General features: G+C 37.8%; 5 protein-coding genes across 6 annotated transcripts in view; all 5 read left to right on the top strand.

Annotated features, from left to right (window-relative positions):
- The window catches only part of LOC105260952 (olfactory receptor 147-like), a 1,233-nt gene extending 128 nt beyond the window's left edge, over nucleotides 1-1,105 (top strand). Inside the window, exon 1 of the mRNA XM_011286461.3 lies at nucleotides 1-1,105. This exon is cut by the window's left edge and continues 128 nt beyond it. Coding sequence (XP_011284763.1) covers nucleotides 34-966 — 933 coding nt within the window. The 5' untranslated portion in view covers nucleotides 1-33 and the 3' untranslated portion in view covers nucleotides 967-1,105.
- A 16,936-nt stretch (nucleotides 1,106-18,041) lies between these two features.
- On the top strand, nucleotides 18,042-21,669 carry LOC101099496 (olfactory receptor 8B3-like). 2 transcript variants are annotated; one of them, XM_045038469.1, is made up of 3 exons: nucleotides 18,042-18,301; nucleotides 19,474-19,594; nucleotides 20,623-21,669. In XM_045038469.1, the coding sequence occupies exons 2-3, from the start codon at nucleotides 19,584-19,586 to the stop codon at nucleotides 21,581-21,583; spliced, it is 972 nt and encodes a 323-aa protein (XP_044894404.1). In that variant the 5' UTR covers nucleotides 18,042-18,301; nucleotides 19,474-19,583; the 3' UTR covers nucleotides 21,584-21,669. The 2 variants fall into 2 exon arrangements, with proteins under 2 accessions (XP_044894404.1, XP_044894403.1); XM_045038468.1 differs by having other exon boundaries at nucleotides 19,469-19,594.
- A 1,393-nt stretch (nucleotides 21,670-23,062) lies between these two features.
- On the top strand, nucleotides 23,063-31,043 carry LOC101099242 (olfactory receptor 143-like). Its single transcript, XM_045038467.1, has one exon. It carries the CDS (start codon nucleotides 28,183-28,185, stop codon nucleotides 29,113-29,115), a length of 933 nt encoding a protein of 310 aa, XP_044894402.1. The 5' UTR covers nucleotides 23,063-28,182; the 3' UTR covers nucleotides 29,116-31,043.
- A 20,665-nt stretch (nucleotides 31,044-51,708) lies between these two features.
- Nucleotides 51,709-55,863, top strand: LOC101090546 (olfactory receptor 8B3-like). The gene has a single exon (XM_045038466.1). It carries the CDS (start codon nucleotides 52,323-52,325, stop codon nucleotides 53,253-53,255), a length of 933 nt encoding a protein of 310 aa, XP_044894401.1. The 5' UTR covers nucleotides 51,709-52,322; the 3' UTR covers nucleotides 53,256-55,863.
- A 13,888-nt stretch (nucleotides 55,864-69,751) lies between these two features.
- On the top strand, nucleotides 69,752-71,393 carry LOC101098984 (olfactory receptor 145-like). Its single transcript, XM_006936756.2, has one exon. It carries the CDS (start codon nucleotides 70,149-70,151, stop codon nucleotides 71,079-71,081), a length of 933 nt encoding a protein of 310 aa, XP_006936818.2. The 5' UTR covers nucleotides 69,752-70,148; the 3' UTR covers nucleotides 71,082-71,393.
- The last annotated feature ends 696 nt before the right edge of the window (nucleotides 71,394-72,089 follow it).

Raw genomic sequence — 72,089 nt, 5'->3', positions numbered from 1 at the left:
CTGTCCTGTTCTCACAGATACGCCCTAGGGAACATGGCAGTAGGAAATGACTCTTCAGTGACCCAGTTTATCCTGCTGGGTTTAACACAACAGCCAGAACTCCAGCTGCCTCTCTTCTTCATTTTCTTAGGAATATACGTGGTCACCGTGATGGGGAACATGGGCTTGATTATTCTGATTGGTCTGAAGCCTCACCTGCACACTCCCATGTACTACTTTCTCTTCAACCTTTCCTTCATTGATCTCTGCTACTCGTCTGTCATAATGCCTAGAATGCTGATAGGTTTTGTAAAGCAAAACACCATCTCTTACGAGGAGTGCATGGCTCAGCTCTGTTTCTTCTCCTTCTTTGTCATTGATGAGTGCTGTATTTTGACATCGATGGCCTACGACCGGTATGTGGCCATCTGTAAGCCCCTGCTTTACAAGGCCATCATGTCCCACCAGGTCTGCCTCATGCTGATGGCAGGAACATATGCAATGGGGTTTGTGGGTGCCATGGCGCACACCGGGTGCATGCTGAGGCTCACGTTCTGTGATGGCAACATCATTAATCATTACATGTGTGACATACCTCCTCTCCTTCAGCTCTCCTGCACAAGCACCTACGTCAACGAGCTGGTGGTTTTCATTGTGGTGGGAATCAATGTAATAATGCCCAGTCTCACCATCACCATTTCTTACATCTTGATCGTCTCCAACATCCTCCGTATCCGTTCTACAGAGGGCAGGTCCAAAGCCTTCAGTACCTGCAGCTCCCACATAGTTACTGTTTCTCTCTTCTTTGGAGCATCAGCATTCATGTATCTAAAACCTTCTCCTGCTGGGTCCCTGGATCAAGATAAGGTATCCACAGTTTTTTATACCATTGTGGGGCCAATGATGAATCCTTTTATCTATAGTCTGAGGAACAAAGATGTCAAAATTGCACTGAGTAAGACTTTTAAGAAAAGGGTGTTCTCTTGAGTAGAAACGGTGTTAGTTACAGATGCCAACTCCTAGTAAAGGCACACAGTGTATGAAGCTATGGAGAGAACAGTAAGAAATCAAAGTAGAAATGCAAATGATTCAAATATAGTGTAAATTAAGCTAATTATTTATAAGTCATTTCACAAAGACAATATAAGGAAGAGGAGGATCAGTCCTTTATCTTTTCATGGAAAGTAAAAGTAGTTCATTTGTTGTTCTCCAACTTATTTTCAGAAGTTATAGATTTAAGTTTAAATGGTTGAATTGAGGTAAATCCAGAAAGGATAACTTGTGAGATTTTTGACTGAAGTATGTCTGGAATTCCTACAAAACTTTGTCATGGATATATAGACTTTGTCAGACTTGAGTTTCAGCTATTTATTCATTCACTTAATAAACCTTAACTGAAAGGCTACTGAGTTTGAGGAACTGAGTGTGGTCTTTTTGAGTGCTGTAGGGGCTTTTGTTTTAGGAGATTCCTTCATTTCCTGAAAGAGCTGAGAATATGGAGATGCTCTTCTCACTTAAGTTTCAAGGGAATGTGGTAGAGCAAGATTTCCTTCTGGTCTGTGCTCCTAAGGACAAGATAACCTTTTATTGTATTTTATTTTATTTTTATTTTTTTAATGTTTATTTTTGAGAGAGAGAGAGAGAGAGAGAGAGCAGGGGAGGGTCAGAGAGAGAGGGAGACACAGAATCTGAAGCAGGTGCCAGGCTCTGAGCTGTCAGCACAGAGCCCGACATGGGGCTCAAACCCACAGACTGTTTAGATCATGACCTGAGCCGAAGTTGGATGCTTAATGGACTGAGCCACCCAGGCACCCCCTGATATCACCTTTTAGAGCCATTAGGAATAAAAGCATCCTACATTGGGTTTTACCTCTTGGGACTTTAGGGCAGGAAATAAGACATGCTATGTCTTCATTGGGAAAAATTTTACTAAAAATATTCACCAATTATTAGCAGAGGAATTTTTGTCCTTTCCTCAAATGGGCTTTCAAATCTGTAATTCATTAGCAGTCAGCATTTTGCCTTTATTATTTTCATTTTCCCTTTTGTCTCAGATTTTGATGCTACGAATGATATCATTTATTTAATTAACAAATAAAAGCACCTATCCTCCACCAGGCTCTGTTTTTAAAACATCAGAAGATACAGTGGTGAACAAAACACAATATGTACACTCTCATTGGGTTCATTGTCTACAGCGAGATGGAGGTGGGGTGCAAATGGGCAGGAAGAGGAGACAGGTGATGAACACATGTGAATAGAGCAGAAAAATGCAGAGTCTGAAGGTGAGTGGTACAGAGAGTAACTGTGTGGTTGCTTTAGGTTGGGTGGAGGAGCTTTTCTGAAGAGGTGGCATTTCAGCTGAGATCTCACAAGAGGAAGAGCCACATGTAGAGCATTCTAGGCCACAGGAATATTGGCAAGTAATCATACTGATGAGTATGAGGGACAAAAAGCAGGCCAATGTGACTGTGACATAGTGGTAGATGTGTAAGTATTAGGAAGTGTATGTAATATGTAGGAAAATAATTTGGAAATGAGGATGGAGATCCAGGGTTGTGCAAGCCTTGAAGAGAATGAATTTTATCTTAAGTGCAGTAAACATCCACGTGATATTAATCACACAAAGACCTTAGTTCTGCTTTCCCCTCTCCTGTTGGGAGGCTCTATTATTATTTTTAATTAATCCTGGAGAAAAGTTCAGGGTTCCGTGACTGATTTATAGTGAAACCTATGAAGCAATAATACTTTAAATAACATCAAATTGCTATCTCCTGCATGGGGGATTTTTCTGTTGCTAATCTTGCATGTTTAAAGGTGAGTAAAAGTCTGCAGGATGTCAACTGAAAGGAACATGACTTATGTGGAAGTACCCTTTATCTTGTCTTTTCACCTACCAGATACAAGTGTCTTGAAATGCAGACTGTTGAATTTGGAACCAGGCAATCAGGTTTGGTTCCAGATTTTGTGATTTTTGTATTCTGGGTCCTCTCAGCCTTGGTTTCTAATATTTCAAAGTGCTCTGGTGCAGATGAAATGAAGCAATGCATGTTTAAAAGATGCTCCTGGGGCACCTGGGTGGCTCAGTCAGTTGAGCATCCGACTTAGGTTCAGGTCATGATCTCACACTCCGTGAGTTCGAGCCCCGCGTCGGGCTCTGTGCTGACAGCTCAGAGCCTGGAGCCTGTTTCAGATTCTGTGTCTCCCTCTCTCTCTGACCCTTCCCCGTTCATGCTGTCTCTCTCTGTCTCAAAAATAAATAAACGTTAAAAAAAGAAAGATGCTACATAGTTTTCGTGTTTTAAAAATCACACTCCAGTGACTCTTAAGATGTACACATCCCTGAAATTAGTATCCATCTTATAATCAGTGCTGTCTTACCTTTGTTGTTGGCTTGTGGCAATTGTGATGCAATTGTCATTGCTCATGCATGTGCAAATTTGATCATAACTGTTCATGCTGTTGTCATTGCGATGGTATTGGAATTGTTGGTAACACATGTATGGGCTTAATTGCCATTTAAAATTCTCTAGTTTTAAGTATGCATATTATGTAAAAATTTAATTCTACAGTGTTTATAACTGTAACTTCAATTCCGTTATTATTATTATATAGCACTGAAGTATAAAGTTTTCATGTACACAGAAAGATCAGAAAGATATGGAAACAACAGTGGGTGTAAATTCAAAAATAGTTAAGCAGATATACTTCATTGGTGGAGTGGTTACAATTTCATATATCCATCCATCTGTCTGTCTATCCTATCTATTTATTACAGAACAACAACAAAAGAGTTTTACAGGCCCTAAGAAAATAAGATACAAGTCAATGAAGCTGGATCATATTTCATTACTGAGATACACGCAAAAGAACAGCATAACATGCAAAACAATGTAATTGAAGGCAGTATGAGTTCTTCATAATGTCAATGTCTAGAAACTTCTAGAAGAATACTTTCATTAAGTATAAAATAGAAGTTCTAAGTGGGACATGATCATCATGCCACTATATAGTTGGCCGCCTGTTTCTTAGTATACAGAACATGTCTTAAAATGGTGACATTGAAGTTTCAATAAGATCCCATACTATCTTTACCCTGTTTGGTTAGTAATGGTTGTTATGGGCTGAATTGTGTCACTCAAATTCATGTGTTGATACCTTAACCCCCAGTACCTCAGAATGCGACTGTATTTGGAGATAGGGTATTGAAAGAGGCAATTAAGTTAAAATGAGGCCATTAGGATGGGCCCTAATCCAACCTGACTGGTGTCCTTATAAGAGGTGATTTGAACACAGAGAGACATCAGAGGCATGAATGTGTGCACACCAAGGAAAGACCATGTGAGGATATAGGGAAAGGATAGCCATCTGTCAGTCGAGGGGTGTTGCCTCAGAAGAAAAAAAACCTACTGATACCTTGATCTTGGACTTCAGGATTTGTGAGAAAATACATTTCTGTTCCATAAGCCACCTGGTCTGTGGCATTTTGTTACAGAAGCCCCAACAAACTAATATATACAATATTTACTAAATATATGAAATTTACTAATATATGAAAGTATTTATTAAATATTCTAGGTAACAAAAATACACCATATGCTATAAATAAAAAAATTCAACTGAATAAATTTTAAAGATCTAACTGGCTAATTGGCTTCATTAAATGATTCATGAATTGGGCAGTATAAAATAGAGCAAATAGAGGAGTGTACCCAGGTACCCAGGGGTGTGGGGCAAGAAAGGTATTATAAAAAAAAAAAAAGGTTGTTCATTCCAGGCAAGGTGGTTTTCCCTTAGGGGTTAAACTAGGGGATCTTATAGTGCACTCATCTTTCTTTGGGGAATAGAGAAGGCCCATGTGGAAGATGCATTGGCACCGACTGAAAAATTCCTGACTGGCTGGTTAAGACTACCTTTCTGGGGGAGGTTGAAACTGCAATTAAATTAGGTATTAGACCCTGGTTTGGGAACTCCGTATAAGTGGCACTATTTGAGGCCTTTTTCTTTTTAACACTATGAAATATTTTTTAAAAGAGTTGGATTCATGGTATAAATGTTTTGTTTAATACTAAATACAGCTGTATCAAATTTGATAGTCAAAAAGGCATACCTATCAAACTTACTTTTACTAAAAAGACTCACTCATCTCTATTTGAATCTTCTCTTTAATTCACTTTGAATTCCAAGACTCCATCAAAAAGGATGTTCATCAAGATGGCAGGAAGTGAGTATTTTTATGTGTGTCCAGGGTTAGGGCTTTCTGAGCACATTTGACTGGAACCCAGGTGATAGGACAAGTGTTAGAAAGGCTGGGACCCCGGAGGCATGCTCCACCCCTCTTCCTTCTGGGGGAGAAGCCAGTCTCAGTGATCTGCACTGAACCAAGCTGCTGGCTCCTTTCCTTCGTTTTAAGCTGACCCCAGGCATCCAAGCTACACTGGTTTCATCAGCACTCTGGGAGAAGAGAGAAACCCTTTCCCTGTTCTATGTGAGTTTGAGAAAAATGTGTATCGTTCTCTGTTGGATGCCATTTAATCTCCCAATTCTGTAAATTTAAATTAATCAAGTTGATTTGCTGGTCAGGTAATATATCCTCAGTGACTTCTGCCTGCTTAATCTCTATGGTAATATCTCTCTTTAATTAAATTAAATAAAGATTGAGTGTCCCTGATAAGCTTCCTTGTTCTTATGTCTTTTTACTGAAATTAATATAGCTACTCCAGCTTTCTTTTGAGTGTTAGCATGGTATATGTTTCTTCATTCTTTTATTTTTAACCTCAGTATTTATGTTTAAAATGAATGTCTTATACACAGCATGTAGCTGGGGTTTCTTTTATTACTGACTTTGAAAATTTCCATCTTTGTATTGATATATCTAAACCATTCACATTTAAGGTGATTATTAATGTGGTTGCATTAATAGCTATCTGTTTATAAGTGCTTTCTGCCTGTGCACACATTCTTTATTTCTTGCTTCTCTTGTTTTTTTTGTGTTCTCCAGGTTTAACTGAACATTATATACACATATATACATACATGTATGTATGTATATACATATATATATATTTATATAAATTTATTTATTTATATATAAATTATATATATATTTATACTTGTTTTCCTATAGTTTACAATACACATTTTAAGATAACCTAAGTTCACCTTCAAACCCTCTACCACTTCATGTGTAATGAAGTTACCTCAGAGTATTTCTGCTTCTTCCCACCTGCCCATTTTAACATTGCTGTTATTCATTTCACTGATCCACATTATCATCACCATTGTGTTGTTAACTATTGTTATTTAAAATACACAGTTATTGGGGTGCCTGGGTGGCTTAGTTGGTTAAGCATCGGAATTGGACTCAGGTCATGATCTCACGGTTCGTGAGTTCAAGCCCTGCATCGGGCTCTCTGCTGTCTGTGCAGAGCCTGCTTCAGATCCTCTATCTCCCTCTCTCTTTGCCCCTCCCCTACTGACACTGGTGCACACACGCTCTCTCTCTCCTTCAAAAATAAATAAACATTAAAAAAAAGTAAAATAAGACAGTTATCTTTTAGATAAATTAAGAATAAGAAAAATTAGGGGCGCCTGGGTGGCTCGGTCGTTAAGCATCTGACTTTGTCTCAGGTCATGATCTTGCAGTTTGTGAGTGTGAGCCCTACGTTGGGCTCTGTGCTAACAGCTCGGAGCCTGGAGCCTGCTTCGGATTCTGTGTCTCCCTCTCTATCTCTGTCCCTCCCTGGATCCTCCGCTTGGGTTGTCTCTGTCTCTCTCTCTCAAAAATAAATTATAAAATTATAAAATTATAAAAAATAAATTATAAAATTTTAAAACTAAAAAAATTATAAAATGTTAAAAAAAGAGTAAGAAAAATTGAATATTTTATAAAATTATAAAATTATAAAAAATAAATTATAAAATTTTAAAATTAAAAAAATTATAAAGTGTTAAAAAAAGAGTAAGAAAAATTGAATATTTTATTTTTCCTCCATTTATTCCTTCTCTAATGCTCTTTTATCCTTTAAGTCAATTCAAGCTTCTGACGTACATTATTTCCTTTTGCTTAAAAAACTTTAATATTTCTTGCAAGGCAGGTCTGCTGGAAATACCTTCTCTCATATTTTGTTAGAGAAAGTCATCATTTCACTTTGACTTTGGAAGCATAATTTCATTGGATATAGAATTCTGGGTTGGGGATTTTATCTTAACATTTTAAATGTAATTTTTTTTAATCTTTTTTTTAATGTTTATTTATTTTTGAGACAGAGGGAGACAGAGCATGAGCGGGGGAGGGGCAGAGAGAGAGAGAGGGAGTCACAGAATCTCAAACAGGCTTCAGGCTCTGGGCTGTCAGCACACAGCCTGATGTGGGGCTCGAACGCACGAACTGTGAGATCATGACCTGAGCGGAAGTCGGACGCTCAACCGACTGAGCCACCCAGGACCCCCTATCTTAACATTTTAAACATTTCATTCCACTCTTTTCTTGATTGCATGGTTTCTGGTGAGAGTTCCACTGTGTAATTCCTATCCTTGTTCACTGTAGGTCAAATGTTGTTGTTTTTTTTTTCTGTTGGTTTCTTTCAAGATTTTCTCTTTGTATTTGATTTTCTGCAATTTGAATGTGATAGACCTACATGTGTGAGTGTGGAATTTATTTTGCTTGGCATTCTTTCTTATCCTTCTTATCTTTCTTATCCTTCTGATATTTTAATTATGTATATTTTTCACTTTTTAAAAATGTTTATTTATTTTTGAGAGAGAGAGAGAGAGAGACAGAACATGAGCATGGGAGGGTCAAAGAGAGAGGGAGACACAGAATCCGAAGCAGGCTGTAGGCTCTGAGCTGTCAGCACAGAGCCCATTGGGGGGCTCAAACTCATGAAACGTGAGATCATGACCTGAGCCGAAGTTGTACACTTAACCAAATGAGCCACGCAGGAGCCCCTATTTTTCACTTTTGAAATGATGTTTCCAAATTACTTTTCCAAAATTATTGTTACATTCTGTGTTTTGTTTTGTTTTATTTTTTACTCTTTTTTATTGACCTGTCTTTAGCTCACTTTCTAAACTGCATTGAGTTCTGATGAGCAAATAGAAGGAATGCTTCATTTATGTTACTGTGCCTTTTATTTCCAGTATTTTCTTTTGATATTTTTCTCTCTCTCTGCTTATATTACCCAAGTATTCTTGTATTTTATCTATTCTTCCCTTGAAGCCCTTAACATTCTCATTATAGTTATTTACAATTCCTGTTTCATAATTTCTATATCTGATTCTTATTTGATTCTATTTCTGTGGTTTGCATTGTCTCTTCAGACTGTGCTTTTTTGTCTTGTGTTTTGTCAGGCTTTGTGATTTTTTTGCTGAAAGACAGACATGCTGTATCAGGCACTAACAACTTAGGTAAATGACCATTAGTGTGAGAATCTTTGGTATTTTTTTTTATGAAATTTATTGTCAAATTGGTTTCCATACAACACCCAGTGCTCATCCCAACAGGTGCCCTCCTCAATACCCATCACCCACCGACCCCTCCCTCCCACCCCCCATCAACACTCAGTTTGTTCTGTTTTTTGGAGTTTTTGCTCCCTCGTTCTCTAACCATTTTTTTTCTTCCCCTCCCCCATGGTCTTCTGTTAAATTTCTCAGGATCCACATAGGAGTGAAACATACAAAATCTGTCCTCTGTATGACTTATTTCATGTAACATAACACTTTCCAGTTCCATCCATGTTGCTACAAAAGGCCATATCTCATTCTTTCTCATTGCCACGTAGTATTCCATTGTGTATATAAACCACAATTTCTTTATCCAAGAAAAGATAAAGAATATCCATTCTTTAGGCTCTTTCCATAATTTAGCTATTGTTGAGAGTGCTGCTATAAACATTGGGGTACAAGTGCCCCTATGCATCAGTACTCCTGTATCCCTTGGGTAAATTCCTAGCAGTGCTACTGCTGGGTCATAGGGTAGGTCTATTTTTAATTTTTTGAGGAACCTCCACACTGTTTTCCAGAGCTGCTGCACCAGTTTGCATTCCCACCAACAGTGCAAGAGGGTTCCCGTTTCTCCACATCCTCTCTAGCATCTATAGTCTCCTGATTTGTTCCTTTTAGCCACTCTGACTGGCGTGAGGTGATATCTGAGTGTGGTTTTGATTTGTAGTTCCCTGATGAGTAGTGACATTGAGCATCTTTTCATGTGCCTGTTGGCCATCTGGATGTCTTCTTTAGAGAAGTGTCTATTCATGTTTTCTGCCCATTTCTTCACTGGGTTATTTGTTTTTCGGGTGTGGAGTTTGGTGAGCTCTTCATAGATTTTAGATACTAGCCCTTTGTCTGATATGTCATTTGCAAATATCTTTTCCCATTCCGTTGGTTGCCTTTTAGTTTTGTTGATTGTTTCCTTTGCTGTGCAGAAGCTTTTTATCTTCATGAGGTCCCAACAGTTCATTTTTGCTTTTGATTCCCTTGCCTTTGGGGATGTGTCAAGTAAGAAATTGCTGCGGCTGAGGTCAGAGAGGTTTTTCCCTGCCTTCTCCTCGAGGGTTTTGATGGTTTCCTGTCTCATATTCAGGTCCTTTATTCATTTAGAGTTTATTTTTGTGAATGGTGTAAGAAAGTGGTCTAGTTTCAATCTTCTGCATGTTGCTGTCCAGTTCTCCCAGCACCAGTTGTTAAAGAGACTGTCTTTTTTCCATTGGATGTTCTTTTCTGCTTTGTCAAAGATTAGTTGGCCATACTTTTGTGGGTCTAGTTCTGGGGTTTCTATTCTATTCCATTGGTCCATGTGTCTGTTTTGTGGCAATACCATGCTGTCTTGATGATTACAGCTTTGTAGTAGAGGCTAAAGTCTGGGATTGTGATGCCTCCCACTTTGGTCTTCTTCAATATTACTTTGGCTATTCGGGGCCTTTTGTGGTTCCATACAAATTTTAGGATTGCTTGTTCTAGCTTCAAGAAGAATGCTGGTGCAATTTTGATTGGAATTGCATTGAATGTGTAGATAGCTTTGGGTAGTATTGACATTTTAACAGTATTTATTCTTCCAACCCATGAGCATGGAATGTTTTTCCATTTCTTTATAACTTCTTCAATTTCCTTCAAAAGCTTTCTATAGTTTTCAGCATACAGATCTTTTATATCTGTGGTTAGGTTTTACTCCTAGGTATTTTATGCTTCTTGGTGCAATTGTGAATGGGATCAGTTTCTTTATTTGTCTTTCTGTTGCTTCATTGTTAGTGTATAAGAATGCAACTGATTTCTGTGCATTGATGTTGTATCCTGCGACTTTGCTGAATTCATGTATCAGTTCTAGCAGACTTTTGGTGGAGTCTATCAGATTTTCCATGTACAATATCATATCATCTGCAAATAGTGAAAGCTTGACCTCATCTTTGCCAATTTTGATACCTTTGATTTCTTTTTGTTGTCTGGTTGCTGATGCTAGCATTTCCAACATTATGTTAAACAACAGCAGTGAGAGTGGACATCCCTGTCGTGTTCCTGATCTCAGGGAGAAAGCTCTCAGTTTTTCCCCATTGAGGATGATGTTACCTGTGGGCTTTTCATAAATGGTTTTTATGATGTTTAAGTATGTTCTTTCTATCCCGACTTTCTCGAGGGTTTTTATTAAGAAAGGATGCTGAATTTTGTCAAATGCTTTTTCTGCATCGATTGACAGGATCATATGTTTCTTATCTTTTCTTTTATTAATGTGATGTATCACATTGATTGATTTGCAAATGTTGAATCAGCCCTGCAACCCAGGAATGAATCCCACTTGATCATGGTGAATAATTCTTTTTATATGCTGTTGAATTCGATTTGCTAGTATCTTGTTGAGAATTTTTGCATCCATATTCATCAGGGATATTGGCCTGTAGTTCTCTTTTTTTACTGGGTCTTTGTCTGGTATAGGAATCAAAGTAATGCTGGCTTCATAGAATGAGTCTGGAAGTTTTCCTTCCCTTTCTATTTGTTGGAATAGCTTGAGAAGGATAGGTATTATCTCTGCTTTAAATGTCTGGTAGAATTCCTCAGGGAAGCCATCTGGTCCTGGACTCTTATTTGTTGGGAGATTTTTGATAACTGATTCAATTTCTTTGTTGGTGTGGGTCTGTTCAAGCTTTCTATTTCTTCCTGTTTGAGTTTTGGAAGTGTATGGGTGTTAGGGATTTGTCCATTTCTTCCCGGTTGTCCAGTTTGTTGGCATATAATTTTTCATAGTATTCCCTAATAATTGTTTGTATTTCTGAGAGACTGGTTGTAATAATTCCATTTTCCTTCATGATTTTATCTATTTGGGTCATCTCCCTTTTCTTTTGAGAAGCCTGGCTAGAGGTTTATCAATTTTGTTTATTTTTCAAAAAACCAGCTCTTGGTTTCATTGATCAGCTCTACAGTTTTTTTAGATTCTATATTATTTATTTCTGCTCTGATCTTTATTATTTCTCTTCTTCTGCTGGGTTTGGGGTGTCTTTGCTGTTCTGCTTCTATTTCCTTTAGGTGTGCTGTTAGATTTCATATTTGAAATTTTTCTTGTTTCTTGAGATAGGCCTGGATTGCAATGTATTTTCCTCTCAGGACTGCTTTTGCTGCATCCCAAAGCGTTTGGAGTGTTGTGTTTTCATTTTCATTTGTTTCCATATATTTTTTAATTTCTTCTCTAATTGGCTGGTGACCCATTCATTCTTTAGTAGGGTGTTCTTTAACCTCCATGCTTTTGGAGGTTTTCCAGACTTTTTCCTGTGGTTGATTTCAAGCTTCATTTCTTTTTGGTCTGAAAGTGTGCATGGTATGATCTCAATTCTTGTATACTTATGAAGGGCTGTTTTGTGACCCAGTATGTGATCTATCTTGGAGAATGTCCCATGTGCACTCGAGAAGAAAGTATATTCTGTTGCATTGGGATGCAGAGTCCTAAATATCTCTGTCAAGTCTATCTGATCCAATGTATCATTCAGGGCCCTTGTTTCTTTATTGATCCTGTGTCTAGATGATCTATCCATTGTTGTAAGTGGAGTATTAAAGTCCCCTGCAATTACCACATTCTTATCAATAACGTTGCTTATGTTTGTGACTGTTTTATATATTTGGGGACTCCCGTATTCAGTGCATAGACATTTTTAATTGTTAGCTTTTCCTGATGGATAGACCCTGTAATTATTATATAATGGCATTCTTCATCTCTTGTTACAGCCTTTGATTTAAAGTCCAGTTTGTCTGATATAAGTAGGGCAACTCCAGCTTTCTTTTGACTTCCAGTATCATGATAGCTAGTTCTCCATCCCTTCACTTTCAATCTGAAGGTGTCCTCAGGTCTAAATGAGTCTCTTGTAGACAGCAAATAGATGGGTCTTGTTTTTTCACCCATTCTGATACCCTATGTCTTTTGGTTGGAGCATTTAGTCCATTTACATTTAGTGTTATTAATGGAAAGGTATGGGTTTAGAGTCATTGTGATGTCTGTAGGTTTCATGCTTGTAGTGATGTCTCTGGTACTTTGTGGTCCTTGCAACATTTCACTCACAGAATCCCCCTTAGGATCTCTTGTAGGGCTGGTTTAGTGGTGATGAATTCCTTCAGTTTTTGTTTGCTTGGGAAGACCTTTATGTCTCCTTCTATTCTGAATGACAGACTTGCTGGATAAAGGATTCTCGGCTGCATATTTTTTCTGTTCATTACGTTGAAATTTCCTGCCATTCCTTTCTGGCTTGCCAAGTTTCAGTAGATAGGTCTGCCACTAGTCTTATGGGTCTCCCTTTATAGGTTACAGCCTGTTTATGCCCAGCTGCTTTCAGAATTTTCTCTTTATCCTTGTATTTTGCCAGTTTCACTATGATATGTTGTGCAGATCAATTCAAGTTACGTCTTAAGGGAGTTCTCTGTGCCTCTTGGATTTCAATGCCTTTTTCCTTCTGCAGATCAAGGAAGTTCTCAGCTGTGATTTGTTCAAGTACACCTTCAGCCCCTTTCTCTCTCTCTTCCTCTTCTGGAATTCCTATGATATGGATATTGTTCCGTTTGATTGCATCACTTAGTTCTGTAATTCTCCCCTCATACTCCTGGATTTTTTTTATCTCTCTTTTTCTCAGCTTCTCCTTTTTCCATTATTTTATTTTATTTTATTTTTATTTTTTTAAATGTTTGTTTATTTTTGAGAGAGAGAGAGAGATAGAGACAGAGAGACAGACAGTGCGAGCAGGAGAGGGGCTGAGGGAGGGGGAGACACAGAATCAGAAGTAGGCTCCAGGCTCTGAGCTGCCAGCACAGAGCCCAACGCAGGGCTTGAACTCACGGACTGTGAGATCATGACCTGAGCTGAAGTTGGATGCTCAACTGACCCAGCCACTCAGTCACCCCCATAATTCTATCTTCTAATTCACCTATATTCTCCTCTGCCTCTTCAATCTGAGTTGTGATCGCCTCCATTTTATTTGCACCTCATTTATAGCATTTTTAACTCCTCATGACTATTTCTTAGTCCCTTGATTTCTGTAGCAATAGGTTCTCTGCTGTCCTCTATACTTTTTTTTCAAGCCCAACGTTTAATTTTATGACTATTATCCTAAATTTTTGTTCCATTATATTGCTTAAATTGTTTTTGACCAATTCGTTAGCTGTCACTACTTCCTGGAGTTTCTTTTGCGGAGAGTTCTTCCATTTTGTCATTTTGGATAGTCCCTGGGGTGGCGTGGAACTGCAGAGTACTTCCCCTGTGCTGTCTGGAGTAACTTGTGTTGGTGGGCGGGGCCGTAGTCAGACCTGATGTCTGTCTCCAGCCCACTGATGGGACCATGGTCAGACTGGTGTGTACCTTATCTTCCCCTCTCCCGGGGGCAGGGCAGTGGAGTGGTGTGACCCCTGTCTGGGCTGCTTGCACAGTGCCAGGGTTGTGATGCTGCTTTGATGGGATCTGGCCAAGGACCTATTAGCTGGGGTGGATCTGCAAGGTGCACAGGGGCAGGAGGGGCAGGCTTAGCTCACTTTGCTGTCAGTGGTCCCCTACAGGAGGGGCCCTGCAGCACCGGGAGGGAAGCAGGCCTGTCGACTTCAATTTTTAAAAATACCTGTGCTTATTGAAAATTTTTATTGCCAACTCCTTCAAATTTGGGACATAGGAGACAAAAGTAATCCAGGGAACTGACCGTGAGTCTTCAGTCCCCTTACCAGCCTGTCTCCTCCTCTCTACCCTTAAGAATCTTCTTATGTTTGTTTTTTATATAATGTGTAGGGTTTTTAGTTGTGATTGTAGGAGGAATAAGGAAAAAATATACCATTTCCTTCTTCTCAGAAGCAAGAGTCCCATTTGGCTCTTTTTAGTATTTTCTATCTCTCTGCTAACATATTTTATTTTATAATGTGTTTTAAAAGATATAATCTGCCTATTTGTAATTTGGGTGCCTGGGTGGCTCAGTCAGTTGACCGTCTGACTCTTGGTTTCAGCTCTGGTCATGATCCCAGGGTTGCCGGATCAAACCCAACATCAGGCTCTGTGCTGATCTAGAGCCTGCTTGGGATTCTCTCTCCCTCTGTCCCTCTTCCCTACTTGCATGCTCTCTCAAAAACAAAATAAAAACAATAAAAAAAAGTATTTGTGATTGTTTGTGGAAACAATTTTGTTTACTGTATTAAAATTCTTTTCAAATAGTTGTAACATCTGAGTCATCTCCATATTGGCATCTGTTGGTTCTCTTTTCATCTTCAAGTGGTGGTGGTGGTTCTTGTCATTGATACGATGAATGGTTTTCAGTTGTGCCCTGGACATTTTGCATATTAGTTTGTGAGACTATGGATCTCATGGGGTTTTCTTTTTTAGTGGTCACCTTGCTTAGGTATAGCGTGCAGATTCAGATACTTCTGGATATTCAGATCCCTGCCGAGCCCGGAATGTCCCTCCAGTGTCATTGGGTTGCTGGCTTGTATCCCCCTCATTACTGACATGTGGGATAAAAATTCAGCTCCCACTGGGGCACCTGGGTGCCTCAGTGGATTAAGCATCTGAATCTTGATTTTGTCTCGGGTCACGATTTCACAGTTTGTGAGTTCAAGCCCCATGTTGGGCTCTTCACTGACAGGGTGGAGCCTGCTTGAGGTTCTCTCTCTCCATCTCTCTCTGCCCTTGCCCTGCTCATTTTCTCTCTCTCTTTCACTCTCTCCCTCTCCCGAAAATAAATAAATAAACCTAAAAGAAATTCAACTCCCACTTCAGTTCTTTGGCAGCACCTTAGCTAGAATGGAACAGTTACTGGCAGCGCTTCATTGCTGCTGGGTGAGGAGTAGAAGTTTAGTTCCCTGATGAACCCACTGACAGCAGGAGGGATTGGGACTGAGTATGACGACTAGCACTATCTTGTATAGTCTTGTTTCACATCACTGCTGTTGGGTGGGATGGAAACTAGTTCCCCACTTGGCCCCACTGACTCTATACCAGCAGGGAATATAGAGTGCCAATTAGTATCATTTTGTTCAACTTAATTGCTGCTGAGTAGGAAGGGAGTTCAGATTATTGCCTAGTCTTTAACACTGTGCTGGTGGGGGCATCAGGTTGCCGCTTCCTATTTCCAGCCAGAGGATAAGCAGTTCAGTCTCCACGTGGCCCTGCTGACATCACCCCTGTGAAGGAATCAGAGTACTTCCTGTTACCCTCAAGCAGAGGGTAGAGATGTAGCTCTCTGCTTGGCCATTCTGACATGGGTTGCTAGGCAGGTTGTCATTTAATTTTTGCCTGTTGTTGGGTGGATATTATAAAAAATGTTTTCTGTTCTACTGGACTACCTCCCCCCCCCATTTCTTTGATTAGAGGAAAGCTTTTTGGCTCTGTCTTTGGTAGTTTGTGGTTGCAGGCTTGTCCAATGTACCATCAGGGCAAAAAACAACCCAAGGAACTCACCAGCCATATTCCTCAATTCCCCATACTCCATGGAAGTCTGTCTTGTTTTTACCTTTCAGTGTCTTCCTATGTTTGTTGTGTTATGCCCAGGGTTTTTTTTTAGTTTAAAAGGGTATAGTAGGGAGCAATGGTGTATTCTATCTTGGCTGGAATCAGATGTCAGTCAACTGAGATTAAAAAAAAAAATTATTCAGTTTCTTAAGTCTGAAATCTGAGAGATCATTCCGCATCAACATATTCAAGTACTCAGAGAATTATTGAGCAGAAATTGAGCTCACACATATCAAGTCAGTGATGCTTCCGATTGCTGCTGAAGTATCTGTAATAAGTAGAGAAGTGAGTTCAAAGCTCAAGGTTTTTATTGGTTAAGATAAAACGAGTTCAATAAAGAACACCGTAATGAATCTTTCATACAGCTCAATTTCTCTTGAAGAGTTGTCTTTTATTTTAAGATTCTTTTTCATGTTTACTTTTATTTTTGAGAGAGAGAGAGAGAGAGTGAGCGGGGGAGGGACGGAGAGAGGGGGAGACACAGAATCTGAGGCAGGCTCCAGGCTCTGAGGTGTCAACACAGAGCCTGACGTGGGGCTGGAAGTCACGAACTGTGAGATCACGACCTGAGCCGAAGTTGGACGCTTAACCGACTGAGCCACCCAGGCGCTCCTGCAATCCTTCTTGGTAACATAAACAGTTGATAAATACATATTTTGTAAGTTATATGTATTACATGTTGTATTCTTATAATAAAATAAATGTTTTCTCAAATTGTCAAAGACTCCAAAAATTTTTTCTAATATATTTAAGCCCATGTGATTCAAGGGTCAACTGTAATTATTTTGTTGTTCAAATAGGTCCAGCTTTGCTCCTTCAGAGCTCCCAGGTTGGATAATGTAAACTTTTGCCATGACTCTGTCTTCTTTTTTAAAAGATGCTTCGGGATCATTTTGTGATTTCCCTGGTTCATCCCCAAAATGAATCATTTCTCCAAGGTGCCCAGTTATTATCAGAGAATGTTATTAAGAAACGAAGGTCTGATTGTTGGATGTGTTCATTTATTTAAAATAAATTTTCTTTTAATGTTTATTTATTTTTGAGAGAGGGAGACAGCACAGGCAGGGGAAGGGCAGAGAGAGAGAGAGAGGGAAATACAGAATCTGAAGCCAGCTCTAGGCTCTGAGCTGTCAGCACAGAGCCCAACGCGGGGCTCAAACTCACAAACTGTGAGATCATGACCTGAGCTGAAGTCTGACATTTAACTGACTGAGCTACCCAGGTGCCCTGGATGTGTTCATTTTTACTAGGGTATCACTGCTTCTAGGCCCTCTTAGTGGAGAGAGATAGGAAATACGTGTATGTATTCAAATGCTTGTGTATCTATCTGTCTGTCTATTATCTATTTATCTATCTATCTACCTATCTTTTTGAATCTATGTATCTTAATATGTGTATTAAGATGTATATTATGTGGTGCTAATCTAGCACCACATAGTTCATTCTAGACTCCCCCTTTTGTATACCTATAACTTCTTTCTGTGACAGAAACACTTGACTATACATTGCAAGGGTAAAAACAAAAAAAAACCTGTATATAAACACTGTACCCTGGTTGATAAATTGGTTTCCCAAAGGCGTATGGGTTTTCAACTCTGAAACTCAAATACACATGTACTGAGATTGAATGAATAAGAAATTGTAGTGAATAGAATTTGCATTATGTTCAAATGCCTTTTCCTGACTATTTGATTGTGACTACTAGGGTACACTTTCAGAAAGAGTAATGTTGGTACATGCACTGTGTTCCCCCTTGTCTTTGACTGATTATAAGACCTATTTAAATTCTGGGTGTTTCAGCCACTATTCTTAGAGGAGGGAGAATGAAAGCCTTGACTCAGGTTAGCTTAAAGAGAATTCCTAGTTGAACCAGTCTCAGCTGTTATCTGGCTCCTGTCCCTGAAACATTTTCCATGAATAAAACAGATTTAGTTTTGTATCAATACCCAGATTTTTTTTTTTTTTGAGAGAGAGTGTAAGTGGGGAAGGGTCAGAGGGAGAGAGAAAGAGGGAGAGAGAGAGAATCTTAAGCAGGCTCCACACCTAACACAGAACCTGATGCAGGGCTCAATCCTACGATTATGAGATCATGACCTGAGCTGAAGTCAAGAGTTGAAAGCTCAACGGACTAAGCCACCCAGGTGCCTCCCAATACCCAAATCTTAAGTTACTACAGAAGGTTGAATAAACTTGAATTGTAAAATACAGAATACTACTCAGCAATGAAAGGGACAGACCGCTGATACATACAACAGCTGGGATGGACTTCAGGACATGGTACTTAGTGAAAAACACTAATCTCGGAGGTGACATGTTATATGATTTCATTTATTGGTCTCTAAAGGAATCAACTGAAGAGGTGGAGAACAGGTCAGTGGTTGCCGGAAGACAGATGCAGGTGGAAGGGGTTGGGTTTGACTGTAAAGGGGTAGAATAGCTGGTGGAGCAATCCTGTGTCCTAACTGTGGTGGCGAATCTGTACAAGGGATCAGATTGCATTGATCTCCACACGCACGCGCGCGCACACACACACACACACACACACACACACAGCCACACACAACACAAACTCTCAGTGCATGTAAAACTGCTGAAAGCTGAATAACATCGATAGTCCTAAATTCTACTTAACATGATTGTTCCAAAGTCAGTTTACTGGTTTTGCTATTATACTACAGTTGTTGGAGATGTAGGTAGGAATCTGGAGTTCCAGGAAATCTGTACGTTATTTTTATAATTCTCTGTGAATCTATATTCATGTGAAAGTAAACTTTAGATATCTCCTCACAAGCATAAGGAGAAATTAATATATACTCTGGAATTCTAAAATTGTGTTTTCTTAAGATGGAAACCTATTACCAGTGATTTTTCTTGTAGATTTAATTTTAATATGTGGAAAGCAAAGCCATATTGAGTCAGAACAAAGCAAAGTAACATTTCATAGAATAATGGGTTGTTATTCTATCAAATAATTTTCTATTTAAACAATAATCTCTGAAAACAAAAGTATCCTTTTGCTGTGTCTATAAAATATACTTAATGATTATTTTAAAATTCTCAAAATATTAAAAAAGCATAATAAATAAACTTTAGGAGATGTGTATAAATTCTGACTAGAACTGGGTTACATAGAATGATGATTAGTGACATTTTCAGTGATGCTATTTATATGCATCCTTCTAAGGGACAGCAGAGGACCCTTTCTCCTAAAACCTAGGGAATATGTAATCCCTGTTGGGAAATTAACATTTACGGTTACAATTAGTGTGTAAACTCAGACATCAGATTCTTCCCTGCAGAGTTTATCACGATGGGGAGATCTTAGGGAAGACCTACACTGTATTTCTAATGAGGTCTAAAAGAATTATAAGCCTTAAGCAAAAGCCTTGTGCTCTATGTCATGATGGGTCAGGTGTCACCTGTGTGGTTTCCCTTCAAACTCTCTTAGTAAATTTATAACTAGAAGTTTGATCTACTTCTCAGGCTGACTCCTGGAACATTCAGTCTGGGAGATCTATGCTATTGCTCTTTTGCCAGTAAAGGAAGAAGATCCTGTGACTATCTATATCTGCTCATTTGTGACGTCATAAAAGCCAGTTCTTACAGGGAAGTGGAGGTGAAACTCACGAAGAATCAGCACTGAGTTATCTCAATGGAAGGAGAGTGAGTTATGCAAGTTTCCATTTTTCTCTCACTCTGTTGCTGAAAAATGGGGGAAAGTACTTATTTTGAATAGCAAGAAATTCAGAAGTATGCAGCCCTTAATCCACTGCCTGCATTATTCTTAGCACACCCTACCTGTGTTGGCTTCATCCTCAGTCTAGTAGCAGGAGAGCTATAGCAGTTCCAAGTGACATGTCCAGAAAATAGAAACATCAGAGGAAAAGATTTGTTTTTTTCCTAAAAACATTTTTTAGCTGAAATATGCTATTTCAGCTGAAATACACATACAGTAAAGTTTAAATGTCCTAAGTATATAGCTTGCTACATTTTCACAAACCTAACTAATTTAATCAACATCCAAATTATGTTTCTCTTTTGTGCCCTCCTACAAAGAGAAGGAAGCACATCCACCTTCCTTTTACATTCTCTGTCCAGCTAGGATGGAACAAAGGAGGAGAATGTGTACAAACGCCTGATGTATGGTTAAATATAAGTCTTAGGCTACCAAGGGTCTCCTCAATAAGTGTTATCAGTTGACTTTGTAGATTCTTGTGGGAAAGATCTGGAAAGCCTATAGACTCTGAGAGACTTCCTTCTAGGAAGCAAAATACCTGAATGATCTCTACTCTAGCAGAAGTTTCTCTTTTTTTGTTAGTCATCACTGGGGAACTGAAGTATCTGGTAAGGTAATGGAAATGTGAGTAGGAACTAGGAAGTGAAGGATCAGATGAGCGGGAGGGAGAGAAGGGGGATACCTCCCTTCTGCAGTTTTAGGTGGGTTTAGTCCTCAGCTACTCCATTCTTGTATCTTCTAGTAAAGACAGGAATAGCTGTTTGTCACATACAACTCATGCAACAAAAGACAGAGTGATTTTAATGCCAATGGCTATGTGTGCAGTCCATTTGGACCCTGTGAAGCAAAGGGACTTATTCGATTTCTGCTGGTCTGAGTCTTCTCATAAATAAGAGCATGTAAGGAAGGAGAGAGCTGGGGTCTCTATTAATGGAAGTTTCTTCTGTTCTCACAGATTTCTGAAGAGAAGAATACTGGTTAGAAATGAGTCCTTAGTGACTGAATTTCTTCTTGCTGGCCTAACAGACCGTCCAGAGCTCCAGCAACCCCTCTTCTTCCTGTTTCTGGTGATCTACGTTGTCACCATGGTGGGCAACGTTGGCTTGGTCACTCTTATTAGTCTAAATTCTCACCTCCATACCCCCATGTACTACTTCCTCTTCAACCTATCCTTCATTGATGTCTGTTACTCTTCTGCTTTCACCCCCAAGATGCTGATGAACTTTGTATCAAGGGAGAATATCATCTCCTATGTTGGCTGCATGACTCAGCTGTTTTTCTTTCTCTTTTTTGTCATCTCGGAATGCTATATGTTGACCTCAATGGCCTACGATCGCTACGTGGCCATCTGTAATCCGTTGCTGTATAAGGTAACCATGTCCCATCAGGTCTGTGCCTTGCTGACTGTTGCTGCATATATGATGGGGTTTGCTGGAGCCTCTGCCCACACAGGGTGCATGCTCAGACTAACCTTCTGCAGTGTTAATGTCATCAACCATTACCTGTGTGATATTCTTCCTCTCCTCCAACTGTCTTGCAGCAGCACCTATGTCAACGAGGTAGTAGTTCTGATAGTCGTGGGAATTAATATCACAGTACCCAGTTTTACCATCCTGATTTCTTACGTCTTTATCCTCACTAGCATTCTTCATATCAGGTCTGCTCAAGGACGATCAAAAGCCTTCAGTACCTGTAGTTCTCACATCATTGCTATTTCTCTTTTCTTTGGCTCAGCAGCATTCATGTATCTTAAATATTCTTCTCCGGGGTCTATGGACGTGGGAAAAATTTCTTCAGTTTTCTACACTAATGTGGTGCCCATGCTTAATCCCTTAATCTACAGTTTGAGAAACAAGGATATCAAAGTTACATTGTGGAAAGCATTGTTTAAAATCCAAAGGAGAAACATGTTCTGATTAGAAATTATAACATAAAGAAATTCAATTTTTATTAAAAAAATTTTTGTATATATAATTATTTTTGAGAGAGAGACAGAGTGTGAGCAGGGGAGGGGCCAAGAGAGAGGCAGACATAGAATCCGAAGCAGGTTCCAGGCTCTGAGCTGTCAGCACAGCGCCAGAGGTGGGGCTCAAAGTCATGAACCATGAGCTTACCATGAGGTGGGGCTCAAACTCACGAACCAGTTGGACGCTTAACTGACTGATCCACCCAGGTACCCCAAGAAATTCAATTTTAAAATTTTTATTATGGTTTTCAAGAGGTTTTGATCATTATAAATGTTGTTTCTGCAGATTGTGGTATCTGTGTTTTAATAGACCTGTCTTAGCATTTCCCTTATAGCTACTTTGTTTCATTGTTTGCTTTTGTATTTCTGTACCTGAAACCAGTTTACTAAATAACTAATAACATGTTTATAAAAAGAAAAAATATACTGGCTATTTTCTTTTCATACTGTTTCTGTCTCTAAGCTATTCTTAATCTGAACAAATATGATAAGCTTCATAAGTCACAGAAAGTTGAATTTACAGTTATCTCTCTTAAACACAGAAGTGCCAAAAACTAAAGAAACATTCTTATTCTTCTCCATATTATTGCTGGTATAGGCAGGAGGATTCAATGAAATGTGTTCATTACAAACTGAGTATATGGCCTAAAGTATAATCAAGTCCTCTGATATTTGCATTTTGTTCTATTTTCTTACCAACTTTTCCCTTTACCATTCTGTTCTTTCTTGTTCCCATTGAAAATGGCAAAATGCATTCTGTACACCACCAGCTTTTGAGAGCCTCAAACAGTCTAGTTCATTTAAATTGAAGTGAATACATATATTGCCAAATATAGCATTAATATATATGATTAAAGGAATAATACATATGTATCTCAGGATCCAAATATGGGGGGTGATTGGTATATGACTAGTCTGTTACTTATCACTTAAAGGAAAATATTGCATATTGGGAGAAACATGTTAAACACTTTTACTTATTTAATGAAATTTATCATGAAGAAAGGGTATATATTAATGATAATAAACTTTATTTCTAGCAACATTTTGTGACCTTCCTTAAACCTGTCTCATAGTCCATTTGGACTATTATAATAAAATACCACAGACTTAGTGGCTTACAAACAACAGAAATTTATTTCTAACAGCTCTGGAGGCTGTAAGTCCAAGATCAGGGTGCCAGAACAAATGGGTGAGAGCAGTTTTTTAGGTCACACACCTCTCATTACATCCTTACATGGTGGCAGGAACTAGTGATTTTTATGGAGATTGATTGATTGATTGATTGATTGATTTAAAGTTTATTTATTTATTTTGAGAGAGAGAGAGAAAAGAGTGGAAGAGGGACAGAGAGAGGGAGAGAGAGAATCCCAGGGAAGCTCTGCACTGTCAGCACAGAGCCCAGTTCGGGGCTCGACTCATGAACCATGAGATCATGACCTGAGCTGAAATTAGGAGTTGGATGCTTAACCAGCTGAGCCACCCAGGCGCCCCTCTATGGAGCTTCTTTAAAAGGTATAAATCATACTTATGAGAATTCCATTGTCATGAACTAAGCACCTCCCAAAGGCCCCACGTTCTAATATCATGTTTGGGGGTTAGGATTTCAACATTTGACCACAGCACTTTGTCTCACCAATAAGAAAATAAATATTTACAGTAGATGCTGTTTCCTTCAATTTTCCTATCTCTCCATGTTTTCTCATTAGTATATTTAGAATTTCAGATACATTGGGAGGGCAAGAAATGCTTGTTGAATTGGATTGTCTTGTTTGAATAACAACAATAATAAATTTATTGCTAAAACAATAATTAATAAAATATAATAAAATAACAATAATAGATAAATAAGAAAGAACACTGGGACATATTTTGTTTTGGGGAGTGGACTGCGGTAGTCATAGAGAGCTCCTCTTCAAGAGAACCAGCTGTGTGGAGAATTGTTGACTAATAGTCTATAGCTGATACTCCTTTGGATTCACCATCATGTTCAGGCAGAGTCCACGCTCACTCTGAGATGTCCCCAGCCGATGGCTGAGCATGATGGGTCAGACAGGAGCTGGCCAATATCTGCATAACATGGCGTCTTCTGATAGGCAGTCTTTGCTTAGGGACTTCCTGTCGTCCTAACAGAGAATTTTTAGAACTGCACTGCAGGCTGACATTTTCCTACCCTGTCCTTCCTTCTCTTCCTTCTTTCTTAGGTGTCGAGGTTTCAACCCAGTCTGAAAGCCTTTATCATTGATTCCTTCTCCTTCCCATTTTATCCTTCTCAGGCATTTACCGCAATAAATGTCTTGCAGGTCTAACTATTCCTTGGCATCTGCTTCTTGGGGAACTTTAGATGACACAGAAGATTTACACTAACTGATTTTACCACTTAGATTTAGGCTCTGGTAATGAGGACAGATTGGTTTTGTTATAAAGATAGATAAATAAGTCATGGTACAGCATAGAAGCTTCAGAGAGAAATCCTTACTTATACAGTCAATTGATTTTTGACCAAGCAGCAAAGTAAATCTATAGGGATAGGAAAATCTTTTAAGCAAATTGATGCTGGAAATACTATTCATGAGAAAACAATTAAATGACCTCTACCTCACACCATATACAACAATTAATTTTAAATATATCAAACCGCACACATAAAGCTTAAAAATAAATCTTCTGGAAGAAAATATAGAAAAGTATGCTGGTGTAGGCACAGATTTCTTAGACATACTCTAGAAAGTACTACATTCAAAAGAAAAAAAAAGACAAAATAAACTTCATTAAAATTAGAACATCTGTTTATCAGAAAACTATTCATAGGCAAACCACAGACTTGGCAAATGTTTACAATACGTATACCTGACAAAGGTATTGTAACCATAATATGTAACAAGTTAAAAATTAAGAGATACCTCAATAACAAAAAGGCCATTTCATAAATGGGCAGATGATTTGAAAGATACATCCCAAAGAAAGGCATGCAAATGGCCAATAAGCACATGGAAATGTACTTAACTTTCCGTACCTCCTTAGACGCACAGTCAGTAGCTGGACAACACTCCCTTGGCAACTGTATTGCCCTCCCTTGCTTCAGTGCATGGGCTGTGTGTATCCTGAGCAGCTTAAGCACTTGTCGGGTTTCCATTCATCCAAGCACCGATCCCATAGAGCTGCTCCTCTGAGATTCCAGAATCTGGTTATTCTTCCTTTTCTATGTGTTCCACCAGTTGTGAAAATGGTTATTTTCTATAGTTTACTAGTCTTTATACTTTTTTGTAGTTTAACATTTTCTGTAGTTTAACAGTCTTTATATTTTTCAATTTTTTTTCTCTTTCCCCCTTGCAATATCTGTATAAACCAATTCTTTGTTTTAAATATACTCTATAGGAAGCACATATTATGCCATTTGTTTTTCTGACTGGACCTTGTCTGATACGGGTAACTCATTTTATGTGATTTTGATGGATTGATTTGCTCACGTTAGGAGACATTGTCTTGTCCAATCAGCACATGCCGAATCTCAATGGCAGTGATTAGTCAGAAATAGGCATTTGACTTGTCTTTTCTGCCATAACTATTAAAAAAACATTTTTCTTTTCTCCCTAGAGTTACTGAGTTGGTAAGATTAAATCTAGGGATTTTGATGGTTCTCTTTTCACTACATGGGGAGAACCCATCTGAGATTAAAACTGAGTAGAATTAAATAGAACAAAAAGTGGGAGGAGAGACATACCCATGAAGGACTTGGTCCTGTACAGCCACACAAGAAGCCATGTGCGTTCTCAATTCACCAATTTCACACATTTCTGTGTTACAGGCTGGCTTATCGAGATAAATTTGACTTGAATTTCTGTCCCTTAATTTGAAGGAGTCTTTGTGTACGCTTTAGAAAATTGTGTATATCACCTCTACCACACAATTATGTAGTGGTAAAATAAATCAATTTTGGATTCATAGCCATTTAAATATGAATCTTTCTCTGGCAGTTGCTGTTTTGACCTTGCAACAGCAATTAATCCCTCCTGCCTGATTTAGAGGGTGGGTGTAAGGTGACATGAGGGAAGGTGGATACAGAATCTAGCACTGTGACTGGCTAACAATAACTAATAGTGCTACAAATCTCAGTTTCCTTGGTTATCTCTCTAATATACTGAGAAATCATAGGGTCAAGGCCTATACCTCATTCTGTTCGTGTTCACTCTGTCTTGTAGTCTAAATGCTCAAAAAATTGTTCATTAAATGAAATGAGCCAGTAAAATCTCTAAAATAAAGAGAAAGTCTATTTATGGAGTTTTAGCCCTCATGTAGCATCTACTTTGGTTGGAATATAACTGATCAAGACCTGGAACACTAAACTCCAGGCTCCAGGTTCCTGTGGACTTAGTGTGATCCTAGAAGTGCAGTGGAGGACTCGGGTTAAAGACAGACGACAACGTAAGCAACTTGTCTCTATTTCTTCTTGAAATTCACTGATGTGACAGAATGGATTAAAATGGCATTAACTCAGATAATTTATGATTATAGCCATATGTCGGTAGGAATTAGGAATAGAGAGCAATAAGAGAATGTGCACGAATGTGCAGTGATGAAAGGGGTGCAGTGATGAAAGGATGTACGAGTCCAGGTTGGAAAACTGTTAGAGTAATCTGAATTTGAGATAACGAGAGAATGGAGAAGCTATGTAAGAGGGAAGGCCAAACCTTTCAAGGAGTTGGATTCTCTGGGACTTGGAGACTGGATGAAGATGGCAAGTGAGAGGAAATTGCTTCAGTTTAGTTTGTAGACTAGTTGCCTTGGATGATGGTGAAAATGATGATCTGGAGGAGGAGCAATGGAAATCGTAAGAAAATGTAACTTCAGTTTTGGGAACTTTGTGCTTGTGGCACATAATGGACATAAGATAGAGCTTTCTGAGAGGTACTTAAGGAAGAAGCACATATATATGTAGATATAGATCTACATATGGATCCACATTTCTCAAAATGAGTGATTTTGCCCCCCACCCCCACCCCCAGGGGCCTGTGCCAATGTCTGGAGAACATTTTGCTGGTCACAACTGGTGCTGGGGATACTACTGGCATCTAATGGGTAGAGGCCAGGGATGCTTTCAACTTACGATATGTAGGATGGTCTCACGATAAAGAATTATCTTGTTCAAAATGTTAATGGTGCCAAGGTTGAAAAACTTTGATATAATTAATGTGGATTGGGAACAGGGGAGGGGTACCAACACTTATCAGGCCCCTTTTATGTGTCAGGCATGTTTCTGATACTTTATATGATTTAACCCATTTAATCCTCACAGCAATCCCTATGAGATTGCTCTTTACCAAACTCATTTATAGATATACATAGGTATAAGTAAAAATAAAAGTATACATACAAGGGCCGGAAAAGTTATCACTGCCTTCAGTCTCATAATTAAGGACTTTAAAGCCCAGACTTAAACTCAGTCTCACTTGAGGGCCCACTCCCACTCTCTCAACCACTTTGCTAGAATATCCCTTTACAGGAGTGAGATCCACAAACATGGACAGGGCTAAAGCTATGATTTAATGTTTTGCTTATGCGATCCCAGAGGCTTTAGGAAAATGCTAGAAATGGCAAGTGACCATGCCCAGATTTTCCTCTTAGAACTGTGCAAAGACTCCAGGGGATGATGAAGAAATGAGGCACTTCCTTACTCTGAATTGGGGGTTAAGAATGTCTATTGTGAAATTATAAACTGAGCAGAACATGGAGTCTTAAGGGATCCAACATTAGGTCTATGACACAGGATATAAACATAGGCTCAATAATGTCTATCCTCAGTGGACTCATTTAAATTGGAAGGAAATAATGAGGGAGAGAATAAATCTTCTGTGATTCTAATCAATTTCCCCAGAACTACAGGTCATGGAATAGATTCCCATTTGAGTCGATTGTTTTGGAGCTCAAATAAGGTTGTTTTCCTTCTTGCAAGTGAAGAGAACTTCTGGACAAATTCTCAAATAGAGAGCATGGCCTGTTCTCCAGAATGCCTCTTTTAGCCTGTCAAAGATCTAGGGTGTACTGATGGATATTGCCTTTTTCCTTGTCAGAAACTTTGACCCCTCAGGACTGTAGAGTAGAAGTGGCCATAAGGTCCAGCAGCAGTGAGGCCTCTAGGAAAGCGAAGGTGAGGGCTGAATTACATTTGTCTGGATAATTTTCTTTCAGACTCCAGACTGCACAAGTCAAGGGTTGTGGGGAACAACACCAATTTATTAATTTATTGCTCTTGTCAGCCTTAATCCTGAATGGAAACTGGGGATAAGGGAGGAAATGATGTGCAGAGACATTGGGGGTCTACCAGCATTCTTTCTGCACAAATAGCATGTATAGAATTAGAAGAGAAAATGAGGAGTCATTCAGAATAATCATAGGAAGTCTTTCTCCTTGGATTCCTTGCATGTGTCTTTATATAACCTTGAGCTTGTAAGCCAGCAGATGCATCTCTACCTCTGGAGACAAAGAGTGAGGGTCCATTGTTAATGTCAGCTTCTACCTCTGTTCCTGCAGATCATACCTGTGAAGCAAATGGCTGTGGAAAATGACTCCTCTGTGACTGACTTTATCCTTATGGGATTAACAGACCAACCTGAACTCCAACTACCTCTGTTTTTTCTGTTTTTGGTGAACTATGTGGTCACTGTGGTGGGCAATTTGAGCTTAATTAATTTAATTTGCCTGAATTCACACCTTCACACCCCCATGTATTTTTTCCTCTTCAATCTGTCCCTGATTGATCTTTGTTATTCATTTGTCTCTACCCCAAAAATGCTGATGAGCTTTATTTCAGACAAGAACATCATCTCCTTAATGGGATGCATGACTCAGTTATTTTTCTTCTGCTTTTTTGTCAACTCTGAGTGCTATGTGTTGACAGCCATGGCCTATGATCGCTATGTGGCCATCTGTAAACCTCTGCTATACACCATTACCATGTCCCCTCAAGTCTGTTCTCTGCTGATGTCTGGTTCATATGTGATGGGTTTTGCTGGTGCCATGGTCCACACAGGGTGCATGATCAGGCTGATCTTTTGTGACTCCAGTGCCATTGACCATTACATGTGTGACATTTTTCCCCTCCTGCAGCTCTCCTGCAGCAGTACCTATGCCAGTGAGCTGGTTATCTCTGTTATTGTGGGCTCAGTTGTCATTGCATCTAGCCTCATTATCTTTATTTCTTATTTTTTGATTCTTTTCAATATCCTTCACATCTCATCAGCTCAGGGTTGGCCCAAAGCCTTCAGCACCTGTGGCTCCCACATAGTAACTGTTGGCCTGTTCTATGGATTTGGGTTGCTCACTCATGTCAAGCCATCATCTTCTGGGTCTGTGAGCCAAGGGAAATTTTTCTCAGTGTTTTACACCAATGTGGTACCCATGCTCAACCCTTTCATTTATAGCCTCAGGAATAAAGATATCAAACTTGCTCTGAAGAAAACCCTGAAGAGAATTACAAACTGAGTAGAACCATCTATGTCTCCTTTACTATGTCTTTTTGTCTGCTCTCTGGTCTTCTTCATCCTCTTCTTATTTTTTTCCTTCCTCTTACTTTTATAAAGTCTTCTGGGCAGGATTTCTACCTTAGTTTCCTTTTTTTCCCCTCTTGTCACTTAATGTAACCATTTGGGCCTATTCCTGGACTTGAGGGCCATCCTCAGTTCTAAGGTGACCCCAAACTGATCTTTATTCACCATATCAGTAGGAGACACAAGGCTAACCTTTCCTATTTAAGGATAACTCTACCTATTAGTTTTTCTCTTGTCTTTCCCATCCAGGGTAAGCCATCAGGTAGTATGCTATCTTACGAGTTCATTTCTTTTTTTTTTTTTTTTTTTGCTTTCTCTGAAACAGTTACACAGAGAACTTCCCTGTTTCAAGGGTTTTATTACCTATAATTGCATTAAAACAGAGAAGGCATGAGAAAAATTGTGGACACAATACATTTGTAAAAATTTCCAGAAATTTTTAGGATTCTTTTAGTAATCGTTCTTGTTCTGGATTTTTATTATCATGTATGTAATGGAATTGAATACCTTGTTGAATCTAGCTTCATTCTTTTATTCTTGAAGATGCTTGGAAATGAATGAGCTACACTACTCTGCTCACATTTTCCAATCCCCACTAATAATGAATGCCTCTGTTTGTGCAGTGGTCAACTGATATTTTGTCATAAATAGAATTGAAATTACCATCAACTTGTCTGTGTATGCATGGATTGTGATTGTGATTAAAAATCACAGAATAATATTCTTGGCTACAGAATAGGGTGTCATGTGCAATGTCAAGATTCTTTGCCTAGCTCTGTAACAGGGATTCCCTTTTGCAAAGGAAGATTTGTTTCCTGCTTTCAAAAGACAAAAATATATGGCAGAAACCTTGCCCTATTGGGATTTATTTTTTCAATATGTAAATTTGACTCCTCCCTTTGGTCTCTTAAAAGAAAAATTAAATCTATGGTCCATATGTGTGCCACATTCTTTATAAGTTATATTAAAAGATAAGCCTATCTATCCTGTTCTTGGATGAGGAAATAGTTATGTGACTTGCAGGTATACTTAATGGTGCAGAGCCCAGTGTTTTAGTCCACTGTGCATCTCACAAAGAAATGGAAGGGAAGAAAGGAGAATTGTGAAGGAATAAGAGAACTTCTGGAATGTTGTTCCAGAATGAGTTTGAAAGTGGGAATTTTCATGGAAATAATGTCCTCAGCCATGATGCCTGTCCAAAAGCAATTGTCTATAGAGCTTTGATGCCCAGCTAGAAAAATGCATCTGTCTCTGGAGAAGTTTGATTTTAAAGTGAGGTTACAGGGTGAGTTACAAAGATATATTTTGTCACAATCTTTTTATGTCTGTGATCATTTCTTGGGATACTGAGGCTGAGGAGTTTGGGGGTAAGCCTCCCTGGTGAGGCATGCTACAATTTTCAGAGTATTATGTATAGTTTAACAAGCCTGTTAGATATTATGCTATCTGCTGGAAACAAGCAACAAGAAAGAGTTCTTTATAATAAATACAATGGAAAATAGGACTCTACAAAATTTTCCTATTTTGTGTGTAACTTTGTGTGTGTCTACCATCCATAACTACGTTCAATGATTTTAGGGTCAGATATCTCTCAAGGGATATATCCTAGGCAGGGGATATATTAGATTATCTCTGTCATTTTTATGTTTATACAAAGATATCATGAGTTTTGAGAAGTTCTAAAACATTAGTTTGTAAGAATAGCCTTATGAAATAACTAATGCTTTTAAGAACTTTGCTTAAACCAGATTAAAATTATTGTTACAAGATTTGGCTCAGTCAGTTAAGGGCCCAACTCCTGATTTTGGCTCAGGTCATGATCTTGTAGTTTGTGAGATCAAGCCCTGCCTCTGGCTCTGTGCTGACAGCATGAAGCCTGCTTGGGATTCTCTCTCTCCCTCTCTCTCTCTCTGCCCCTCCCCTGCTTGCACTCTAACTTTCTCTCTCTCCCAAAATAAATAAAGATTAAAAAACTACAATAACAGATAATCAGGTAATTATATTTAGTATACTACCTAGCACACTGTCATAATTTTTATGGTTTATTTTTTGAGAGAGAGAGCATGAATGGGGGAAGGCAGAGAGAGGGGGACAGAGGATCTGAAGCAGGGTCCACGGCATCAGCACAGAGCCTGATGTGGGGCTGGAACTCACACACCTTGAGATCATGACCTAAGCCGAAGATCAACGATCAAACAACTGAGCCACCCAGGTGCCCCACTGTCATGATTAAAAAACAAAAAACAAAACAAAACTTTTATTCCTCAAGTAAATATGAATGCCTCATACCCATATCTGTCCTTCTTTGTCTACATCCACTTAAATGCCTGGTTAAATAGCTTAAAACTGTTTGGTTTGGGCGCCTGGGTGGCGCAGTCGGTTAAGCCTCCGACTTCAGCCAGGTCACGATCTCACGGTCCATGAGTTCCAGCCCCGCGTCAGGCTCTGGGCTGATGGCTCGGAGCCTGGAGCCTGCTTCAGATTCTGTGTCTCCCTCTCTCTCTGCCCCTCCCCCATTCATGCTCTGTCTCTCTCTGTCCCAAAAATAAATAAAAACGTTAAAAAAAAAATTAAAAAAAAAAACTGGTTTGAATTTGGCTCTAAAGCACATGTTTTTAGAAGTTCACATGCTTTAATAAAGACCTAGAATAAGACATACAACATCCGTGTCTATAAATCCTTGGTACTTAACAAAAAATAAAATGTTTATCACAGGCATAGCAGATAATTTGTGGTCTGAATACTGTATGTAAGCATCAGCACTCCATAGCCTGGCTCAGTTCTGTGAAATCAACAGTCTTAACTTCACAGGTCGAAATTCTTGTGTTGACCTAGCAAATCTAATTGATTTAACTTTTTAATTTAAACCACATTTTAATATTTATAAATAAAATTGTTAAAATTTAAGCCTAGTGTTTTAAATATTTATGTAATAAGAAAATTCAATGTGAAATAATTTCAGAATATATAAGCTTATTTTACGACTATTGAATGTTTGGAAATTTTGTATATGTATTTTGGTGACTTTTTAAAAGATGTGGATATTGTTATATACTTATTTCTTTTTCTCCTGTTATATCATAGTTGTTTCCTAAACAATTTAAATTGGAAAATCCTTTGTTTCACTTACATTCAACCCATATTAACATAAGTTAAAGACATATCAAATCTTTTTTATATATAGAAAATTACATTAATTATAATCTGCTTAAGTAGATTATGTTAACTTAAAAGGGTCCTTTAAACTTTCCAAGAAAACATGAAATAAGAAATCTTAGAAATTTATTGTTTTAGCAGTTATGAATGGTGAATGGTACCTGTTCATCAACCAAGTTCATTCCATTATTTCAAGGAATTGAAATGTTTTCAGGTCCTTGATTTGCTTCAGCACTAAGGCTGACTTACTAATAAAAAACTTTTTAGATTTTTTTAAATCCAAAGTTCTCATTCTTTCTCCTTCATGAATAAAAATTGGGACAGAATTTTCTCTGCATAGCAGACAGTATGGCAAATGGGTTAAGGTTAAGGTGTTGGATTTAGGGCAATCAGATTTGACTGTGAACAGCTGGAGTTTAAATCTGATTGCCAAGCATGTGGTAGGTAGCCTAGAAACAGAGATAAAGAGGAAAGGAAGTCTCTACTACAAAGCTGTAATCATCAAGACAGCATGCTTTTAATTCCCTTGCCTTTGGAGATGTGTCAAGTACGAAATTGCTGCAGCTGAGGTCAGAGAGGTTTTTTTCCTGCTTTCTCCTCTAGCATTTTGATGGTTTCCTGTCTCACATTCACGTCCTTTATCCATTTTGAGTTTATTTTTGAGACTGGTGTCAGAAAGTGGTCTAGTTTCATCCTTCTGCATGTTGCTGTCCAGTTCTCCCAGCACCATTTGTTAAAGAGACTTTTTTTCCATTGGAAAGAGCCTAAATGTCCATCAACGGATGAATGGATAAAGAAATTGTGATTTATATGCACAATGGAATACTACCTGGCAATGAGAAAGAATGATATATGGCCTTTTATAGCAATGTGGATGGAATTGGAGAGTGTGATACTAAGTGATATAAGTCATACAGAGAAAGACAGATACCATATGTTTTCACTCTTATGTGGATCCTGAGAAACTTAACAGAAGACCATGGGGGAGGGGAAGGAAAAAAAGAGTTAGAGAGGGAGAGAGCCAAATGTAAGAGACTCTTAAAAACTGAGAATAAACTTAGGGTTGATGGAGGGTGGGAGGGGGGGCAGGGTGAGTGATGGGCATTAAGAAGGGCACATGTTGGGACGACCACTGGGTGTTGTATGGAAACAAATTTGAGAAAAAAACAAGAGGTAGGAAGATGGCAGCATAGGAGGATGCTGGGCTCACCTCATCCTGCTGATCACTTAGATTTCACCCACCCTACCTAACTAACCTAGTAAACCTCCAGAAGACTAACAAAATGGACTGTCCGGAGCCACGTGTAGACAAGAGGCCACCAGAAGAGGATCCACCCGCCTAATACACTCTTGGCCAGATCCCATTGAAGCAGCACCACAAGCCTAGAAGTGTGCAAATAGCCCAGACAGGGGCCACACCACTCCACAGTGACTTCTGCCCTGGGAGAGGGAAAGATAATGTACACATCAGTCTGACTGTGGCCCCAGCAGTGGGCTGGAGACAGACATCACGTCTGACTATGGCCCCGCCCACCAACACAAGTTACTCCAGCACAGGGGAAGTACTCTGCAGTTCCACGCCACCCCAGGGACTACCCAAAATGACAAACTGGAAGAACTCTCTGCAAAAGAAACTCCAGGAAGTACAACAGCTAACGAATTGGTCAAAAACGATTTAAGCGGGGCGCCTGGGTGGCGCAGTCGGTTAAGCATCCGACTTCAGCCAGGTCACGATCTCGCGGTCCGTGAGTTCGAGCCCCGCGTCAGGCTCTGGGCTGATGGCTCAGAGCCTGGAGCCTGTTTCCGATTCTGTGTCTCCCTCTCTCTCTGCCCCTCCCCCGTTCATGCTCTGTCTCTCTCTGTCCCCAAAATAAATAAACGTTGAAAAAAAAAATTAAAAAAAAAAACGATTTAAGCAATATAATGGAACAAGAATTTAGAATAATATTCATAAAATTAATTTCTGGGCTTGAAAAAAGTATAGAGGACAGCAGAGACTCTATTGCTACAAAGATCAAGGGACTAAGAAATAGTCATGAGGAGCTAAAAAACATTATAAATGAGGTGCAAAATAAAATGGAGGTGATCACAGCTCAGATTGAAGAGGCAGAGGAGAGAATAGGAAAATTAGAAGATAAAATTATGGAAAAAGAGGAAGCTGAGAAAAAGAGAGATAAAAAAAATCCAGGAGTATGAGGGGAGAATTAGAGAACTACATGATGCATTCAAACAGAACAATATCTGTATTGTAGGAATTCCAGAAGAGGAAGAGAGAGAGAAAAGGGCTGAAGGTGTAGTTGAACAAATCATAGCTGAGAACTTCCCTGATCTGGGGAAGGAAAAAGGCATTGAAATCCAAGAGGCACAGAGAACTCCCTTAAGACGTAACTTGAATCGATCTTCTGCATGACATATCATAGTGAAACTGGCAAAATACAAGGATAAAGAGAAAATTCTGAAAGCAGCTGAGCATAAACAGGCTCTAACCTATAAAGGGAGACCCATAAGACTAGTGACAGACCTATCTACTGAAACTTGGCAAGCCAGAAAGGAATGGCAGGAAATCTTCAACGTAATGAACAGAAAAAAAAATGCAGCCGAGAATCCTTTATCCAGCAAGTCTGTCATTCAGAATAGAAGGAGACATAAAGGTCTTCCCAAGCAAACAAAAACTGAAGGAATTCATCACCACTAAACCAGCCCTACAAGAGATCCTAAGGGGGGTTCTGTGAGTGAAATGTTGCAAGGACCACAAAGTACCAGAGACATCACTACAAGCATGAAATCTACAGACATCACAATGACTCTAAACCCATAGCTTTCCATTAATAACACTGAATGTAAATGGACTAAATGCTCCAACCAAAAGACATAGGGTATCAGAAGGGGTAAAAAAACAAGACCCATCTTTTTTCTGTCTACAAGAGACTGATTTTAGACCTAGGACACTTTCAGATTGAAAGTGAGGGGATGGAGAACTAGCTATCATGCTAATGGAAGTCAAAAGAAAGCTGGAGTAGCCATACTTATATCAGACAAACTGGACTTTAAATCAAAGGCTGTAACAAGAGATGAAGAATTGCATTATATAAGAATTATAGGGTCTATCCATCAGGAAGAGCTAACAATTATAAATGTCTATGCGCCGAATACAGGAGCCCCCAAATACATAAAACAATTAATCACAAACATAAGCAACCTTACTGGTAAAAATGTGGTAATTGCCGGGGACTTACACTTATAGCAATGGATAGATCATCTAGACAAGGATCAATAAAGAAACAAGGGCCCTGAATGATACATTGGATCAGATGGACTTGACAGATATATTTAGAACTCTGCATCCCAAAGCAACAGAATACACTTTCTTCTCAAGTGCACATGGAACATTCTCCAAGATAGATCACATACTGGGTCACAAAACAGCCCTTCACAAGTATACAAGAATTGAGATCATACCATGCACACTTTCAGACCACAATGCTATGAAACTTGAAATCAACCACAGGAAGAAGTCTGGAAAGCGTCCAAAAGCATGGAGGTTAAAGAACACCCTACTAAAGAATGAATGGGCCAGCCAGCCAATTAGAGAAGAAATTAAAAAATATATGGAAACAAATGAAAATGAAAATACAACACTCCAAACGCTTTGGGATGCAGCAAAGGCAGTCCTGAGAGGAAAATACATCGCAATCCAGGCCTATCTCAAGAAACAAGAAAAACCTCAAATACGATATCTAACAGCACACCTAAAGGAAATAGAAGCAGAACAACAAAGACACCCCCAACCCAGCAGAAGAAGAGAAATGAGAAATAATAAAGATCAGAGCAGAAATAAACAATATAGAATCTAAAAAAAAAAAAAAAACTGTAGAGCTAATCAGTGAAACCAAGAGTTGTTTTTTTGAAAAAATAAACAAAATTGATAAACGTCTAGCCAGGCTTCTCAAAAAGAAAAGGGAGATGACCCAAATAGATAAAATCATGAAGGAAAATGGAATTATTACAACCAATCCCTCAGAAATACAAACAACTATCAGGGAAAACTACCTAAAATTATTTGCCAACAAACTGGACAACCGGGAAGAAATGGACAAATTCCTAAACACCCACACACTTCCAAAACTCAAACAGGAAGAAATAGAAAACTTGAACAGACTCATAACCAGCAAAGAAATTGAATCAGTTGTGAAATATCTTCCAACAAGTAAGAGTCCAGGACCAGATGGCTTCCCTGGGGAAATCTACCAGACATTTAAAGCAGAGATAATACCTATCCTTCTCAAGCTATTCCAAAAAATAGAAAGGGAAGGAAAACTTCCAGACTCATTCTATGAAGCTAGCATTACTTTGATTCCTAAATCAGACAGAGATTCAGCAAAAAAGAGAACTACAAGCCAATATCCCTGATGAATATGGATGCAAAAATTCCCAACAAGATACTCTCAAATCAAATTCAACAGCATATAAAAAAATTATTCATCATGATCAAGTGGAATTCATTCCTGGGATGCAGGGCTGGTTCAACATTCTCAAATCAATCAACGTGATACATCACATTAATAAAAGAAAAGATAAGAACCATATGATCCTGTCAATCAATGCAGAAAAAGCATTTGACAAAATTCAGCACCCTTTCTTAATAAAAACCCTCAAGAAAGTCGGGATAGAAAGAACATACTTAAACATCATCAAAGCCATTTATGAAAAGCCCACAGCTAATATCATCCTCAATGGGGAAAAACTGAGAGCTTTTTCCCTGAGATCAGGAACATGACAGGGATGTCCACTCTCACTACTGTTGTTTAACATAGTGTTGGAAGTTCTAGCATCAGCAACCAGACAACAAAAGGAAATCAAAGGCATCAAAATTGGCAAAGATGAAGTTAAGCTTTCATTTTTTGCAGATGACATGATACTATACATGGAAAATCCGATAGACTCCACCAGAAGTCTGCTAGAACTGATACATGAATTCAGCAAAGTCGCAGAATACAAAATCGATGTACAGAAATCACTTGCATTCTTATACACTAACAATGAAGCAACAGAAAGACAAATAAAGAAACTGATCCCATTCACAATTGCACCAAGAAGCATAAAATACCTAGGAATAAATCTAACCAAAGATGTAAAGATCTGTATGCTGAAAACTATAGAAAGCGTATGAAAGAAATTGAAGAAGATATAAAGAAATGGAAAAACATTCTGTGCTCATGGATTGGAAGAATAAATATTGTCAAAATGTCAATACTACCCAAAGCTATCTACACATTCAATGCAATCCCAATCAAAATTGCACCAGCATTCATCTCGAAGCTAGAACAAGCAATCCTAAAATTCATATGGAACCACAAAAGGCCCCGAATAGCCAAAGTAATTTGAAGAAGAAGACCAAAGCGGGAGGCATCACAATCCCAGACTTTAGCCTCTACTACAAAGCTGTAATCATCAAGACAGCATGGAATTGGCACAAAACAGACACATAGACCAATGGAATAGAATAGAAACCCCAGAACTAGACCCACAAAAGTATGGCCAACTAATCTTTGACAAAGCGGGAAAGAATATCCAATGGAAAAAAGACAGTTTCTTTAACAAATGGTGCTGGGAGAACTGGACAGCAACATGCAGAAGGATGAAACTAGACCACTTTTTTACACCATTCACAAAAATAAACTCAAAATGGATAGAGGACCTGAATGTGAGACAGGAAACCATCAAAACCCTAGTGGAGAAAGCAGGAAAAGACCTCTCTGACCTCAGCCGCAGCAATTTCTTACTTGACACATCCCCAAAGGCAAGGGAATTAAAAGCAAAAATAAACTACTGGGACCTTATGAAGATAAAAAGCTTCTGCACAGCAAAGGAAACAACCAACAAAACTAAAAGGCAACCAACGGAATGGGAAAAGATATTTGCAAATGACATATTGGACAAAGGGCTAGTATCCAAAATCTGTAAAGAGCTCACCGAACTCCACACCCGAAAAACAACCCAGTGAAGAAATGGGCAGAAAACATGAATAGACACTTCTCTAAAGAAGACTTCCGGATGGCCAACAGGCACATGAAATGATGCTCAACGTCGCTCCTCATCAGGGAAATACAAATCAAAACCACACTCAGATATCACCTTATGCCAGTCAGAGTGGCCAAAATGAACAAATCAGGAGACTATAGACGCTGGAGAGGATGTGGAGAAACGGGAACCCTCTTGCACTGTTGGTGAGAATGCAAATTGGTGCAGCCACTCTAAAAACAGTGTGGAGGTTCCTCAAAAAATTAAAAATAGACCTACCCTATGACCCAGCAATAGCACTGCTAGGAATTTACCCAAGGGATACAGGAGTGATGATGCATAGGGGCTCTTGTACCCCAATGTTTATAGCAGCACTCTCAACAATAGCCAAATTATGGAAAGAGCCCAAATGTCCATCAACTGATGAATGGAGAAAGAAATTGTGGTTTATATACACAATGGAGTACTACTTGGCAATGAGAAAGAATGAAATATGGCTCTTTGTAGCAACATGGATGGAACTGGAGAGTGTGATGCTAAGTGAAATAAGCCATACAGAGAAAGACAGATACCATATGTTTTCACTCTTATGTGGATCCTGAGAAACTTAACAGAAACCCATGGGGGAGGGGAAGGAAAAAAAAAAGAGGTTAGAGTGGGAGAGAGCAAAGCATAAGAGACTGTTAAAAACTGAGAACAAACTGAGGGTTGATGGGGGGTGGGAGGGAGGGGAGGGTGGGTGATGGGTATTGAGGAGGGCACCTTTTGGGATGAGCACTGGGTGTTGTATGGAAACCAATTTGACAATAAACTTCATATATTGAAAAATAAATAAATAAATAAATAAATAAATCTCATCAAACAAACAAACAAAAACTCAAGACAAATATGTGAGAGGTAATAGATGTGTTAATTCAAAGGGGCGAATTCTTTCACAATGTATATGTGCATCAAATCCTGATGTTGTACACCTTAAATATCTTTTTAAAATTATTTTTAATTTTATTTAAACCCAAGTTAGTTAACATATAGTGTAATAAAACTATCTATTTTTACCTTCAAAAAAAAAACTGAGAACAAACTGAGGGTTGATGGGGGATGGGAAGGGGGGAGGATGGATGATGGGCATTGAGGAAGGCACCTCATTGGAAAGAGCACTGGGTGTTGTATGGAAACCAATTTGACAATAAATTTCATATTAAAAATAAGTAAATAAATAAGTAAATAAACATTAACAAAAATTTTTTTAATAAAAGTCGACCCAAGGTCTAATAAGCCATTTTAGAGAAGGGTTTTCTAAAATCAGCACTGTTCACATTTTGGGCCAGATAATTCTTTGCTGTGGAAGGTTGTCCTCTGTATTGTATAATGCTTGGGGGCATCCAGCCCTGGCTTTTACCCACCGCGTGCCAGTAGCATTCTCCCCATCCTTCCCCTCCCAATCCCCAGATGGTGACAACCAAAACTGTTTCCAGACATTGCCAAATATACCCTGGGGATTAAAATTACACCAGTTTGATTGTGCCTGGGTGGCTCAGTCGGTTAAGCGTCTGACTTTGGCTCAGGTCATGATCTCACAGTTGGTGGGTTCGAGCCCCACATTGGGCTGTGTGCTGACTGCTCAGAGCCTGGAGCTTGCTGAGGATCTGTGTCTCCCTCTCTCTCTGCCCCTCCCCCACTCATGTTTTGTCTGTCTCTCAAAGATAAATAAAAATGTTTTAAAATATTTAAAAAAAAAAAAGAATAAAGGAAGTCTGATGTGATTGCACTCCTATGGTTTTGGCAAGCAGCAAGAACAACGAAACAAAAATGGTACCCATTGCTCCATTTTTAAAGCCCAGACAGGGGCACCTGGGTGGCTCAGTTGCTTAAGCATCCCACTCATGGTTTCGGCTCAGGTCATAATCTCATGTTTGGTGAGTCTGAGCCCTGTGTTGGGCTCTGTGTTGACAGCAGGGAGCCTGCTTGTGATTCTTTCCTCTCTCTGCCTCTGCCCCTCCCCCCCCTTCCCGCTTGCATGGGCGCACACGCTCTTGCTCTCAAAATAAATAAATATTTTAAAAAATGAACTGAGGATTGATGGGGGGTGGGAAGGAGGGGAAAGTGGGTGATGTACATTGAGTAGGGCACCTGTTGGGATGAGCACTGGGTGTTGTATGGAAACCAATTTGACAATTTCATATTAAAAAAATTAAAATTAAAATTAAAAAATAACACAAAAAAAGCCCAGACATATTGGTACTCCACTGTCTGGTGGCCAGCTATAGAAGCTACGTGCAGAGGAGGACAGTGCCCATTGTGAACAAGAGTCCCATGGCTCTTGTCTCGGCTGCTGAAGAGTTGTGTTTTAAGTGTGCCAGGAACATTCGTAGGTGCTGTAGTCTGTGGTTGTGGGAGGCCAGGCAAGGAATCCTGAATTTGCTCCAGACAGATGCCCCCACATCTGTTTCCCCATTTCAGATACTCCAGTCCATCTCCAGAGAGATGTATCTTCTTAGTACTATTGAAGCTAGTGTGATTGTTCTAAGAATGTACAAGCGTTCTGCAAATTAGGGCTTTGTTATTCTGAAGTGTTTGAAATGAAATATGAAATTGGCTCTAAATTGGTTTAACATGAAAGAGAAAAGCTGTTTCCTTATTTGAATGATTTCATTTGTAAACTTTTGAATGGTTTTAAAAGTGATTTAAAACTCTATGTTGCTTTTATATTCAATATTTTTTGTTATGGGGATTGTAAAAAAATTTATGATTATATGCATTAAGAATTCATGATCAGTAATTGCTGTTTAATTCACAAAACCTGATAGAAAAAATAGGTTCCAGAAACAAGCACATATTTTAATTAAGGATTATATTTTATTTGGAAATATTATCTAATAAACAAAATAATGACAGTTCTCCTTCCCCTCCCCCATGCTCTTCTGTTAGGTTTCTCAGGATCCACATAAGAGTGAAAACATATGGTATCTTTCTTTCTCTGTATGACTTATTTCACTTAGCATAACACTTTCCGGTTCCATCCACGTTGCCACAAAATGTGGCACGTGGCCACAAAAGGCCATATTTCATTCTTTCTCATTGCCAAATAGTATTCCATTGTGTATATAAACCACAATTTCTTTATCCATTCATCCATAAGAGACTCTTAAAAACTGAGAATAAACTGAGGGTTGATGGGGAGTGGGAGGGAGGGGAGGGTGGGTGATGGGCATTGAGGAGGGCACCTGTTGGAAGGAGCACTGGGTGTTGTATGGAAACCAATTTGACAATAAATTTCATATAAAAATAATAAAAATAAAGTTATTTAACCTAAAAAAATAATGACATTTTTCAAGTGTATTTTGAGTTTCAAATAATTTACATTATTATGGTATATATTGAAAATACTAAACTTTTATTTTACCATGAAATGTAACACACATATTGAAAAGTTCACAGAACATTTATTTATAATTTAATAAATAATAAATCAATGTAATCTCCACCCAGGTCATAAAATATTGCCAAAATAGTTTATTAGGTATTTATAGCTGTATTTTTCCCCATACGGGTATTTAGTTTCCCCAAACTTAGCCCAACAATATGAGATAGGTAAATAGTTAAATTAGGGCAAGTGGAATGGGGTATTCATGACATAGTTCAACTTCTGGTGAATGTCTTCATAGTTGGAGGAATGTTTGTATAAACAGTCATATTTAGTGTTAAAAGAGGTAATATATATTATAATTTTGTGAGTTTTTGCAAGTTTCTGCACACTAACTATCTATCAGACTTATTACACAGAATCCTGTAAATAATGTACACAAGATATTTTGGAAAGAAAATATCTAGATAAGGAAAGAAAGCTCTTGGGTCTTTCTCAATTCTCTCATGCTCCTTGGGTTTACCACTCTTACATCTGGCCATTCAGAGCATACTATTAACTTTTTTTGTCTGACCAGGACTCTACTTTTATTATTGTTTTTCACTACTAAATAGCTTTTTCATGCTGAAATTTTCAAAAGGAAACCATTGGAGAAATCATGAAAAATAAGGATAAACAAACATACAAACCTAAAATAATCCAGTTATTTGAAGAGTTTTCTGCAAATTTTGGTGGACTCATACAGCAAATTCTTGGGAATAGTATTCTTTCTTTCCAGCTTTTCTCTATTCCTTACCATGTGGTATAGTCTTTTCTGACTGAAGTCTTCCCTTTAGGGAAGTCGTCCATTGGCTTCTGGAAATTTCCTTCATGATATAAAGAGGGATATTTGAAAGGAGTTCTATCCTCTTGTTCTCTTGCTTTCTTCTTTGGATGTAATTGTTTTTAGATTGGATTATTGGAGCTATGGCAGTCATTTTGTGACTAGGAGGTGAACAGTTTGAGGATGAGGCCAATAGTTTGAGGACAGTGGAATAGAAGAACCTGGGTCCTTGAGAGTATTTAGTTGGCGAACCAACCCTAGGATGCTGTACCTCCAAATTTATTATTATTTGAGAAAAATAAGTGCCTATTTTAAATGAGTATTTGAGCATTCTGTAATAAAGGTACAAACTTCCTAATTGATAACATGGGTTAATAATTGCATTCCTGAGATACTAAGTAGTATATTATTCTAACAAATGAACATCTTGGGGGATAGTCTTGTAAATTTCAGTAAACACTGAAGAGAAAAATTGTATTATGATAGAAAGGAGAGTATATAAATATTTACACTTAAATTTTAAGTACATTCTTCAGTTCACTTGGCTAGTGCTTTTCATTCATTGTACTCCTGTAGTCTCTGAAATGTAAACATTCTCTTTTTTATATTTGTGGAGAAGGGTAAGAGTTTGCACAATACTTAATGTACTCAAAACACTACAATCAATCAAAATAGTACTTTCATAATTTTTTTTTCAGATTTAACTCTCAATTGATTTCTTCTTTAATTTTATATAAAACTTAATCATAGCTTTTGAGACTCATGTTTTTATTAGTGTTTCAGTTGCCCATTGGGTAATTGAGGGACAGACCTGTGCTTTCAGAACTTTTTCTAGCAGCAGTGAATATGGCTAAATGCGAGGAGGTATGTGGGAAAATGCTAGAATAACAGTTAGGAGCCACTACAGTTCAGCAGCATAGTTGAATTAAGAGCTAAAACTTATTGAACTTGTGTAGTGCCTGAGGGAAGTGGATGGAAATCATCGTAGACTCTGATGTTTATAGCCTGTGAGAAATGTGGAAGCCTTTCTGAAGGTTTTCACCAAAGAACACCATGATTTACAGAATTATTTATGGAGTGCCTAGTATGCATTCTATACTCTACATAACACTGTGAGAAAAGTAGTAAACAAGACAGAACTGATGTCTATCCTTATAAAACTTACAGTTTATGGGAGAACATGAGGATTAAAGGGAAGAATGTCTTATGAGTGTTATGATACAAGATCTGGAAGTTCTCAGAATGTAAATAACAACAGCTGACATTGATTGACTATGTACCACATGCCAGGTACTGTTCTAAATATTTTACGTACATATTTTCATTTAATCATCAAAACAAACCAATGAAAGAGATGCTGTTATTGTCATAACTATTTTAAAAATTGTGAACTCAAAGCATGGAGATTTTAAGTAATTTGTCAAGTTTGTAAGCATGGTGTATGGTTCGAACACATGCCCACTAACTCCTTAGCCCCCACTCTTTTCTATGAGGAAAAGAATATGGCATCATTTCTTCATTAAATCATTAAATATATGGCCTCTTACATTTAAAGACCCAGTAGGACTTTCAGGGACAAATTACGAAAGGTATTTGGAAACAAAAACTTTAAAATTGGGACTTCTGAGGAAGATGCTCGGGTAGGAGGATCCTAAGCTTCCTTCATCCCAAAGATACACCTGGATAACACCCATATTGGTGTAAACAACCCAGAAAATGATGTAAAGCCTGGCAGAACAGATTCTCCACAGCTAAATGTAGAGAAGAAGCTACATCAAAAACAGTAGGAAGGGCAGAGATATGGGCTGCAACCTGACTAACTGTTCCCAGGCTGGAGGGACACCACAGGTACAGAGAAGGGAGAAAGGCAGGTGCCACACTAGGCATCCCAGGCATGGGGGACCCACACTGGGAAGATGAATGCCCACCACATTTGGCTTTGAAAGCCAGAGAGACCTAACTTCATGAGTTCTTATAATTAGTGTGGCTTGACCCCTTGAACTTTAAAAATCAGCAGGCTTCCCAGAGCCAGAGGGTGATAAGATACTGAGTCTCTGCCCTTAAAGACATAGCATAACAAATAGCCCCTCTGAGATACAGCATAGAAGCAGAAGTTTGAAAAATGTCCAGGATATATGGGAAGTAGATTTATTTACTAATCTCAGAACATGTGCTGGAGGGGCAGGTATCTTTGGGAGACTTCTCCAAGAACAAAGGAGCTGGTGGACAACATTTCTCCCCTGTGTCCCAGCCTAGATACCCAGAAACCTTTGAGAATCCGCACAGTGCAAACACTCTCACCCAGCTTCGCTATCAGCCTGTGCCATCCTTGTGTGCCCCTGCTGACACCCCCCGGCTTGACCATTCTCCAAAGCTGATCAGGTCTCCTTCCACAGCAGACCTGTGCACACCTTGCTAATACAATGTGCCCTGCCTCTGCATTCTCTTATGGGCCCTCCCTATCCACCATGCCCTTGGTAGGAGTCCATCCACAGCAATGCCACAAGCATGGAAGTGTGCAAATATCCCTGAAAGAGGGCAGTACCACTCTAAAGTGACTCCTGCCTTGGGTAGAAGGGAAGATAACTATACATACCAGTTTAGTGGTGGACCCATAAGTGAGTTGGGGGCAGATATCTGGCCTGGCTGTGGCCCTGCCCACCAATGAAAGCTTCTTAGAGCACAATACTGGGAGAGTGCCCTGCAGTCCATGTAACCAGAGCTCAAGGTCTGACCCTATTCATGCCCAAGATGGCCCCAGAATGGTCCATGAACAACAGAGGGACCAAATCCTTTCCACAGCTGGAAAAGAGAGCCATTGCAGATGACTGGACTAAAGGCAAATGTGACTCAGCCACAACAGTAGGATGCATGTAACATGGAGAAGACACTCCTAAAGTGCCAAGTTCTGGTGAACAGGGGACATTGCACTGCAGGCCACTACTTTCCAGCAGGAGCCATAGCTGACTTTCCTAACACATAGAAACAGATACAGAAAGCTAGACAAATGAGTGGACAAGGAATATGTCCCAAATGTAAGAACAGGACAAAATCACAGTAGAAGAGCTAAACAAAATGGAGATAAGTAATAAGCCTGATAGAGAATTTAAAGTAATGATCATAAAGATACTCACTGGACTTGAGAAGAGTGGAGAATCTCAGTGAGTCCCACAGCAAAGCAATAGAAAACCTAAAAAAGAACCAATCAGAGATGAATAACCCAATAACTGAAATTAAAAACAGAGAAAGCAGAAGAATGGGTCTGAATGACAGAATAATGGAAAGCAATCAAGCTGAACAGGAGAAAGAAAAAAGGATAATAAAGAATGAGAATAGATTAAGGGAATTCAGTGACATCATCAAGCATATAACATTTGCATTATAGGGATCCCAGAAGGAGGAGAAAGATAAGGAGCAGAAAATTTATTTGAATAAATAATAGCTGAAAAGTTCCTGAATATGGGGAATGAAACAGATATACAGATCCAAGGGGGCACAGAGACCCTCCCCCTCACCCAAATCAACCCAAGGAGGTCCACACCAAAATACATTGTAAATAAAATGGCAAAAAAGTTGTGATAAAGAGAATTTTAAAAGAAGAAAGAGAAAATAAAAGTAGTTATATACTACTTTTCCCCGTAAGGAAATTAGCTAATTTTCCAGTAGAAACATTCTAAAGGCTAGACGGGCGTGGCATGATATATTCAAAGTGCTGAAAGAAAACAACCTGCAGCCAAGAATACTGTATCCAGCAAGGCTATCATTCAGAATAGAAGGAGAGATAGTTTCCCAAATAAGCAAAAGCTAAAGGAATTCATGACCACTAAACCAGCCCTCCAAGAAATATTAAATACTAAAGGGGACTTGTTGAGTGTAAAGACCATAAGCAGGAGTAAGAAAAGTGGGAAGCACAAAAGCAATAAAAGTAAATGTATATCTAAAAATCAGTCAAGATATTCACATGACAAAAGGATGTGAAGTATGACACCATATACTTAAAACATGATGGCAGAAAGAAGTAAAAACTTAGTGCTTTTAGAATGGGTTCAAAATTACTCATCCATTGACTCAATACAGACTGCTATATGCATAAGATGTTATATTCAAACCTGATTGGAACCACAAATCAAAAACTAGTAATAGATATGTAAAAAATAAAAGAAAGGAATCCAACTGTATCACTACAGAAAGCCAGCAAGCCATGATAAAACAGAGTAAGAGAAGAAAGGGACAGAGAAGACCTACAAAAACAACCATAAAACAAGTAATAAAATGATGATAAGTACATACATGTCGATAATTACTCTGAAGGTAAATGGACTAAATTCTTCAATCAAAAGACAGAGGTGATGAAATGGATAAAAAAAAAAGATCCATCTGTATACTGCCTACAAAAGACTCATTTCAGACCTAAAGATGCATACAGATTGAAAGTGAAGGGAGGGAGAGGCATTTATTGTGCAAATGGAAGTGAAACAAAAGCCTGGGCAGCAATACTTATATTGGAAAAAACAGACATTAATACAAAGACTGTAACAAGAGACAAAGAGGGACACTACATAATCATAAAGGGAACATCCAACAAGAAGGTACAACAATTGTAAATATTTATGAAACCAATGTGGGAGCACCCAAATACATAAAGCAGCTATTAATAAACATAAATGAAGTAGTTGATAGTGATACAATAATAATAAAGGATTTTAACACCCCACTACATCAATGGATAGATCATCCAAACAAAATCAATAAAGAAACAGTGGCTTTGAATGACGTATTGGACCAGATGGATATAACAGATATATTCAGAACTTTCTGTCCTAAAAGAGTGGAATACACATTCTTTTCAAGTGTACATGGGACACTCCAGAATAGATCATATGTTAATCCACAAAACAAGTCCCAACAGATTCAAAAAGATTGAAGTCATACCAAGTATCTTTTCTGATCACATCACTATGAAACTAGAAATCAATCACAAGAAAAAATCTGGAAATACCACAAATACATGGAGATTAAATAACATACTATAAAAGAGTGAATAAGTTGGGGCACCTGGGTGGCTCAGTTGGTTAAGCATCCAACTCTTCATTTCGGCTCAGGTCATGATCTCACAGTTTGTGAAATTGAGCCCTGTGTGGGGCTCCACGCTGACAGCATGATGCCTGCTTGGGATTCTCCCTCTCTCTCTCTCTTTGCCTCTTTCCCACTCGTTTTTTTTTCTCTCTCAATAAATAAATAAACATTTAAAAAGAAAGAAAGAATGAGTCAAGAGGAAATAAAATAATACATGAAGACAAATGAAAATGAAAACACAATGGTCAAAAATCTTTGTTCTAAGAGTGAATTTTTAAAATTTTTAAGTGTTTTTGTTTATTTTTGAGAGAGAGAGAGACAGAGCATGAGCAGGGGAGGGGCAGAGAGAGAGACACACACACATTATCTGAAGCAGACTCCAGGCTCTGAGCTGTCAGCACAGAGCCCGACGCAGGGCTTGAACTTGTGAACTGCGAGATCATGACCTGAGCCAAAGTTGGACACTTAACCAACTGAGCCACCCAAGCACCCCTAAGAGTGAAGTTTATAGTAATACAGGTCTACCTCAAGAAGCAAGAAAAATCTCAAATAAACAACCCAACCTTACAACTAAAGGAGCTAGAAAAAGAAGAACAAACACAACCCTAAACCAGTAACAGGAGGAAATAAAGATTATAGCAGAGATAAATGAAATAGAAATTAAAAAAAAAATAGAACAGATCAATGAAACCATGAGCTGATTCTTTGAAAAGATCAACAAAAATGATAAACGGTAGCCAGAATCATTTTTTAAAAAGGAGAGAAAGGACTCAAACAAAATCAGAAATGAAAGAAGAGAAATAATAACCAACACCACAGAAATACAAAAGATTATAAGAAAGTATTATGAAAAATTATATGCCAACAAATTGGACAAAGTAGAAGAAATGGAAAAAATTCCTAGAAACTGAAGCTGGAAAGAATAGAAGATTTGAAGAGACCAATTACCAGCAATGAAAAATAATCAATAATAATAAAAAAAACCTTCCCAAAACAAAAGTCCAGAACCAGATATCTGGCTTCACAGGCATATTCTACTAAACATTTAAAGAAGAGTTAGTACCTTTTCTTCTCAAACTACTCCAAGAAATAGAAGAAGAAACACTTCCAAATTCATTCTACAAGTCCAGCATAACACTGATATCTAAGCCAGATAATGACAGTACAGAAAAAGAGAACTATAGGTTAATATCTCTGGTGAGCATAGATGCATAAGTCCTCAACAAGATATTAGCAAACTGAATCCAACAATACATTTAAAAAATCATTCACTATGATCAAGTGGGACTTATTCCTGGGATGCAAGGTGGTTCAGAATTCACAAATCAACCGTCATGATACATCATATCAATAAGAGAAAGGATAAAAATCATATTACCATTTCAATATGGAGAAAAAGCATTTCACAAAGTACAACATAAATTCATGATAAACACCCTCAATAAAGTAACAGCTAACTACAAATCTGTAGTAATCAAATACTACAAATCAAATACTACTGTAGTAATCAGACAAGATCAGGCGCATTCAGGGTGGTATGGCCTAGACTCAAATATACTACATATCTATAGTAATCAAAATAGTATGGTACTGGCACAAGAATAGAAACATAGATCAATAGAGTAGAATAGAGATCCCAGAAATAGATCCATGATTATATGATCAATTAATCTATGATAAAGGATGCAATAATATGCAATGGAAAAACAGTCTTTTTAACAAATGGGGTTGGGAAAATTGGACAGTTATAGCAAAAAAAAAAAACCTTTCTTACACCATATACAAAAATACACTCAAAATAGATTAAAGACCTAAATGTGAAACCTGAAACCATAAAAATACTAGAAGAGAGTACAGACAATAATTTCTCTAACATTGGCTGTAACAGCATCTTTCTAGATATGTCTCCTGAGGCAAGGGAAACAAAAGTAAACATAAACTATTGGGACTACATAAAAATAAAAAGATTCTGCACAGCAAAGGAAACAATCAATAAAATAAAAAACCCAACCTATTGAATGCAAGAAGACATTTACAAATGATATATCCAATAAGGGGTAAGTATCCAAAATATAAAGGACTTATACAATTCAACACAAAAAAACAAGTAACCCAATTAAAAAATGGGAGAAGACATGAACAGACATTTCTCCAAAGAAGACATACAGATGGTCAATGGACAAATGAAAGGATGCTCAACATCACTCATCACCAGGGAAATGCAAATCAAAATCACAATGAAATATCATTCATACCTATCAGAATGGCTAAAATGAACAGCACAAGAAACAACAGGTGTTGGTGAGGATGTGGAGAAAGGGTGACTCTCATGCATTGTTGGTGGGAATGCAAACTGGTGTAGCCACTGTGGAAAACAGTATGGAGGTTCCTCAAAAAGTTAAAAATAGAATTACTATATGATCCAGTAATTCCACTATGGTGTATTTACTCAAAGAATACAAACACACTAATTTGAAAAGCTCTATGAACCCCTATTATTTATAATAGGTAAAATATGAAAGCAACCCAAGTGTCTATTGATAGATGAAAGAAGAGGCGATATGTATATACAATAGAATTTTACTCAGTCATAAAAAAGGAATGAAATCTTGCTATTTACAACAACATTGATGGATATAGATTGTATAATGCTAAGTTAAATGTCAGTCAGAGAAAGATGAATACCAGAAGATTTCACTCATATGTGGAATTTAAGAAACAAAACAATTAAGAGACCAAATAAACAGACTTGTAACTATAGAGAACAAATTGATAATCTTACCAGGGGGGAGGTGGGTGGGAGTAAGAGTGAAATAAATTAAGGGGATTAAGAGTACATTTATCATGGGTGCCTGGATGGCTCAGTCGGTTAAGTGTCTGACTCTTGGTTTTGGCTCAGGTCATGATCTTGCAGTTCATGAGTTCAAGCCCTGCATAGGGCTATTCACTGACAGCACCAATCCTGCTTGGGATTCTCTCTCTCTCTCTCTCCCTCTCTCTTCATTTCCCCTTCTCTCTCTCTCTCTCTCTCCCTCCCTCCCTCTCCCTCCCTCCCTCTCTCTCCCTCTCTCTTTCTCTCACACACACATAATAAATAAATAAACATTAAAAAGTACACTTATTGTGATGAACACTGAATAAGATATAGAGTTGTTGAATCAGTATACCTGAAACTAATAAAATTGTACCTTAATTATACTGGAATTTAAAAAATTAAAAAAACACCTTTAAAAGTGAGAAAGGTATTAACCTTTCTTTTTGGAGGTGACCCAGGAGAGATAACAACTGAATTGAATTACTGCAATATTTGAAATATTTAAGAAAAAGAAATAAGGCTGTAGGCAAACTCTATGGAAAGTTTTCATTTAGGATATGGGAAGAAAGGGAGAAAGAACTTACGCAATAGATTTTCATTAAGAGATGAAGATGATAGAAAGATGGGAGTTTAGTTTTGCCTCTGCCTTGGGGAATGTACAATCCTCAGAGTGAAATGTAAACTTGATTAGCTATTGAGTCCCTAAAGAACTAAAGAGAGATTGTGGTCCCGAGTGTAAACACAATCAATCCCTTTATTTCTCTTTTGTACATAGACTCTATTCCTTGGGATGGAGACTGAGCAAACATCTACCCTGTTTATAATCAAGTGCACTTTATCATTAAACTCACATTCAGTCTTCTGTGTCTTAAGTAGCAAATGTGATGATAATAAAGACTTTGGTCTCTGCTGCTTGAGAGGACTGAAAGTTATAATCAGAAATTATTATATATAGTCCAGAAATATTTGAAGGGCATATCTGAAATTAAGTATGGGCTAAATCCTTTTAGAATTAAAGAAACCAAGGCCTCAAGAGCCTGAAATTTCCTTTCCAAGACTACAGGGGTAAATACCAAAGATAAGGAAGCACTGAGGTTTTCTGGCCTAAGGAGGGTGAGTTTCTGAATTCTGTTTATATCAATGTCCTTATTGATTTGACATGGAAGTCCAAAAATGTAAGGTAAGCCACTTCCCCCCCCCCCCCCCCGCCATTTTGTGTAGTTCTAAGACTCAAGTAAAACTGACAGGAGAATATGTTTCAGGGGATAAAAGAATGTTCAGAGATCAGAGGGTTCAGGGGATGTAGTATCTCAGTCAGTTCCCACTCCATGGGTGCAACCCTCAATGTTCTAGATTTATGACGTTTTCTCTGTGACATGGGACAGTAACTCAACCTCACCTAGACTCTGGTCCCTTAGTGTTGGATTAGGAACAATATTCATGGTTCCCAATCCACTAAGTCTAATTCGGCCCGTTAGAGGCCAGCTTCAGCTTGTTAGGGTCTCTGCCTCCAACTTTACTGGTGATGAGAAGGTTCAAGTGAATGAAGAAATAGTGAGATGGGACAAGGATGATTCTGTCGTGGGCCATGCTTCTTCTTACTCACCTTGGTTTTCCAGCAGTCACGTTGGCATGTGGCAGCACTGGCTTTCCCTCTTAAGGCAAAGTTTGTGATGCACTTTGCTACATTTAGCTTATTAAGACTCTAGTAAGGGAAAGTCCCTGTCACTTAGTCTCATGTTGATGGAAAAGACAGATTCAATGGGTCCGGGTTGGGCTAGTCTTAGACATTCCCAGTGTACACACTCTCTTGTGGGATGAGATATTGCAGGAAGAACTGAGTTTTTCTGAGTTTTCTTGTGTGTCCACAGATCCCCTTAGAAAAGAATGACTCCTGGAAATGCCTCTTCTGTGACTGAATTCATTCTGGTGGGATTAACAGACCTATCAGAACTCCAGCTTCCCCTGTTCTGCCTATTTCTAGTCATGTATGTGGTCACTGTGTTGGGAAATATGGGCTTGATCATTTTAATTGGGCTGAATTCATACCTACACACCCCCATGTACTTTTTCCTCTTCAATTTGTCCTTCATAGACCTCTTCTATTCTTCAGTATTGACACCAAAAATGCTGATGAATTTCCTATCAAAGAAAAACATTATCTCTTATATGGGATGCATGACCCAGCTTTACTTTTTCTGTTTTTTTGTAATTTCTGAATGCTATGTGCTGACATCAATGGCCTATGATCGCTATGTGGCCATCTGTAACCCACTTTTGTATAATGTTGTCATGTCCCCTAAAGCGTGTTCCAGCCTTATGCTTGGTTCATATTTGATGGCATTTTCGGGTGCTATGGCCCACACAGGATGCATGCTGAGACTGACCTTCTGTGATGCAAACACCATCAACCATTATTTGTGTGACATCCTCCCTGTGCTCCAGCTTTCCTGCACAAGCACCTACGTGAATGAGCTGGTGGTTTTCATCGTGGTGGGCATCAACATCATTGTGCCCAGTGTCACCATCTTTGTGTCTTATGGTTGCATCCTCTCCAGCATCCTCCGCATCAGTTCCACTGAGGGCAGGTCCAAAGCGTTCAGCACCTGCAGTTCCCACATAATTGCTGTTTCCTTGTTCTTTGGGTCAGGTGCAATTATGTATCTTAAACCATCTTCTGTTGGGTCTATGGATGAGGGTAAAATCTCTTCTGTCTTTTATACCAATGTGGTTCCCATGATGAACCCCTTAATCTATAGTTTGAGGAACAAAGATGTTAAAATTGCTCTGAGAAGAACCCTCGGTAGGAGAGTGTTTTGATCAGAAACAGTGTCTGTTTAAGTGGTCATAGGGTAGGGATATTTCGTGTGTTTATTTATAGTATCTTTAGTGGAAGTCTTCCTATCCTGTTTCTCACTGTGGTGAAGGAAATATGAGTCTTCTCTCAATCTGTTTCTGTTTTTTTTTTAGGTTTGATCTGATTCCTTTGATTACCATTTTTACAACTTTTGCTCCTTTTCCTCATTTTTCCTATTTAAGAATAACATTAAGAAACATATTCTAAGATTAGATTATTTAACCTCTAATAGCTTCTCTTGTTTATATATGGAAGGATATTTTAAGCCTAATTATACTTTAGAATCACTTGTTGAACTTAAAAAAAGATGGAGATACTGAGTCTCAAATCCAGAGCTTATGAAATGGAAAACAGGATATATATGCATGTTTTAAAACTTCATGGGTTAATATGCTGCTCACCAAAAGTGAAAGACTTGATGTAAAAAAGGAGAATAATAGTATCTTTTTCACAGGTCTATTGGAAGCAACAAATAAAATAATGTGGCAACTACCATCAGAACATAAAAAAAAAAAAAAGAAACATATTTATCTGTTTTTTAAAATGTCATTAATGGACTTTTTTCCTGGAAAAAGATGAATGATTTAACAAATGATCAATAAAATAACACAAGTGTTACCTTGTGCATTGGGGGGTTTCTTAAATGACACTTGTAATGTGCAGTTGGAACCATGAACTAGACAATCTGTCTCTATTCCTTTCTTTCCATTGTACTGTGGTCAGGATTATGACTCCTTCAAATGCCAATGTTTCACAATTATAAAAGATTCCATAACAACTATCAATTTTACTCCACTTTGCAGCTGCAAACCCTACACATTAAACTTCTTTTAGCAGAGATTTCATTTTTACCACTCAAAGTCACACATAATAGATTGTTAATATTTATTGGGGTTAATGATTAAAGTCACACAGCTTCTTCATAGAGAAGTCTAGAATAGACTATTAGCTACTTGATTTCAAGTCAACTACTTTTTCTAGTATACTTTCTAATTCACTTTATTTTTATTTTAGTAAACATGAAATATAAGAAAACTTTTCTATTTTGAATGCTGACATTTTTGCAAGAAAAGAAAAATGTGAAATGTTTTCAGAGTCTTCTAATTAAAACAAGACACAGGAAGAAAGATTTTCCAGGAACATGCCATTATTCTATGGCCCAAAGAGATATATGGCCAATAAATCAGAGGTCCCTCAGTAGGGAATGGACAATAAAATTTTAGAAACCATATTTCATTCTGAATTTATAACCTGTTCCATAGAATACTGTAATTATCCTTCACTTTCCATGAAGTTTTCATTAAAACTTATAATATACCCATATTAATAGTGGTCTTGGGAATGAAGACCAATAGCTATGCTCACATTTGTAGGGAACCAGGTAGGGTAAGTAGAGATAAAATAATGAGTTGTAATCAAGTTAGGAAGAAGGAATAGAGTGTAAAATGATGAGAAAGGAAAGTTTTCTGTGACTCCATTCTTTTGGGAAGGCCCTAGAAATAGTATGTGGATGACAGGATTTCTCTTGATAGAATAAAATCTTAAGTTATTTGATATTTAAAAAGTTAAATTCACAGGACTGGTAGACCTGGGAACAATAAAATCACCTCTGATTTTTGGTGGCTTTCATATGTTACTCCCGTATGGATTTTGAAGTACGGAAATCTCAAACTGCAGCTAGAACAATGGCAACTTGAAAGAACTATTTGGTCTATGGCCATAACACCCTGACTGCGCCCAATCTTGTCTGAATGCGCTATTTGGTGAATAAATGAAATGGTGACAGTGTCTTTTCTGTAGTGGAATGTTGGATTGTTTTTCTTTTGAGAAAACGGCAAATTGATGAACACTCAAAAATCCTTAATATGTTGCATGGAGTGACAACTTAAACATTTTCTAAGATAACTTTAAAAACATTCACTATTTTACTCTTTTTCCAATCTCTACTCACTATTTAGGTATTTTGAAAGTTAGCATAGCTAGATTGTTGGCTTGATTGTTTTTGAGGCATTTGGCATTGCTAAATCCATGACCTGTGGTTTTAAATGACCACTCATTTCCCATGTTCTGACCCAATATTAATATGCTTGATTTTCACTATTTATATAAAAAAAGGGGTCGTGAGTGGAGTTTTTATTTTGCTTTTGTTTTACTGTGTTGATAAAATTGTTTTCCATACTGGGAGAAAAGTTTATGGCTGTGGTATTTGGGATCCTTTGAAGACATTGCAGACTGCATTCACTCTTCATGTATTTTATTGCTCTTTTGAGGTGGACCAAAGAGTGGATTTAAAAGTCATTGATCTTTCATATGATGAGATTCAAATACAAATGACTTCTGTTCCAATTTCAGGAAAAGAAAATCCTTTATTTAAAATTAGATCCCATTCTTTCAGATTATTTTGGAAATTATTAATAAAAAAGCAGATAAAAAGACATTGTAAAATTTAAGGTGCTAAAGTTTTAAGAGGCAAATTGGTTTTTTAGTTAATGCATTTATAAGTACTATGAAACTATTTGGACCTCTTTCAAAGAGAGGAATATGTCAGAGGAAACAAGTCAGGTGTTTTACATGCACAGCATAGGATTATCCTTTGTAGTTTTTTTATTCTGTGTGTTACATGAAATGTAATAAAAGAAGTTTTGAGAGACAGAATAATTCTATTGAAGTTGTCACAGCTGAGAGTCAAATAAGTAAGCCATAGGATTCACCTCTGCCTGTGTATTAGGAAGGAGATTTTTTTTTCCTAATTTGTGTGCAAGTTTGGAGTTTCTGAGTTATAACATATAAAAATGGTCCTCTTAGTTAAATCATAAGGAAAATTTTCAGATTACATGCTAAATTTGTTTCATGTAAATTTTCTGTAAGTGACCTACTGTTGTTACTCAGGATTAGGTTTGGAATGAGCATGACTAGGGTGTGCTGTGGTTAAGAATTGATGAAAACCAGGAGTAAAAGGGGTTTTGAGTTCTATATCCCTTTAATTCCTGAACCCCAGCTTTGTTGAACCCACTCTTCTTTATAATGCCTCCCTACACACACACACACACACACACACACACACACACACACACTCACACATGCACTCAGTGTATTCAAACCTTATAGTTTATGAGATTTCTGCCTAACATCTATTGCATGGCATGTGACCCACTTTGAATCTTTGCAAGAACATTCAGGTACATGGTTCCTGTTTCTGGCTCCAGTGAGGCAGGGCTGAGTAGGAAATACTACTGAATCCTGCAAAAGGAAATGATTATTGCTTCAATTATTCATTTAATTATGTAAAAGCAACAACAGCAAACACGTTTATACTTGCTAAGTGTCTGGCAATGTGTGCAATATGCAATATGTCACAACTGTAAATAAGGTAGAAAGATAGATAGATTTTTCATATAACAACACAGTAGGGTTACATGCTACACATGGATAGAATCTAAAATCAGTCTTATATAGTCAAAAATATTAGTGAAAATTGATTGTGGTGAATCCATGTCTGTGTTGGGGACAGTCATGGTATTTTTCTGGAAGTCTGATGCAGTTGGTTTTTCTCTCTAGCATTGGGATATTTCGGTGTATATTCAGCTGAGCACCAGATAAAGTAGTAAATGAAACACCAGGGCTCTGTGGTAAAAAAAAATGTATATTTGAACATTAAAATCACTTTCACTGTGGGGAAGTTTTACATTCTAAGACAGAGACTCCTATCTTCAGCGAGGGGGATGGCTGGTGGAATCAGTGGGCTGCTTAAAGTCTCCCTATGACATAAAGTTGAATAGACACACTTTATTAATATAGAGAATGTGCAGGGTGTTATGATTGTTCTGGAAGTAGTGTTACTGTTTTCTCCATGCTGTTACATCTGTGTGTCCATGTGCTCCTCAGGGAAGTGCTGGGAGGTCAGTAGGGAAGGGGATCCAGTTTCCATCTCATTGATGATGGAACTGATTCTCAGAGATTTCATGGCTTGTTCTGAATCACAATTTATAAATGGTAGAAGCTGAGTCGAGGACCTAGATGTTTTGATTCTAAATCTATCAGCTTTTTAAAAATCATGTAAAATTTACCATTCTTTCAAAGCCATGAAAACACGAACAGTGGTTTTAGTTAACTAAAATGTTTCAGAACACAAATAACAGCCAAGTACTCAAAGGACAAAATATCCAGAAAGTGTCTTTCACATTTCATTGACAATACAGATTGGTTCACACAGAAGAAACCAACAGAGGCCAAATAACACTTACAAAGTAATCCAGACCAGTCCAGGGCAGAGACAATCTCTTTACCACACTTGAAGAATTTTCACTAGTGTCTGAGGGAAGAGGAAGATCAATGTACAAACCCATTGTATAGATTTGTAGAAAGTTATTTGTCATTATATTTAGGGTAATGGTAATGAGGGTATAGTTCTCATTCCATATTATATGATTTCATTTTCTTAACCTTTTCTAGTTTCTTCATATAGTCTTTTTATTTTTAAAGAACTTCTTCAGGCATTGTTTTTAATAGCTCCGTGATGAAAAGAATTTGGGAATATAGATATGGAAATATTTAGGCATAGAGAAAATGAAGAAAAGACATAAGTAGGCAAATCACAGGAAAGCAAATTGGAAAGGTTTACAAATTTATGAATGAATGCTCAACCCCATTAATATTTAGTGGAATACAATTTAGAAGTGCTAGGAGAATAAATATAGTTTCATAAATTACCCGTGGGAATATGAATTGCAATAGTCTTTGAGAAATCCAATATATGAACATACATATTAAAATGAAAGACAATATTCTGGGAATTTATCTCATTGAAAGACAGTTACTGTCATATAAAGATTTTTGCATAATAGTGATAACATTGATTTTATTGTAAAAAACTGGAAGATAGTGAATTTCCATCAGTATGGAGTGGGTGGATGAGTTTTGATATATCTACAGCATACAACATTAAAGTGATTCCAATGAAATCTTTTTTAATATTTATTTTTGAGACAGAGAAAGACAGAGCATGAATGGGGGAGGGTCAAAGAGAGGGAGACACAGAATCTGAAGCAGGCTCCAGGCTCTGAGCTGTCAGCACAGAGCCCAACGCGTGGCTTGAACTCACAGACTGTGAGATCATGACCTGAGCCGAAGTTGGATGCCACCCAGGCACCCCTCAATGAAATATTTTCAAATGGCAAAAGCAATAGGTCAACAAAATGTTTCTTTGTAAATACAGGACATAGCTTTTATGAATGCATTTGAATGTATGAGCAGGTAGAGAACAGTGGGAGGGGATGTGCTGAACAAATGTCAGTGATGAGTTCAGGAGAGCTGTACATGGAAAGGGAGTGTTGAGAAAAAGAAAAGAGGAATCTGGGGAAATGGCACATTACAGTAGTATGTCGGGAATCTGTCTCCTCACCTGCACAAAAGTTGCACTTACAGAATTTGTCTGATTTGTCTTGGAACTCTGGAGTCTATAGAAGGTTTACAATTGCCAGGAAAGGCTTGGATGGTAAATTCCAGTTAAATTTGATCAATTTCAGCACTTAGTACAGTAGAAGCTGACATCCTTTACTTTTCAGCCTTGTGGCAGGCAGCCATTCATGTCTCCAGAATCAGCTTGCTTATAACTTAGGTGAGCCAGAGTAGGTAAATAAGACAGTGTGCTCCAAATAATGGGGAACCATGCTCTGATTGATGATTGCTGCTTCAGATTTCTGAAGTGCAGATAAAAAAGTGAGCAGTATTTATTGTTGCACTGCCCCACTGTGACAAGCCCCTTCTCCTCTTGCTGAATTGACTTCCAGTAAATTTAAAGGCCAGTGCTTTATTTTCCCTTTTTGTTTTTCTTTTTTCACCCTTTGGGAGCCAGGCATTAAAAACTAGGTCTTAAAAAAACCCTAGAACTGTCTTTCTTTTTTTTTAATATAATTTATTGTCAAATTGGCTAACATACAGTGTGCAAAGTGTGCGCTTGGTTTTTGGGGTAGATTCCCGTAAAACCTAGGACTTTCAAAAGCAACTGTATATGCAAGAGAAATTAGAAAGTCACTGCACATGTACAGGGAGAAGTGCAAGGTCTGAAAATCCTGAAAAGCCCTTAACACCTCAGGCTGATCCTTGGGACAGATATACTCTACAGCAATTAAAACAAGCAAGCAAACAAACAAACAAACAAGTAAACCCTGGTGAAGGAAGAAGATTTGATTTCTAGAGTTACCATATTATTAGATTCATATGTTCAGTTTTCAACAAGAAATCACAAGATATACAATGAAACAGAAAATATGGACCCTTCAAAGGAAAAAATAAATCAGTAGAAACTGTCTCTGAAAAAGATTTCATGGCAGATCTACTAGACAAAGACTTTAAAATAACTGTTTAAAGAGGCTGAAATATCTATAGAAAGATGTGTAGAGAGTCAATTAAACAATTTATAAACATAATGGAAATATCAGTAAAGAAATAGAAAATCTAAAAATAAGTCAAAAAAGAAATTCTGAAGCTGAAAATTGCAATAACTGCAATGAAAAGTTAGGTAGAGACGTGTCTGACTCTTGATTTTGGCTTAGGTCATGATCTCATGGTTCATGGGATCAAGCCCCGCATTGGGCTCACACCTAGACACAACACAGCTAAAATCATACTCAATGGTGAAAAACTTAAGAGCTTTCACCCTAAGATGAAGAACAAGATACGATTGGGAACAAGATAAAGATGCCCATTCATACCACTTTTATTCAACATAGTACTGGAAGTCCTAGCAATGGCAATCAGACAAGAAAAAGGAATATAAAGGCATCCAAACTGGTAAGGAGGAAGCAAAACTTTCACTATTTGCAGATGACATGATACTCTATGTAGAAAACCCAAAAGACTCCACTGAAAAACTACTAGAACTGATAAATGAATTCAGTAAGGTTGCAGGATACAGAATCAATGTACAGAAATCTGTTGCATTTCTATACACTACTAGTGAAGCAACAGAAAGGGAAATTAAGAAAGCAATACCATTTACAATTATCAAAAATAATAAAGTATCTAGGAATCAACTTAACAAAGGAGGTGAAAGGCCTATACTCTGAGAACTATAAAACACCAATGAAAGAAATTGAAGATAACACAAATAAATAGAAAGATATTCCATACTCATGGATTAGAAGAAAAATATTCTTTTTTTTTATTTATTTATATATTTTTTTCAACGTTTATTTATTTTTCGGACAGAGAGAGACAGAGCATGAACGGGGGAGGGGCAGAGAGAGAGGGAGACACAGAATCGGAAACAGGCTCCAGGCTCTGAGCCATCAGCCCAGAGCCCGACGCGGGGCTCGAACTCACTGACCGCGAGATCGTGACCTGGCTGAAGTCGGACGCTCAACCGACTGCGCCACCCAGGCGCCCCAAGAAGAAAAATATTCTTAAAATGTCCATTCTACCAAAAAAAAAAAACTACACATTTAATGCAATCATATCAAAATACCAACAGCATTTTTCACAGGACTAGGGCAAATAATCTTAAAATTTGCATGGAACCGCAAAAGAAAGACCCCAAACAGCTAAGACAATCTTGAAAAAGAAAAACAAATCTGGAGGAGTCACAATTCCAGATTTCAAATTATACTACAAAGTTACAGTAATCAAAACAGGATGGTACTGGTACAAAAATAGACATGTAGATCAATTGAAGAGGATCTAAAACTCAGAAACAAACCAATGATGGTATGGTCAATTAATCTTTGACAAAAAAGGCAAGAATATGCAATGAGAAAAAGATAGTCTTCAACAAATGGTGTTGGGAAAACACTCAAAAACCAAATAACCCAGTTAAAAAATGGTCAGAAGACATGAACAGACATTTCTCCAAAGAAGAAATGCAGATGGCCAACAGACAGATGAAAAGATGCTCACCATCACTCATCATCAGGGAAATGCAAATAAAAATCACAATGAGATATCACCTCACACCTGTCAGAATAGCTAAAACTAAAAAATAATAATAATAAAGAGCAAGTGTTGGCAAGGATATGGAGCAAAAGAAACCCTCTTGCACTGTTGGTGGGAATGCAAACTAGTGCGGCCACTGTGAAAAACAATACAGAGGTTCCTCAAAAAGTTAAAAATAGAGCTATCATATGATCCAGCAATTCCACTACTGGGTATTTACTCAAAAAATACAAAAACACTAATTTGAAAGATATATATATCCCTATGCTTATCGCAGCATGATTTAAAATAGCCAAATTATGGAAGCAGCCCAGTGTCTATCAGCAGATGAATGGTTAAAGAAGATGTGGTGTATATATATAACAGAATGTTACTCAGCCCTAAAAAAATGAAATCCTGCCATTTGTAGCAACATGGATGGAGAGAGTGATTATGATATTAAGCAAAATAAGTCAGTCAGAGAAAGACAAATGCCATATGGTTTCATTCAAATGTGGAATTTAAGAAACAAAGAAAGAAAGAGAGAGAAAAATCAAGAAACAGACTCTTAACTATAGAGAACAAATTGATGGTTGCCAGAAGGGAGATGGGGTGGAGGATGGGTGAAATAGGTGAAGGAGATTAAAGAGTACATTTATCATGATGAGCACTGAGTAATGTACAGACGTGTTGAATCGCTGTATTGTACACCTGAAACTAGTGTACCATTGTATGTTAACTATACTGGAATTAAAAATTTAAACTTAATAAAAAAGCTTTACAGAGACAAAGAAACCATACTTAATGGAAGATTCAATACAGCAAGAAGATACAATGGTTATAAACATTTACAAACGTAGTAATGGACCATGAAAACATATGCAATCCAAGCTGGCAGAACTGGCCTCTAAAATAGACAGTTTTAGTAATAGTTGAAGAGTTCAGTGTCTCATCCTCAATAATAGATAGCACAACCAGACATAAGGTAAGGAAGGAAATGGAGGCCTTAAATAACACAATAAACCAAGTAAACTTATCAGACATATATAAAACATAGACCCAACAACAGCAGAATACACATTCCTCAAATGCACACGGGATATTTTCCAGAATAGCCATAAGTTAAGCTATGAATTGAATCTCAGTATAAAAGAGAAATGTCATAAGAAGGTGTCACCTCTGACTACATGGAATAAAGTTAGAAATCAATAACATAAGGAAAACAGGAAAATGCACAAACTTGTGGAAATTAAACAACACTCCCTTAAAGAAACCAATGGATCAGAGAAGAAATCACATGGAATTTGAAATGTTTGTTTATTTAATTTAAATTTCAGTTAACATGCTGTACAATATTGGTTTGAAGAGTAGAATTCAGTGATTCATCACTTACATACAACACCTAGTGCTCATCACAAGTGCCTTCCTTAATACTCATCACCCATCTAGCACATCCCCCTACCCACCTCCCTCCATCAACCTTCAGTTTGTTTTCTATCATTAAGAGTCTCTTGTGGTTTCTTTCCTTTTCTTCTCTTTAAATATGAGTGAAAACAAAGTCGCAACATACCAAACTTATGTGATGCAACAAAAGCAGTGGTAAGGGGGACATTTGTAGCTATGCAAGCTTACGTTAAAAATCAAGAAAGATCTCAAATCAATGACTTTACTTTACAACTTAAGGAAGTAGGAAAACAAGAGAAAATTAAACACAAATCTAGCAGGAGAAAGGAAATAAAGATTAGAGCAGATATAAATAAAACAGAATAGAAAAGCAAAGGAGGTGAAAGGCCTGTATTCTGAGAACTATAAAACATCAATGAAACATCAATGAAAGAAATTGAAGATGACACAAGTAAATAGAAAGATACTCCGTACTCATGGATTAGAAGAAAAATATTCTTAAAATGTCCATTCTACCAAAAAAAATCTACACATTTAATGCAATCCTATCAAAATACCAACAGCATTTATCACAGAACTGGGGCAAATAATCTTAAAATTTGCGTGGAACCTCAAAAGACCCCAAAAAGCCAAGACAGTCTTGAAAAAGAAAAACAAATCTGGAGGTATCACAAACAGAATAGAAAACTGACAAAACTGTAGCTAGTTAGACTAAGCAAAAAGATAGTAGAGTCAAATAAATCATATCAGAACAATATATTGTTGACAAGAACAAAATGATCATGAACAATATTTCCTGGCTCAATAAATAAAATGAATAAAATTAAATAAAAACAATAAAATGTCTACCTTATTTCTGCTGAGAAAAGATTTTCTACTCCTTCTCAGCTTTCTTCTCTCTATCACTTTCCCCTTGTCCCATAATAGATACCTATAATTTGTTGTAGGGACTGAAATAAGGAGTTGCACTATACTTTTTCCTCATTTCCTTTACATTATATATCTATAAAGCATGTTAAATGCAGAATGGAACTACCACAGTTGCTTGCTTATAGAATATCCAATGGAACTATGGTTTATATTTGAACAGATTTCAATTTAAATAATTTATGATGAAAGGATGTTACAGGGCAAGTTTTTCAGAATGGACCAACTATATCCACTAACTTTATCACCCAGTTACACCTTACACTTTTAGTGTGGATCTGTGTTAAAATCCTCACCCACAATCAGGGAAATTCAGATACTGATTGGACATTTGATAGTATAAGGCATCTTTATTTTAATTTAAGTGTAAAATAGTGTTATTATAATTTTAATAAATATTTATCTTTTGGAAATGCATACTAAAATATGATACCTGGGATTTTCTCCAAAATAGCTCAGTTGAGGTGGGGGTTCAATAATCATGGTAGAGATAAATAGGATTGACTATGAGTTGATGTTTTTTTCATTTATTAATGGGTTCAGGATAGTAAACTGTAATTTGCTCTCAACTCTTGTATATGTATGACATTTTTCATAGAATTTAAAATTTTTAAAAATGTCAAAGAAAAGATCAGAAATGATGATCTAGATATTACTACCACTTCTATTGAAATAAAAAGCATTATAAGTAAGAACTATGAGCCATTATATGCCAACAAATTGAATAACATAGACGAAATGGAAAAATTCCTGAAAATTCAAAGCCTACCATGATGTAATCATGAAGAAACAGAAAATCTTAATAAACCTCTAACTAGTAAGAATATTGAATCAGTAGATAAAAATCTCCCACTAAAGAAAAGTCCTGGACTTCATAGCTTTCCTGGTCAATTCTACCAAACATTTATGGAAGAACTACCACCAGTCCTTTTGAAGGTTTTTCAAAAATTGAAGAGAATGGCACATTTTCCAGCTCAGTCTTTGAGGCCACCATTACCCCAATGCCAAAGGCAGATATACACACTACAGGAAAAGAAATCTATGGACCAATAACCTTAATGAACATTAATGCAAATATCCTCAACAAAATACTAGCAAATCAAATTCAGCAGCATGTTTAAAGGATTACATACCATGACAAAGTAGGATTATTCCTGGAATGCGAAGGTGGTTCATCATATGAAAACTAATCAAAGTAATATACCACATTAATAAAATGAAAGAAATACACACACACACACACACACACACACACACACACACACAATCATGCCAATTGATTCAGAAAAAGCATTGGACCAAATTCAGCATTCTTTCATGATAAAAATTTTCAAACAAACTAAGACTAGAAGGAAACTATCTCAACAGAACAAAAGCTGTATTTAAAAAACCCAGGGTACATTATACTCAATGGTGGAATCTAGGAGCTTTTCCTTGAAGTTCAGGGTCAAGAGAAGGGCACTTAACTCTCACAGTTTCTATGCAACACAGCACTGGAATTTCTAGGCAGGATATTAGGCAAGAAATAGAAATGAAAAGTATCCAAATTGAAAAGAAGTAAAATTATCTCTCTTCATGAATGTTAGGATCTTATATGTAAAACATTCTAAAGAGTCCATAAAAATAAATAAATGAGTGAATGAATGAATAAATAAATAAATAAATAAATACATACATACATAAATAAAACCACAAGTGAACTTAGGAAAGTAGCAGGATGCAAAGCTAGCATACAAAAATCAGTTGCCTTTATATATAATAGCAATGAATAATCCTTAAGTGCAATTAAGAAAACAGTTCCATTTAAAGCAGCATCAAATAGAATCAAATACTTAACCAAGGAGATATAGACTTGTAAAATGAAAACTAAAAAATATTGATGAAAGAAAATAGAGAAGACATAAATAAATGGAAACATACTCCACGTTCATGGATTGAAAAACTTAATATTGTTGTTTTGTTGTTTGTTGTTTTTTTTTTTTTCTGAGACAGAGAACGAGCAGGGGAGGGGCAGAGAGAGAGGGAGACACAGAATCTGAAGCAGGCTCCAGGCTCCCAGCTGTCAGCACAGAGCCGACGCGGGTCTCGAACTCCCAGGCTGTGAGATCATGACCTGAGCCGAAGTCGGACGCTTAATCAACTGAGCCACCCAGGCGCCCCAAAAAACTTAATATTGTTAACATAAATATTACCCAGGGGCGCCTGAGTGGGTCAGTTGTTTGAGCATCTGACTCTTGATTTCAGGTCATGATCCCAGGATCATGGGATTGAGCCCCAATTCAGGCTCCACACTGGAGCCTGCCTATGATTTTCTCTCTCTCTCCTTCTTCCCCTCACTTACACTCACTCACTTTCTCTCTATAAAAAATAAATAAATAAACAAATATTAATACTACCCAAAGTGATTTACAGATTCAACACAGATTCCAATGCCCTTTTTTGCAGAAATAGAAAACCCCATCCAAAATTCATATGGAAACACAAAGGGCCCTAATAGCCAAAACACTCTTGAAAAAGAGTAAAGCAGCAAGACTCACACTTCCTGATTGCAAAACTTACTACAAAGCTATAGTAACCAAGAGAGTGTGGGTTTGGCATAAAGATAAACAGAAAGAGGCGCCTGGGTGGCTCAGTCATGATCTCCCGGTCCGTGAGTTTGAGCCCCGCGTCGGTCTCTGTGCTGACAGCTCAGAGCCTGGAGCCTGTTTCAGATTCTGTGTCTCCCTCTCTCTGACCCTCCCCCGTTCATGCTTTATCTCTCTCTGTCTCAAAAATAAATAAACGCTAAAAAAAAAAAAAGATAAACAGAAAGACCAATGGAATAAATACAAAAACTCAGATATAAAATTTTGCATAAAAGGAAGATTTTCTTGGATATGACACCAAAAGCAAAGGCAACCGAAGCAAAGATAGATAAATGAGATTACATCAAATAAAAAGCTTCTGCAGAGCAAAGGAAGCAATCAACAAAATGAAAAGACAACCTATGGAATGGGAGAAAATGTTTGTAAACCATGCATCTGATAAAAAGTGACAAAATGTGTAAGGAACACCTAAAACTCAAAAGTAACAGCAACCACACAAAAAAGAGTCTGCTAAAAAACATGGGCAATGGACCCGAATACACATTTCTAAAAAGAAAACATACAAGCGGCCAAAAAGTATATTAAAAGATGCTCAACATCACTGATTGCCAGAGAAATGCAAATGAAAACCACAGTGAGATACCACCTCACATCTGTTTAAAGGCTAGTATCAAAAAGACAATAGATAAGCATTGGTGAGTTTGTGAAGAAAAGGGAATCCGTGTACAGTGTTGGTTAAGATATACAAAGTTTCCTTTATGCAAGATGAATAAGTTCTGGAGATCTAATGTGCACCAATATCACTATAGCTAATAATTTATTTCCTACTTTTAAATTTGCTAAGAGGGTAGATCTTAAATATTCTCACTGCAAAAAAAAAAAAAAGATAACTATGTGAGGTGATAGATATTTTAATTAATTTGGGGGAATTATTTGACAATGTTTACACTTATAAACTCAAGTCAAATATCTTAATTTTTTTATGTTTATTTATTTTTGAGAGAGAGAGACAGAGTGTGAGTGGGAGAGGGTCAGAAAGAGAAGGAGACACAGAATCTGAAGCAGGCTCCAGGCTGTCAGCACAGAGCCTGAGGTGGGGCTCAAACTCATGAGCCGTGAAATCATGACCTGAGCCAAAGTGGGACGCTTAAGTGACTGAGCCACCCAGGTGCCCCTCAAGTCATTATCTTAAATATTTAAAGTTATTAATTTTCAATTATACCCTGTAAAGATGGGGAAGAAAGAAATAAAATAGCTTCGACTCAATTTCTTCTTTAGTTTTACTGAGGCTGAATCTTGGCATGGGGGGGTACCTTTTGCTTATTTTTTTAAAGCAGGCCCCATGCCCACCGTGGAGTCCAAGGCAGGGCTTGAACTCACAACCCTGAGATCAAGACCCAAGCTGAAATCAAGAATCGGACAGTCAACCACCTGAGCCACCCAGGTGCCCCTGAATCACAGTTTTAAGACATCATTTTATGACAAAATTTCAGTTGCCCAAGATAATGGAGAACAATTGAAAGTTCTTGAACTAGGAAATGACAGATCTGTGCTTTCAGAGGTCATTCTAACAGCAGTGTGGATGGTTAAGTAAGAGGGCGTGTGTGGAAATGCTAGAAAATAGAAAAGCCACTACGGTTCAGTAGGAGAGTTAAGTTAAAACCTAACCACTGCCTCAATTATGGTGGTGGCTGAAGGAAAGGCATGGATGCCATTGGGTGGCAGACTCTGTGGCTTAGCATTTGGGTTTTGTGGAAAATATTTTGAAGGTTTGAGAACAACATCACTTTCAGAAAAATTTGAGTTCCTACTCTGTACACTGTACTGTACTTAACAAATAAGACAAAAATTATTCTTACAGAAGTTATGATTATTGAAGAACAGGAGAATTAAAGGGAAGAATGATGAGTGTTATGATGGAAGTTGTTTCAAAATTTATGAGAACCTATATAAGCTAACGTTAATGACTATCTACCGGGGGATAGTCAGTGTTCTAGCCATTTCACTTACATTTTTTCATCTAATGATTAGAACAATTTAATGAAAGTGATGCCATTTTTTTTTTACCATTTCTATTTTACAAAGATAAACCAGAGGAAGAAAGAGATTAAGTAATTTGCCTGGGGTATGATTAGTAAGAGTGGAGGTAGGATTTATACACACACTCTAACTCTGTAGCCCCTGTTTGTGTGTGTGTGATGAGAAGAAATAGGTGACCTCAGTTATTGAAATGTCACAAAAGTCTCAGGAGGATGGTCAGGTACAAATTTCCAGTATGTATTTTAAAAAAAGAAACCTTAGAAGGGATACATGGCATTAAAATTATTTTAGACATATCCCAGGAAGAGACAGTTGACTGAGATGCTCCATCTTGCAAATTTTCAGATAAAGAAATAAAGAATCTTAGAGGCAGAATGCCTGCAGAAAAATTTCCATTTAGGATATGGGAAGAAAGAGGGAAATGTATAATCAATTTCCCTTCAGAGATGAAGATGACAGAGAGATGGGAGTTCATTTTGGGCTTTGTCTTGGGAGATACACAATCCCATGAGTGATGAGAGACCTTGAGTTAATTTTGAGTCCCTGAAGAACTAAAGACAGATGCATGGTGGAGGGTGTAAATACAATCCTCTTATTTCCCTTTATGCATAGAATCTATTCCCAAGGGGAAATAACTGTGCAAGCTTCTATTCTGTTTATAACCACGTGCAGTGTATCATTAAACTCACATTCAATCATGTGTACCTTATCAAATGGCAAACGAGTTAATAATGAAGACTTTATTTTTCTCTGTTGTTTGAGAGAACTCAAAGTCATAATCAGAAATTATGATCTGTAGCTCGGAAAGGTTTCTAGGGCGTATCTGAAGTTACACCTATGCAATATCCTCTTAGAATCAAAGGGCACAAAGCCTCAGAACCTGAAATTGGCTTTCCAGGACTGCTGGGGTAAACAAACAATAAGGAAGCACCAGGATATTCTTGCCTAAGAAGGGTGAGTGTTTGAATTCCATTTATATGAATGTCCCTCTTGTTGGAAATCCAAAGATCTAACATATGCCACTTTCATTTTTACTTGTGCAGTTCTGAGATTCAAGTGAGGAAGAATCTGTTCAAAGGGAGATCAGGAATGTTTAGAGACTTAATTAGTGCAGGGATACAATATCTCCATCAATAAGTTCCTTCTCCATGGATAGAACTCTCACTTTTCTGGATTTGTGGATTTTATTCTGTGACCTGAGGCAGTAACTTAACCTGTCCTAGACTCTGGTCCCTTAGTTTTGGATTAGAAACCATGTTCTTGGACACCTGGGTGGCTTAGTCAGTTAAGCGTCTGACTTTGGCTCATGTCATGATCTCACAATTTATGAGTTCAAGCCCCACGTTGGGCTCTGTGCTGACAGCTCAGAGCCTGGACTCTGCTTCAGATTCTGTGTCTCCCTCTTTCTCTGCCCCTTGCTTGCTGGTGCTGTTTCTCTCTCTCTCTCTCTCTCTCTCTCTCTCTCTCTCTCTCTCTCTCTCTCTCTCAAAAAATAAACAAGCATTAAAAATTAAAAAAAGAAAAAAGAAAGAAACGATGTTTTCGGTTCCCACCACATAAGGTCTAATATGGATTAGAGACCAGCAAATATCCTAAGATCTCTACCTCCATATTTATTTAATGGGAGTCTTAAGTGAATGAAGAAATGGGAGGATAAGAGAAGGACAATTATGTCCTGGTCCATCCTTTTTCTCCCTTCTCCCTTGGTTTTTCCAGCAGTTGTGTTTGCATATGGCAGCACTGGACTTCCCTCTTTAGGCTAAATTGCAATACTCTTTGCTATATTTAGCTTATAAACCTCTAATAAAGGAGAAGTTAGTGTTTCTCAGTATCATGATAGAGGTAAAGACAGATTTTATTGATCTAGATTTGGTTAGTCTCAGATAGTCCCAGCCTATATTACCTCTTTTAGGATGCAATATTGTGGGAAGTGATGGGTTTTCATCTAATGTAACCCTGTTTTTCTGTGCTCACAGATCCCCTTGGAGAAGAATGGCTCCTACAAATGCCTCTTTTGTGACTGAATTTATGCTGGTAGGGCTAACAGACCTACCAGATCTCCAGCTCCCCCTGTTCTGCCTGTTTCTAGTCATGTATGTGGTCACTGTGTTAGGAAATTTGGGCTTGATAACTCTAATTGGGCTGAATTCACACCTACATATCCCCATGTACTTTTTCCTCTCCAATTTGTCCTTCATAGACCTCTGTTATGCTTCTGTGTTTACACCCAAAATGCTGATTAATTTCACATCAAAGAAGAATATTATCTCCTATAGGGGGTGCATGACCCAATTCTACTTTTTTTGTTTTTTTATCATTTCTGAATGCTATGTGCTCACATCAATGGCCTATGATCGCTATGTGGCCATCTGTAACCCACTTTTGTATAATGTTGTCCTGTCCCCTAAAGTGTGTTCCAGCCTTATGCTTGGTTCATATTTGATAGCATTTTTGGGTGCTATGGCCCACACAGGATGCATGCTGAGACTGACCTTCTGCGATGCAAACACCATCAACCATTATTTGTGTGACATCCTCCCCCTTCTCCAGCTCTCCTGCACAAGCACCTACGTGAATGAGCTGGTGGTTTTCATCGTGGTGGGCATCAACATCATTGTGCCCAGTGTCACCATCTTTGTGTCTTACGGTTGCATCCTTTCCAGCATCCTCCGCATCAGCTCCACTGAGGGCAGGTCCAAAGCGTTCAGCACCTGCAGTTCCCACATAATTGCTGTTTCCTTGTTCTTTGGATCAGGTGCATTTACATATCTCAAACCGTCGTCTGCTCTGTCTATGCATAAGGGGAAAATCTCTTCTGTCTTTTATACCAGTGTGGTTCCCATGATGAACCCTTTAATCTACAGCTTGAGAAACAAAGATGTTAAAACTGCTCTGAGAAAAACCTTCAGTAGGAGAAGGTTTTGATCAGAATCAGTGTCCCTGTGCAGGTAGTAATAGGACTGGTATATTCTGTTTCTTTTATCACAGTAGTTTAGGCAGAGCCTTCATATCCTATATCTTTGTTACCATGATGAAGGAAATTGGAGTCTTCTCTCAGTTTGTTTCCAATTTTTAAATAGTATAATTTCCTTCTCACCAGTTTTGCAATTTCTACTCTTTTACACCATTTTAACTATTTAACATTAATGAATAAGCTTATCTCTGTTTTTCCATTGTCATTATGGAGTTTGGTTTTTTTTCTTCTGGAAAAAGATAAAAGGTTCTGCAAAAGATCAGGTAAAGTAACACTACGGTCATCTTGGATTCTTACCTGCGATTTATAATGTACTGGTGGAATCAGGAATCAGATAATCCATACTCTACTGATTATATCTTCCATTGGCCTTTAATGTGCCTCCTTGAAATGCCAGTGTTTCACAGATATAGCAGGTTCCATGAAGTCCATAAAATATAATCCACTTGCCAGCTGTAAACTGGCATAAGCTCCTTCTGGCAGAGATTTCATATTTATCTTGGTAAATATGAAACTGAGACATATTTATATCATGAATATATATTTATTGCATAGACATGATACTGAAGCTGAGAAAATTTAATGAGTTAAATCATGCAGCTTATGAAAGAAACACCTAGATAAACTGTAACCTCTTGATTTCAGTCTACTGCTGTTTCAAATATACTTGTCTACTTCATTTCATTATTTTTATTTCAGTAATCGTGGAATATGAGAAAACGTATTTATTTTTGAAGTTGACAGTGCTTTGTTGGCTTATACATGAATATCTCTCAGGGTAGTGGTTGTTTTAGGAAAATAGTTTAATAGTTCTTTTTCTTGTGAAAGAGAAGTCCTGTTATGCTAGGATAGTTGAGAGATGATTGGCTCAAACATGGAGCTTTTTCTGTAAATTAAGCTAAAAAAAGATTTTAGAATGTTTGCAAGTACTAGTAATTCACAGAATAGGGCACAGAAGA

Source organism: Felis catus, chromosome D1 (assembly GCF_018350175.1).
Source record: "Felis catus isolate Fca126 chromosome D1, F.catus_Fca126_mat1.0, whole genome shotgun sequence".
Lineage (NCBI taxonomy): Eukaryota > Metazoa > Chordata > Mammalia > Carnivora > Felidae > Felis > Felis catus.
This window is presented reverse-complemented; position numbering and strand designations above follow the sequence as displayed.

Excerpts from the sequence above, each read along its gene's own strand:
- LOC101098984 (XM_006936756.2), top strand. The coding sequence starts at position 70,149 with ATGGCTCCTACAAATGCCTCTTTTGTGACTGAATTTATGCTGGTAGGG.
- LOC101090546 (XM_045038466.1), top strand. The coding sequence starts at position 52,323 with ATGACTCCTGGAAATGCCTCTTCTGTGACTGAATTCATTCTGGTGGGA.
- LOC101099242 (XM_045038467.1), top strand. The coding sequence starts at position 28,183 with ATGGCTGTGGAAAATGACTCCTCTGTGACTGACTTTATCCTTATGGGA.